Consider the following 60,948-nt stretch of genomic DNA (forward strand, 5'->3'; position numbering starts at 1 on the left):
TTCAATACCACTAATTGTACTTGATACACAGTTGGCTAATGCTCTGTTTTCAATAGTGGTACATATTATTTCTGAAGATTGCAACTATGTTTTTCAGCTGGGATTTTATGTCAGAAGCATTCATCTCAAATGGAAGCCTGACACACTTCCACAAAACTCACCTTCGGTTTCAAAAATTTTAATACCGTTCATTAGATAACTTTGGAAATCAAGAACCTTTGCAATTTTTTGGATTCTCTCTAAAATCAGTCCTTATTCACTTATAAATAAGAGTTAGACCCCTCAGCTTAACTGTGTGGGAAATCCATCTTTACCCAACTTGTATGTCAGAAACTTAGAGCTTGAGTTCTCTATTTCTTCACTTCAACCAACCAACATTTATGATCAGGGGATGACTTCACATAAGTGCTCATAGCACTCTGCCTTCCTCTTCTTAGATTGCTTATTTCTTGAGCATAAAACCTGAGCATATTTTCCCTTTGAATATACCATTTCTAGTACAGTAACTTGGTAAATCACAGAAATCCCATGTCCTTCTTGAGTGGATTGGAACCTAAGATTCAGAGAAAATCTCACTCCCCAGCAACAACCCGTTGCACCCCAAATCGCTTGCGCAGAGCAGTCTGGATCTGCCGGGACTTGAGGCTGTAGACCAGGGGGTTTAACAGTGGTGTCATGAGGAGGTATGCATTGCTCATGCTTGTATACAGAATTGGAGAAGTCTCCTGGGTGTAACGATGCAGCACAGCAAGACTGATGAGGGGCAGGTAAAACACGAGCACTGTGCACAGGTGACAGGCGCAGGTGTGCAGTGACTTCCAGTTTCCGTCTTGGATTCCTAGTTTCATAACAGTGCCCAAGATCTTCATGTAGGAAGCTAGAATGAAGAGAGCATCCAATGCAAATGTGCAAAGCACACAGATCAATCCATAGATGCTACTGAACGTGACGTCCCCACAGGCCAGGTTCAACATATCAGGGTAGTAGCAGTAAGAATGAGAGAGGACATTGGTCCCACAGAATGGAAATGTCCTGAGGAAAAACGGTAGAGGAGCCAGGAGAGTGGCACCTCGAAGGAGGGCGGCTCCACTCAGGCAGGCAACAGTGCAATGGGTTAGGATCCTGGTATAGCTGAGTGGAGCACAGATGGCTACTAAACGGTCAAAAGCCATGGCCACCAGGATACCTGATTCCACTGAGGACAGAGTGTGAATAAAGAACATTTGAGCCAGGCAGGCATTCAGGCCAACTTGGTGGACATCAAACCAGAATATAGCTAAGACACTAGGCATTGTAGACAAGGAGAGGCCTAGATCAGTAAGAGCTAAAATGGCCAGAAAATAAAACTGGGGCTCATGAAGATTCTGTTCTGTTCGAACTAGCATGAGGAGAAGAATATTACCAGCTAGAGCCACCAGGTACAGCAGACAGAAGGGGATGGAGATCCACATATGAGCAGCCTCCAAACCAGGAATACCGATGAAAGAAAACGTGGGCCAAGTCGAAGTGGTATTTAAGGCCAGCATGCTGAGATGTCAATAAGGTGCAGCTCAGGGTATCATCAAACCTATAAAAGATAAATTCTGTGTTAGGGAAACTCCAACCCAACTCAGAAATCACTACATACCAGGGAGCATCTCTAAGTCTAAATAAAAAGAAGGCTCCCACTTGGAAATTTGATACTAGATTTTCTACCTTTGTCTATACCTTATAATGCCATGATGCACTTAAATAGCAGCCTGTTAAATTTGTAACTGTTACTAATGGACTATACTACTATAATATATAAAGAAAGGAAAAGGGAAGCATCCCTGTATTCATAAAATTATTATGGAAAATAATTAAAACAATCTTTAAAATTACACATACAGGTAACTCTAATGTAATTATTAGGAAAACATGAATGAAAACTACAATAAAATTCCATTAGAATAGCAAGAAATTCAAAAATTGGAAATAGCATGTGCTGGTGACAATGTGAAAAAACTTCCATTCCTTGTTGATGAAGGAAAAAGCCATAACAGCATCTTTGGAAAATAATTTGATGGCTTTCTAAGGATTAAATTTGGATTTATCTCCCATCCAAGTACCCAGGCCCAACCCTGCTTTGCTTCTGAGATCAGATGATGGAATGCAGATGTCAAAGCTGAGCCTCTTCAGAGGCTCAGACAGAGCAGTGGACACCATATCCAGGTGCACATGGAGGATATGGCAGTCCATTGGAACTTGCAGAGGACACCTGGCACCACAACAGTACAGAGAAGAGAACAAAGTGGTATCTACCCCAGACATGTGTTGGCAGTGAAAATCTGGGCAAGCAGAGACTCTATAGTAGACTGTGTCAGCCAGTGGATTCTGGACTGATTTTATCGTGTTTGAAATGGCGAGATTAGCAGCAATTCAGAATTGTTGGACTATCAAAACCACTTGAGCAGTGCCCTCAGAGCATGCCCCACATCAGGGGCCTGGGATTGGTGGGAGACTGGGTGGGGCTTCTCCCTTTGTCTCTCCTCTTACCCCAGGTCTAGAAAAAAAAAATGATAGTAATAATGTGAAAACAATGGTCTTACCCACTTTCCTATAGCCCTTGATCATTTGTGCCTTAATCAACTACGTAAAGATTATCAAAATAATAAATAATTTAAAAATTTTGGATTTATCATGTTTAATGACATCCACCAATTATTTATAATATCATAGTGAAAAATGAAAATACATAGATTTACAGAAAATTTTCATGAAGATTTTACTCACAATAGCAAAAGAAATTATAATTTAAAATATATATTCATTATTGAGTGGGTTATTAAATATAATTTGAAGACGTGAGGCTTCAATGGATCGCTTATGGTATGTGAAAAAAAACAAACACAAAGTACCACAAGCTGATCTCATTTTTATTTAATTCTAGGAAAGACAATGTCATAGTTTCTCAGAGGTATGGAGAACTTAGTTACAAACAGACGTGTGAAAACATCCTAAATTCTCACTACTTCTAGAATGAGTCTCTTCTATTCTGAAACACAAAATTTCTTCCAGTCTAAGTTTACCCAAGCCTTCACTGCATTCCAAAACTTCCCCCAGAGGATACACAAATGACTGTAGAAATGGCTTTTTTGAATATACTTATTTCACTAAGTTATAGATGTCTCAACTCAAGTCTGCCACAGGAAGTTCAGACAATACGTTCTAAGCACCAGGGTTAATTAAACCCTTTCCCAAACTTACAACTCTTCCTTGTATTTTTTTTTCAGAAATAGTATTAATGAGTCACGTCATTCATTTAATGACTGTTACTTGCACTAAATGGAATAAAAAAAAATTTTTCTTCTGAATTTTCTCTACAACTTAAATTTAGATTAGCTTTCAGATTTCACCCCGTCTATTTTTCTGAGATATTGTTTCCCATCCTTGGCCTTCAAATTTTTTAGCACTAGGGAAAAAAAAAAAACTATTTTTTTTTAAACCTAATAAATGGGGCTGGTACCCATAGCAAAGTAAGCTAAGCCTCTGCTTGTGAGGATGGTATCCTTACGGGCACCGATCTTTGGCCCTGCTTCTCAGCTTCCATGCTTATGGCCGGGCAAAGCAACAGAGAACAACCTAAGGATCATTGTCCTAAGGCCCCTTATCCCACCCATGTGAAAAACCCCAAGAAACCTCCTGACTCCCAGCTTCAATTCACACACTAAATAAAATAATCTAGACATAAAGCACAAGTACATGATTTCATTCATATGTGTAACCCAAAAAAGTTATAGAAGTGGATCATAGAATGGTAGTTATCAAAAATAGGAAAAATAGTTGTGAAAGATTATAATAAAGAAAATTTAGTTAATGTTGAGTAAGCCGTAAGTAGAAGAAAGATATGTTGGTGTACACTGTTATACAGTAGTGTGGCTGTAGATTATGTACTGTATTTTTAACAAACTAGAAGAAATGACTTTAGAGAAGATAACTCAGCTGAATATCACAAATATACACATATATTTGTGTGTATACATATATAAACACGTTTGTATGTATACACACTTTTGTATAGGTGTCTGTGTATACATATGCACACGCACACACACACATATATATGTTTGATTTTCAGGTAGCATTTAATTTTTTTAAAGATCATTTGGTATCTTCCACATATTTGTACATCAGTGATGAAGTAAGTGCATATTTATTTGAATGTAAGATGGTAATATACAAATAAATTGTCTGTGAAATAATTTGTCTAAATAAATCCAAAAGCATATGAGCAATTGAACTATTTGGTGTACTTGTGCCTCCTCAAGTTCAGTCAGAATAAATTCACTTGCAAATTGTCACAGTGTATCACTCTGATTTACTGGAAATTCTTTATTATTGCTTTTTAAATTAGAATGCCCATAGGAGAGAGAAGTCAAAGCCGCACAGTAAGTCTTATTGTAACATATGATGAAAGGGACCAGCATTGCAGCAGAGTGGGTAAAGCTGCCTCCTGTGATGATAGCATCCCGCCCGGGTGCCAGTTCAAAATCTGGGTACCATAAAACATTGCAGCTCCTTGCTAATCGCCTGAAAATGCAGAGAAAGAAGGCCCAGTGACTGGCCTTTGCATCCATGCGGCAGCTCTGGCAGAAGCTTTGGGCTCCTAGGTTCAACCTGGCTCAGGCCCAGCCACTTGGCTAAGCTGAGATCTGCATCAGAGGCATATACCAAATGAATTTCTGTAGCTAACCTATTGCACATATTTGAACTTCAGAATATATGGACTACACTGAAAAGGGATATTTGAGAGCATTTTGAAAAGAAAAGTATCAGGAAAAGGCAAATACATTCTCTATATACAGAAATAATATCTGTACAAAACAATGACTTTGAAAAGAATTTGTAATCATAGTTACAACTGTCTAAAATCGATAACTCAGAGTCAAAGCCACACAACTCTGAAGCAGTAGTGGACTAGCTCTTCACCCAGTTCAATTCTGTGTGTTTTGGCTGAATTTAATTTGTGGATTGAATGCTAATGTTTCCAAAACAAAAATACCTATTTGAGTGTCTTAACAAATATCATATTTACATGAACTTAGCTTCTTCAAAAGTTCTTTCGATTAATGAGAGAGCCAAAACGATAAAAACAACAAAAAATGTCCTTCATACTGTTCTCCAGGGTTCAGCGTGAAAAACTGAAAACCCAGACATGCTGGTTTACTCAAATCTGGTGAGTGTTTTCATATTACACTCATGACATGCTTGTTTCAGACACAGGAAAAAGCAAAGTAAACAAACAAAATACCTGAAATTTGTCATTCTATAATTTAGTATATAAACACTTATACAAATACTGATTATGAATAAATTGTTGATGAATTCAATAACTGTTGATTAGATTTATTTAATAATTTAACTTTAAAATACTATCAATTAAACTGAGAATTCTCGAAACCATTTAAGATTCAATTCCTACATATCATAACTTCACAACAGTAGCCGTTGGTATCTAGGAAAACTGCTTTTTTATTGCATATGAACTCTAATTTTAATTTATTTTTAATGAAACTTGCTTGTAGTTATATCAGTTTACCTGAATGAGTTTTCCTGCAGTTCCAATTGCAGTTGAAGTTACTTAGCTCTGAAAGACTTCTCTCTGAGCAGGTCTTTTTCACACTCCAATGTAGCCGCTGTCTGGCTGGCCCTGCACTGTGACATTCTCAGTGTGAAGGAAAGCTGGCTTCAAGGTTTTGGTCTTGTAATGATGCTTTCACAGACCAGCAAGAGGGAATAGTCCAGATGCTCAGGCATCTCCCAGGAGATGTAGAAGAGCTTTGGGAGTTCCCAACTATTACAGCCAGGAAGCTGAAATCCACTCTCCCCTCAGGGGATAGGGACAGAGGGGAGAAGCATGCTTCAGAAAGTTTTAAGACAGAAAAACAACTTTAATGTTGTCAGATAGTAGGTCTGAACAATTTTTTCCTTTATTGCAATGAAAATCAACAAGTGCAAGCACACAATTAGCAGCTATGCTTAGACAAACACAACTGTCAAACTCATTAGCAAATAAAATCCTACTCTTTAAAATAGTTACTATAATAAATATATACATGTAGATGCATACATGCTGACAACATTTAAAATATACAAAATGTTCCCTGTAATTTTAGAATAAAGACACTTGCTCATTTCCCCAGAGATAATGGAATAAAATTATGTCTCAATGTTTTCCTAGATGGATAATATTAAGGTCATTTAGTACCTGGGTTTTCTTTCATGGATTTTCGCACAGCTATTGAGACATCAGATGGGGTGCCCAAAATACATAATAGAGTGCCTAGGATCCAGTCCCTGCTTTGCTTCTAATTCCAATTTCCTGCTGATGCATACCCTGGAAGGTGGCGGGTGATGGCTCAAATGGTTGTGTCCTTGCCATGATATGGGAGACCTGGGTAGAGCTTCCAGTGCTTGTCTTTGGGTTGTCCCAGACACAGCTATTGTGGGAGTTGGTGCAGTGAGCCAGCAAATAAAAGTCCTCTCTTTTTCCCATATGTGTGTGTATATACATAATATACACATACATAGATCCGCCTTTCAAATAAAAAAAAACAATAATTCTCTAGTTATTAAAGGAAAAATCAGACATGTTTCTGTGCAGTGTAAAAATATCTCTCTTAGCTTCCAAAAGTTCTTGTTTCAGTAGTGGGAGCATCGAGTGGCCCCGCAGAGAGCCCTGAGCAGCCACGCAGCCACCGCAGTCCTCCTTGCCTTCAGAGACTGCAAGAAGCCGCAGTTGAAACCAAGCCCCTGAACAACCAGCTGCTGCGCACGGAGTGACGGCCCTGGCAGCGTCCCCTGCAGGCGGGGATAAAAACGTCCTCTCAAGGAAAGTTTTGGGAAATGCAAAATAGTTCAACGTGAAAAATGGATATGATTTCATTGAGAGGAATGATATTAAGGAAGACATATTTGCACACCAGACTACCTAAACCCAAGTGACCCCAGAAAGTGCCTTCCCAGTGTAGGAGATAGGAGAGCCCGTGGAGTCTGATGATGTCAGAAGAGAACAGGGTGTGGAGGCTGCCTCTGTTGTAAGCCCTGATGGGGTTCCAGTGCAAGGCAGTGAATACACAGCTGACCTTAACCACTACAGAAGCTGTGCGAGTCACGGGGGCCCTCCATGTATTACCAGAACAGTGAGAAAGGGGAAAAGGACTCAGGGATCAGAGAGGCTCCTAAAGGCCCAACCTAGCAAAACAGGCCATTTGGCAGGCAAAGGCTCCCATCTCACCATTTGCAGAGACCCTATGGATGAGGACCATTCTATTGCAACCCTCCTGTGAAAGGAGCAGTGATGGGCGGTGCCAACCAGCAGGGTGCGGAGCAAGTTAGACCAGCGAGACAGAAATGTATCAGGGTTATAGACTATGATTCCGCAGAGGTCTGCCTGGCAAAGATAGCAATAAAGAGAATGGGGGAACATCAAGGAGATGAGACACAGGGTGAGCGGCCCACTCAGAATCAGTACTGATGAGCTTCAGTTCTCAGCGCGGACGCCCAGGTAACTCTAAGCTACCAGAGAGCAAGGAGAAAAAGCAGCCTAACCAGCAGCTAAGAAATTGGTGAAGAAAATGGCTGGGCAAACGCTGGGACAGGCGAGGGACCCTCCTTGCCATCATATCCTTTACTCATTCAACAAGAACAGAAGATGGGAGCTGAAGACCTTAAGGGCTTGCTTTTTGCCCGTTGACCAGATCGCTAGAATTGTCCTCATTATCCATGCAGTTTGAGGTTTTATTTTTTAAACTATTATTTTAATTTAAAGATGCCTCTTTCTGGTGATGACAAATGTGTTCATTTCTTAAAATAAAGCCTGCTTTTTTTGTGACACAACTTTAAAGGGTTTTAAGTTGAATCATATCTGGTCAAGTTGAGGTTTTCAAGACATTTCTTGTTCATTTGCAAGCAGTTTTTCATAAAGGTACTATGCCTTAAAGAATAATGATGTGCTACAATGTAACATAGCTAACCTCAACAATTACAAGCTTACATTCCACAGCCATAATGAGCCTATCTCACAATATGTCCTGTCTGCACTTGTGAGTGCATTTCTGTAGAAAAGAATGCCAGAATATACACATTTAATGCTTCCAACTGCTGCCAAAATTCCTTGCAAAAGGTTAAATCGATATATATCAACAAAAGTTGGAAGATGCTAAGTTGAAATTACTATTTCTATTGTTATAGCAAAAATTAGTGGGAAGCATTTTTACCTGTGTCCATTTGAATTGTTCATTTCTTTTGTAAATTGACTGGCATTTCAAAGTATCCAAACAGATATGTATATAGGTCAGATTAAGCTTACGTCAAACCTATATTTTAAAATAGAATATGGTTAGTTAATATTCAGAAACTATGAGTCTTTGCAGGCAAGTCATTAGGAAGCACTGCTGAGTCCAACCTTCTCAACAGGATACCATTCACCATGGCCCTGTAAACCAGTTCCCTTCACATGTTGCCCTGCTCCTCCCTCTACCGTGACAAAATGTTTCTTTTGCATCTCAAAATCCTCTTAACAATGTTAAATCATAAATTTCATAGTTATTGGGCCCAGCACAAGGTTCTAATTGGCTAATCTTCCCCCTTCAAGTGTCTGGATCGCAAATGGACACTGGGTGATGTCCTGGCTGCCTCACTTCTCATCAAGCTTCATGCTTGTGGCCTGGGAAAGCAGTCGAGGATGGCCGAAAGCCTGGGGAACCTGGGAGGTCCCGATAAAGCTTGTGGATCCTGGCTTCAGATTGGCACAGCTATGGCTGTTGTGGCCACTTGGGAAGTGAATCAGCAGATGGAAGATCTTCCTCTCTGTCTCTCCTCCTCTCTGTAAGTCGATAAATAAATCATTTAAAATTCATAGTTATTTATCTTTTATCAAGGACCAGTTTGGGGTATAATTTAAATAAGCAAAGTGCAATTATTTCTATGTGTACAGTTCTCTAGTTTTAGCAAGTGGATACACCTTTACAGAAACAACAGGAAAAATTAAGAAATAGATATTTTAATCACTGCAAAGGTGATTTATATGCTGATTTAAAGAATTCTTTCCTCACTAAATTCAAACTCTGGGAAGCTTTTCATATAGTATATTCCTAATAATGTCATAATCACAAAATCCATCTGCTATAGCTATTTTTTTTTGCTTTTACAAATTGTTTTATCTATAAAAGTGATAAAATGTCCTGCATTTCACATGTACAGATCTGAGACTGTACTGATACTTTCCAGTGTATGGTCCTGCCTCTTTCCAATATCCTCATCCTCTCTCCCCTGTCTTTTGTTAATTCTTCCTTAAATTTTATAATGTCATACTTTCAATTTATTCTATAATCACAAGCTTATTCTTTCACGGGGTGAATTATATTGTAAGTAGAAAAAATTCTTCTTTAAGAGAAGTAAGAAAAGCATGGCACATGGGTATTCCAGGCTGCATCTTAAATGATGTGTCAAATGTCAGATTCCATGATGATGCCCTGTCCTGTGGTTATTGTTGACTGCTGGGTCTCAAGTGCAGACACAGTCATTAATGCAAATACGAGCTATACATGAAGTAGTTTGGATTTGCCAACAATTATATAACATTTATTTGACGTTCTCTCTGTTAGGCCTTAGTGTGTTTCATGTATCAACATTTAAAAAATTGCATTTTTGCAGAGATGACTGATCATATTAAGTCTGAATACCTCATCTAAGATCTGTCTTTCTTTTAGGAATCATCTGTATAAGAATATTTTTCCTTGTTCCCTTGTCCCCCTTTCTTAATGTGCTATTCTCCCAAAATGAAATGGGATGTCATTTTTTTTGAGTAAAAAGGAAATTATCCATTTCATTGCTTTCATCTTGTAAACACAATTTAATGAGCTAACAAATTACAAATGCAATGAATATTTCCATGTCACATTCAATTGCATAAGTAAAAATCACTGTAAAAATACCTACAAAATGACAAAATACTCCTTGTCTTTGAACAGCACATCTTTGCCTGCAGTATTGCATTTTGCATACGTCAGTGGCTTCAGTTTCACAGTGTTATTACCTTGTGACTACACAGTTCCTCAGGCTTTAAATTAGCCATAGACAGAAATGTTTTACCAACCAGGAAGTAATTTCAGGTAAGTCATTTCTATCAATTGTTTTTCTATATAAGTGAGCTGATGCTAAGTCCAGATTCAAGTGTAAAAACCAAGGAGCCAGAAGTACCTGTATCAGAGGACATGAGAAGGTAAATGGGTCAGGCAAGATACAGAGAGAATATTCACCCTTCTTGCATGTCCTCACTGCATTCGTTTCCTCAACAGATGGGATGATGTCTGCCTGCAATGGAGAGAACCATCTTTTTTATGGGGTTAATCAACACACATGCTACTCTGTAAATTTCAGGTAGATATATCTGGAAATGTTTGCTAGCAATCTGGACATCATTTAACAGATGACAGTTGACAGAATATTATAACTATCACAACAGTTGACAGAATATTATAACTATCACAAAAGGAAAAAATGAACTAGTCCATGGTGACCTTTTGATCCTGATAATGGGATCAAAAACTTAATGGGGTCAAAAACTGAAAAAAAAAAATTAAGTCTCTTCAAGTATAATAATGGCTTACTGGGTTGAGTGAGGAGAAAACTGTTATTGTATAAGTGAAAAAGTAAATGATAATGTGCATTATATTTACCTTTAAATTTTAAAGCATAATTCTTCATAAAAATAATCTACTAGGACTGGCTAATCATCCTTGCGCAAGCACAGACATTCTATGTGGGTCCTGCTTATTGTCCTCATTGCTGCTTTTCTCACCCAGTTCTTTGTGGCTTGGGGAAGCAGCAGAAGATGTCCCAAAGCCTTGGGCCCCAGTACCCACATGGGAGACGTTGAAGGAGCTCCTGGCTCCTGGCTTCAGATAAGCTCACAACTCCAGAAGTTGTGACCATTTGGGGAGTTAGTCACTGGACGGAATATCTTAATCTGTCTCTCCTTCTCTCTGTAAATTGACCTTTCCAATAAAAATAATCATTTCTCAAGAAAAGAATCTACTGCTTTGTCACTCCTATAATTATCAATAAACTGTGGCTTTATATTGTAAATTGTGTCTCAAATATCATATCTTTATTTTTACTTGAAACTACATAACAGAAGTTCCCTTGACATATGGACACATGTATGTATTTGTTTGAAGTGTACTATAATGTGTGTGAATGAGTTGAGTGAGAAATAATAATAAAGCAGATATTATTTATAATACCAAATTTCTAAGATAGTATCTAATATATTTAGCAGTGTATTCTACAGTAGTAAAATTCAAAGAGCTATCTTTGGTACATGAGTTTTTAATAATTCTCAAAGTGTTTTAAATAATATATGAGTAATCCCAAAATGTAGTTAATGCATATTTTTCTTAGGATGAATTTTGGAAAGAGTCACATGCCACTCAATATAAAAAGCACATGACATATTTGTGGAACATTCATAGGCAACAGTACAAGGTGTATTTCAGATGAGGAAGAAAGGAAATCCCTGAAGACCACGATCCTCAAGAGAGAATTGAATGCATTATAGGGAAGCTCAAACTGTGCCATGGGTGTATTGGATGTGAGACTTGGAAGAAAAAGCCTTCTCTGTAGGACTTTAGCAAGCATTCCACCCTGTCATTACAGTTGAAATAAAAAAAGAGAAAATATTTTGCGTGCATTTGGGAAAGAAAAAAGAAATTAAGAGACTTTGAATAAGTAAGTAGACAAACTCTAGCTGTAAATCAAAGAATCACACTGATCCAGAGGTTGTGCCTATCTGCAAACTATTCTAAATTTGTTATTGAAGAACCAGAGGCATTCGAAACATTATTAGGCCAAATAAAAGGAAGTGAAGTGAAGATATTCTTTGATGAGATCAGGACAGGACTATCTGTGCTTGTGTCTTCAGTGGAGAGAGTATCAACTAACCAAAGAGTAATTTAAAGATGATCTAAATCCAAGGATAGGAGATAACATGGGGAAGGCATTTTTAGATCACACCCGTTACCTTGGATGGTAACAGATCACAGTGCAAAAGAATTATTAAAGAATTATTTTCTTAGTTCTGCCTTCCTCCTTCTTTATCTTTCAAAACAAAATTTGCAATTTGCAATTTAAAACTATCAATAAAGCATCTGAGGCCAAACCTATTTTCAAGAATAAAACATAGATTTTCAGTAACCCTTATCTATTTTTTTCTTTTCTAAAAGATTTACTTATTTTTATTGAAAAGTCAGATTTGCAGAGAGAAGGAGAGTCAGAGAGAAAGATTTTCCTCCCCTGGTTTGTCTCCCAAGTGCCCACAACAACTGGAGCTAAGCTGATCTGAAGCCAGCAGCCAGGAGTTTCCTCCAGGTCTTCCACGTGGGTGCAGGGTCCCAAGGTTTGGGGCAGTCCTGGACTGCTATCCCATGTCACAGGCAGGGTGCTGGAAGGGAAGTGGAATGGTCCGGATACAATGAGTGCTTATATGGGATTCTGCTGCATTCAAGGTGAGGACTTTAGCCACTAGGCAAAAAGTTTTTGATCTTAAAGTTATGTAAGTTATGTAAGTATGTAAGTTAATACAGACTGAGATCATAAAAAATTGAATGACATGATAAAATTAAAGCAGACAAAGAGATAAGATCCTTATCAGTCTTTCCCATACTCACACAGGGAGACAGCAAGACATTAAAGGAAAACCTTCCATTATTTCTGCTGTTATTATCACTTTTGGTTTTCTCTGATAATCTTCGTACCAAGTATATCATTTAAACAGGGATAATTGAAAAATACTCTGTGCATCAAAGGAACATTTAAGATAACTGTAGTTGCTTTTCATAAAGAATAACTTTTGGTAACCTAAGACATGAAAATGGTCTTACCGCTTTCATATTGTAATTTGTAGTTGAACATTTGTCAGTTTTCTTACTGTTAGAAGTATCTAAGAATTGTGGCTTACATCTTCGCTACATCACTAAATTCAATTTAAAGGCAAATGTAAAAATTAAATGTATTGAATAGCTCTAAAAATATTCATGCCAATGTTGACCTAAATCAATAACTATTTACAATGGCAGTAAGAAAAATCCCTCGCCATTATTCGTTAGTGTAGCTATATTAACAGCTATGAATTTGTATCAACATTCACTTGAACTCCGTAGTAGCTTATCTAAGAAGGATGCTTTCAGAACCCTTGGGAACGCCTGAAATCATGAATAGTACTTGATGCTGTTTAATACATGCTTTTTTCTTATACATACACACCAATGATAAATATAATAGCTTTTACATCTTAAATAACATCACTGTGGTTATAATTTCCTCAGCTCTAGGTGCAGTAGCAAAACTAGCATAGATCTATTTTTTCTTTCCTATTCATGATTAAGTTTGCCCTTCCCATCATCTTAACGACCTCAGCAATGCACCTCACTTTAACCAGTTGAGAAACTCCAGCTTTTTCACTTAAGAGAAGCATTATAAGGTTTCTCTTTGGCATATTCAAGTTGTTAATAGAGCTACTCCTGTATCTGGGACATTTTTATGTAATAATTAATCTGATAGGCAAGAAAACAGGTGACTGGGAAAAGGAAAGTTCATATCGAATGTCCCCAAATGACAGACCAGACCAATGTAACATTGCATCATACCACTCACAGTACTGCATGACGTAAAAGTCATGAATTGTTTTTAGAATTTTACACTCAACAGTATAGACAAAAAAAGGTTAACTGCATGTAATTGAAAGAACAGAGATCCAGATATTGATATAGTGGGAATAGTATATCTAAATTATTATATAATATATATTAGTATTTTAATTTAAAAAATCTCTAGAGCAATTAAACGACTCGGGCAAATTAAAATTAAGGGGTATAATGCTAAAATTTTCTCTTCTATAAAGCACACAATCAAGGGGATTTAACCAAGTAAATCTTGATAGCTATTGCACAGCTTCTTGTGCTATATGTTGGGAAACATTGTAACCTCATATTAACGTGATGATGTGCAGTCAGATAAAGGTCTAAGTCAAATAACAACATCTCTTTCAGGGACAACACATTTACTCCCAGGAAAGACATGCAGCCCTGGCATCATGACTCCTCTAACAGTACCAGCTTCCTCTTCTCCACCTTCCTGGTGACAGGTATTCCTGGGCTGGAGTCTGGGCACGTCTGGATTTCTATACCCTTCTGTATTATGTTCTTCATGACCTTGGTGGGCAATATGACCATCATGACAGTTATCTGGCAGGAGCCAACCCTCCATATGCCTATGTACCTCTTCTTGGCCATGCTAGCTGCTTCTGACCTGGGTCTGTCCCTTTCCACTTTCCCCACCATGTTGAGGATCTTCTGGCTGGATGCTCGAGAGCTGACATTTTTGGCTTGCTTCACCCAGATGTTCTTTATTCATACTTTCCAGGTTTTGGAGTCAGCAATCATCTTGGTAATGGCTTTTGACCGATATGTGGCCATTTCTCGTCCACTGCATTATTCTTCCATCCTCACCAGTCCCATAATTGCCAGAATAGGTTTGGTTATTGTTGTCCGAACACTGACTGTGCAGGTGCCCCTCCCTATCCTCTTGAAGAGGCTGCATTTCTGTCGCTCCAATGTTCTTTCTCATTCTTATTGTCTACATCCTGACATCATCAGGCTATCCTGCTCCAATACTAGGATCAATAGTGCCTTTGGACTCTTTGTGGTGCTGTCCACTATGGGACTCGATTTTATCCTCATTCTCCTTTCATATGTGTTGATCCTGAAAACTGTCCTGGGCATAGCATCTGGTGGTGGGCGTCTCAAGGCTCTCAACACCTGCATCTCCCACCTGTGTGCTGTGATCCTCTTCTTCACACCCATGATCTGTCTGTCCATGCTGCACCGCTTCGGGCCAAGACTTCCTTCACACATCTACGTGGCCATCGCCAACATGCATTTCCTCATTCCTCCTGTGATGAACCCTATCGTGTATGTGGTGAAAACCAAGCAGATTCGAGACAAAATCCTGAAGCTCTGTATCAAAAAAGGATCAGAAGAGGTCTAAGCCGCAGTGATGCCGTAAACTTTGGAAATGAATGCAAAACTAAATGGACACAAATCCAATTCTCGCTTCATATCTGTGTTAGGAGTCTTCAAATAGCTATAGAATATGGCTATTATGAAACATTTAAGCAACATTTTTAAAAGTTTATATTGTGATGATCTTCTAATTGCACATCCCATGACCTTTTTGAACCCCCTTATAATATAGATATAAACATAACCAAGGAGTGAAATTTCCTCGGAAATTGTAGTGTTACAAATTGCACAAAGTGTGGTTTATATAGTTTAAGTTTATAACTATTGCTTAAGTTTATCTTGTGAATCTCCTTTTACATTTGATTTTAATCTCACTTTTCTTCTATGTCTTATAAAACATAACTTTGATTTTCTCTTTTGCTTTCTGTAAAACAAAACCTCCTTCAAACTTTCTACCATGATTATTTATCAGTCCAGTTTTGTCCACACATTACAGTCTCCTTATTGCCTGTATCCAGTTCTCTGTGCCAAATAAATTATGACATCCTAATAATCAGTGTAGATTGGAACAGTCTGGTGTGTTGGCAGGAAGTTTTTTTCTAGTATAGTTGGATGAAGTAAAGCTGCTATTATCAATTCTAGCAGGATTGCTAATAAAAAGAGAATTTAAGAAAAAATAATGCAGGGATTGGTGTGACTGACACTAGGACCCAAGATAGGAATATTATTTCTAATATACCAATAAGAGGAAACGTTTTCCCGTTGTTGCTGCTCTTATACCCATGGATGTACACACGTGTCTGATTTGCTTTGGGCAGAGCCCTTACATCTGCAGCTGTAGAAATATGACCACTTAACCCTTACAAGTCACAAAATATTGCTAAATTGTTAATATTACAACATGTCTTTCTTATAAGGCACACATGAGCTTCGGTTTAATCCATGTCTTCTGTTAAATTGGATAATTCAGATGACACTGCAAATGAATGAGCTATATAGGTTCAAATCAGTACAATAGCATGCTACTGTGTTGAAACTATCTAGTCATCCCAATTTGTAAACACATTTCACCTTAGAACATGAGTCCAAATAAAAAGAAAATGTTTATACTTATACGTGTATCTGTGATTTAAAAATACATACGACCAGCACTTTGATGTTCTACTTTTCGGATATGCCACAGATACTCTAACGACCCTCATTACAATTATAGTTATATATATTAAAGTCATGTATTTGCCGCATGAAACAGAAACTTCAGTAGCCTACTTATGAATTTAGCTTGTATTTGAGTGTCTTTCAGAAAAACTCTATCATGCACTGGCACCATATGTAATTTATATACTCTGTATTTCAGAGTAAATACTCTGCTGTACATGTAACAGACAAAAGGAAATACCAGGTGAAACTTGGAATGGTTTCAATTTTCACCTTAGTATCGTTTTTATTAATGTTTTTTTTTTTTTTGATTGGAAAGGCGGATATACAGAGAGGAGAGACAGAGAGGATGATCTTACGTCCGATGATTCACTCCCCAAGTGACCGCAACGGTCGATGCTATGCCGATCCGAAGCCAGGAGCCTCTTCCAGGTCTCCCACGCGGGTGCAGGGTCCCAAAGCTTTGGGCCGTCCTCGACTGCTTTCCTGGGCCACAGGCAGGGAGCTGGAAAGGAAGCGGGGCTGCCGGGATTAGAACCGGCGCCCATATGGGATCCCGGGCGTGCTAGGCAAGGACCTTAACCACTTGCGCCACCGCGCCGGGCCCGATTTTATTAATGTTAACATTATGTGATTTCATTATCATTTTCACCACTTCTATCAACTGACTCTACTTAATCCTCATGAGCATCATGCCTATACAGACTATCTTCAAACACCACACAAACTTTACGAAGCAGTTGCCCAAGTCATAATGACAAGTATGCCACTCAAGCTCTTTCTTGTTTGAAATTGTAGGGCAAAAGCTGTAAGTTTCACTAAGCAAATATTTGAAGAGAAAGAGAAAGCTTGCTGCCATTACAAATATCCTAAAATCTTTGTTTCATCACTCACTCTTTTGAATTACATGGAATATTAAGGTGAATGTATTTTAAAACTTTATTCTCTCAATATATATTTTATAATGAACTAGTTTCATCACAAAATTTACATAATTTTCTCATTACAAAGTTCACATGATTTTCTCAGAGTTTTAGAATTTATCTTGTAAAGGATCAAAAAAGTCATTTTTACATCATTCACATATGTTTGGTAAGGTTATGACTACATAATCAGTATCTAGCTTACCCTTGACATACTTCCATCTTTCCTTAATTTTTTAAAAAATATTACAATGAAATGTTTTCAATTTTTTATGAACATAAGCTTGACCTACCCACACTAAAGAATTCAACAAGTTGTGCATTTATTTGTTTTATTTGAAAGAGAGAGACCTCCCATCTGCTTGTTTGTTCCCCAAATATCTGCAAGCCAATCCAAGTGAGTGACATGGAGCTATGCTCTTAAACCATTGCCTGCTGCCTCCCCGGGATTACATTAGCAGGAGGTTGGAGAAGGCAGTGGAGCTGTAACTCGAAGACACTTTGATATGATGAAAACTACCAAAGCAAAGGCTTAAATATTGTTCTCAACACCTCCTGATACTTGATTTGCATTTAATGTATATATGTGTTTATAGTAGGCATATTTTTACTCATGCAGGAAATACATTACTCTGTGGCTACATAGCAGCTACCACACATGTTGAATGATAACATTTCTAATGTAGGGTTAATGTGGACTTGAAAATTCCAGAATATAATATGAGAGACTTATAAGAAAAATTGCTTTACACTGTGACAGCTTGTCTTTAGCGTCATGTCTAAGGACTTCTATAAATCAGTCTGTGGTATTTTCCCAGGCAATACAAGAAAGTCTGGGGAACACTTCTATAACTTTGGTGCTTTTGAAAATCTGTTCATTCAAAAATCATATCCTGAATCACGGGTGGTATGGTAACATGCCATAGTAATACTAATAATTCTTATTTTAAAATAAAACCACATGGATCTAAATCCTTTTGTATTAATTTTTAAAGCATATAATTCATGTTGTGTGATTTTTCAAAACAGCAGATATTATTCTGTAAAGTGTCATCCACTCAGAGCTTCTACTGTTGGGAAGAACACTGGAAAGGGAGTATTATGCAGAAGTGTCACTGACCTGCCCTACAAATTTTGACCCATGTTTAAAGAGGTTTCCTGCCTTCCGTTTCTTGAGAATTCCTGCCGTTTTAGCAAATCTGCATTTTACATTGTGCTTGTCTTACTTCCGGCAAATTAGTGAGACAGGGCCAATGATGGTCCTTAGTCAGTAGTAAATAATTGAATATAAGATACACAATGTGTTCTTGGTGTTATAGAATATAGGATTGTAGGAAATATCCTGATGGCTCATTTGTCAGGTGAGAATGCATGCTGGGATGATTTAACATAACTAAAATGTTGACAGTTTTTAGCAAGGACTTCAAACACTGACTCAACTCACACAGACAATTTTACAGGAAGGACCTTAGGTGTCACAGACAAATAAGTTGCTTTCTGGGCTGACATAAAGTTTATTGTTTTAGGGATGCTATTTACAGTCAGTGCAGCAGGAGTTGAGCAAAAAACTTTGAAAAGAGCCATATGATCTTTAGGAGTCTTTTTCTAGCAAAGCTCAAATGAAGATGTGGTTTCACTGCTCACTCTATGACTGAAATGTCTTGCCAAGGTTCATGGTTGGAGAAATATCCCCTTCTCTGCTCACACTCAAAAATGGAGAGAACTGTGAGAAACAGCCAGGCACATCAGGCACACGTGCAGGATTCTAAGTTCTGCTTGGTTCTATCTGCTACATTCTTAAACAAAGCATTTCCACATTGAATAGAGTGACATTCCAATAATCTAACTACCATGTTCATGTTATAATTAGGCTAGAAAATAGCACAGATTTGAATTTCACTGAAGAAATTAGCTACCAACTGCATAGTAATACAGAGGCCGTTCATTTCTTGCCTTCCTGGCTCAGGTAATTCCGTGCATCTCAAACGCCCTCGCCTTTGCCATCCAGTCTCATATTTCTGGCATCCTTCCCCCATGGGCAGATGAAAGCTTCCATTTATGGTGCCACTGGGTACATCTCTATTGCTGGACAGGCTCATAAGAGAGAGCCTTAAGCCCCATGAGTCTCAGGTTCTGTTTTCTGACACCTTATAGAATGTGGAGTCAAAACAAATACTTCAAAATCGACCCCAGGCCTTTTTCATCACAATTTGTTCACCAGCTGTCTCACACCTCTTAGACTTTGTTTCCTAAGATAAAATTATTGGGTTTTTTAGTCTTGTCATTCTTCAGGAACTGACTTGCTTTAGGAATTAGGTCAAAATAGATGGTTAGAACCTCAACTAAATTGTCACATGCCAGTTAGTCTTATACCACCTGTCATGTATTTAATTTCCATTGGTAAATACAGACTAGTCTTTACTTCATTCCTCACATATGTATGTATGCAAGGTATTCCAACACTTTTAGGCTGTGCTTTGTGCAAAGAATAAGAGAGAATTTAAATCAAGTAAGCACACATATCAATTCCAAATCCTTCTTTAAGGTTTTTTTTTAAATAAAGACTTATTTATTATTCATTTTGAAAGTCAGAGGTACAGAGAAAGAACCACACACACACACACACACACACACACACACACACACACACACATCCCTATCCACTGGTTTACTCCTCAAGTGGCTGCAACAGCCAGAACTGGGGCCAGGTCAAAGCCAGAAGCCAGAAGCATCTTCTAAGTCTACCATGTGGGTGCAGAAGTCTCAAACACTAGGGACATCATCTGACACTTTGCCAAGGCCTTAACAGGGAGTTGGGTTTGAAGTGGAAGATCCAGGATATGAACCAGGCAACCTTATGGGTGTTGGCATTGTAAGCAGTGGCTTCACCTGATATACCACAACACACCTCTGATGTCTTTCAGTCGTGGTTTTTTTTTTTTTCTGTCATTCAGTTAGGAATCAGTTTTCTGTTTTCTGTACTTATGTTCTTCACTCTAACTCCTAAGAACACATTAAACACAATAAGTTTATTTTAGTTTCTTCAGAAATGCCTGTACCCTGGTATTAAAAATAATCTGAAGAGGTAAAACCAACAGAAAACAACAAAACCCATGTGATATAGTTTCCGCTGATCTTTGTTGAAGTGTGTCTCCTGCAGGTAATAAACATATGGGTTTTGTTTTTTTAATCCAGTCTACTAATCTATGATGTTTGAGCTTAAGCCATTTACATTCAGAAGTAAATATACATGGGTGGTACTTTGGTCCTGTCATTTTAGGAATGGGTTGTTCATTGATTTAGTCTTCTGTTGTCATTTTACTGGGATGTTCTTCCCGTTTGCCTTTGGTTTTGGTAGGTGCTATTCCTCTTCTCTGTCAAGAGAACAGCTTGAAGTAGGGCAGGTTTGGAAGAGGCAAATTCTTGTAGCTTTTCTTTACTCTGGAAGAATTTTATTTCATTTTCAAAGACGAAAGAAAGCTTACTGGTAGATCAGGCAGTGCCATCATTTTCTTCAAGAAGGTTCTTGATTTTCATTTCTTCAGCTACACGTTAGTCATTTAATAGCATGTTGTTTAACTTCTCGGTGTTGTTAATTTCTTTTTTTTCGCGGATGTTGATTTTGTTTTGTGGCTTTTCATTTAAAGGGATGTATAGTAGCTGTGTAATGGAGACTGTCATATCTAGTAACATGTCATTTAACTTCATGGCATTGTAAATTTCTATTTTTCTTTCTATTGTTGATTTTGTATTATGACTTCTCATTTAAGGGGATATACAGTAGCTGTGAAATGGAGACTAACATCCAGATGTGAGGATGCAGTGTGGTATGTATTTCTGCTTCCAGACAAAGATGGACTTACAATGAAACTGTTTACTATTTCTTGACAATAGGATTCTGGATTCTCTGCCACTGTCCATGCCCACAATAATGGACATATGACTAAGTATGAAGACTTATATGTTAGTAATGATATAGAGGACCTAGGTGGGGTGGGTAGGGAATTGGGGAGGGGATAAGGGAATATGGAACTGTATCATAAAATGATAGCAATAATAATAAAATGTAAAAAAAATAATCTGGCTCATGCATGGGATTCTTATATTAACATGGGGTTTTCCTTTGTAGTTATTTAAGAATTGAAATATTTTCAAAATAAGAAATCACTGTTCTTATTTAGATGGATTGTATTTAAAGGCAGAGTGATAAAAATGGGGAAAATGGTTGGTTCACTCCTCAAATAGTTGCAATGGCTGTAACTGCAAAGCCGAAGCCAGGAACTCAGAACTCCACCTTGGCCTCATAAGTGTGTGCAGTAGTCCAAGTATGTGCACAATCTCTACTTCTTTTTCATGTGCATTAGCTGGGAGCTAAATCAGAATTGGATCAAGCAGAGCTCAAGCCGGCATTTTAAAAAGGGAGGCCAACATTCGAAGCAGTAGCCTAACCCACGGTGGTCCAATACTAGCCCAAGTTTTCTTTATTTTGATGGCACAAATATAATCTTAAACATATGGCAAACCACTAAGAATAGAGTCAGGGTTTTTGGTTTTTGTTTGCTTGTTCCTCATCTTAGAAATCTTTGAAGAGTGGGATTCAGTAAAGTAAAAAGAAGAAGGACTATATGACCCTTTAGGCAAGAGGTATACCAATACGTTAGAGGTATAAAATATGTAAGATAAAATGTCAGGATTTTTTTAGAGAAAAAATAGCCTTTTGATTTCTTTACTTTTTTTTCCTAGACGAATCCCTTCCCAGAATTATGACAATCTCTAAAGATGGTAATGTCAGCAACTTCTTCTTCATACTGATGTATCTCCCAGGATTGGAGACTGCTCACTGATGGACAGCCATCCCTATCTGCTCCATCTATGTTCTTTCCGTACAGGGCAATATCACAGTAATGCACATAGTCAAGTCAGTGCCACTCCTCCACACACCCATGTACCTCTTTCTCTCCATGCAAATAAAAAGAAATATGTTACCCATGTTTGATTTTCCCCTGAGTATATGTTTGTTGAACAAGTGTATTTATTAACTACATTTAGTCACCTGCTATGCAAAGCACAAAAAATAAAATGCTTCACTGAGTTAGAAAGCTTTACTTGGAGACTAGAATAATATCCTAAAGCATGGGGAATAATACCCTCCTTGAATTGGCCTCATCTCTGAACAAAAGATCTTGTCTTAGTTTTGCACTCCAAAAATATAAAAATATAAGATGTGTTCCATGAATGCTTTACAATTTCTAACATCTGACTATTTCGTTCATCTTATAACTTCCCTACAGTGACTGCTCCTCTCTCTCCTCCCTCTCACACACACATGTACAGGGCTAGTGTTAGTACATCCAGGATAACATTTATTACTACCCTTGGACTCACAGAACCTTCCTTTATATTCTCAAAATATCTCATGTAAGTATATTTTCTTTTGACACATTTATTGAGATATGTTTCTTTGTTACAAACGTGTATAATTACACTGAATAATTTGATTAAGTCAACATTCTCCACTGGTGTTTACGAAGCTGACACTTGTACTCTCAATATGGCTGATTTTTTTTTTTTTTAATTAATGAGTAGAATTAGTAACTGGAAAACTCACAGAGGCAAAACATTTTCAATCATGAACCTACCTAACCTAAGGCAAAATGTGCTAATAACTACATTGTTAAATTCAGTTGTTGTCCCCAAGCTCCTGATGCATATTGGGTTCATTAGGGAATGATGTCTGGGCATTGGTTATTTATAAAATGAAAGTAGTCTTCATTGTATACTCCCTAACATTGTAATCTCAATAAGGGAGAGAAATATTCTCAGCTGTTATCTGCTTGTGGGTGAGTCAATGGCATGGGATTTGGTGGAGGAAAGGCTGATATGACCTGCCAAATTTCTTATCAGTGACCCTCTAAGAACAGCATTTTGAGAAAGAGGCTCTTTATCTTCAATCAGCATTTAGGAGCTCTTGGATGACCCCTCAAGCTTCTAAAACCTGTTGGCATAATAAATAAAGCCAGCTAATTGTGCAACAATTAAATTGTGCAACCAGTGCAATTCCCCCTCCTGCTTTAAATATGCCATGATTTGCACAGAGCTGGATCTTTAGGAAAGCTGATTTTATGCCACTTTGAGAAAGATAAAATAGAGGGAGGAAACATTTGAAGAATAGAATGTCACATGGCGTCACTGATTCATTAAGAATTTCAGTTTTTTTTCTTATCACACGATGGAAGGTAAAATGAAGATGATCTGAATTAACACAGTGTGATCCAGGTTAATGTGAGTTCTTCCTGAATCTTCAGAGAACCATCTTTGAAAAAGTTGTTCTCATTTTACACAGTAAGTATACCTAGGAAGAATTAAAGGACGTGTGCATTTTAAGACTTCTAGAAAAACATGCTTCCTCTATCTTACATCATTATGAAATAATCCAGTAATATTTGTATGTTCTGAGAATTACACTTCACCAGTTTTAGTTGGTGGGCAAATGGCTATAAGCATACAGATGTGAATGTGCATATACTGTAAGGAGAGAATCCATAGAGAACATGAAGCCCATATTCTACTATTGTTTTACTGTTGTTACTGTTGTGGCAGCATATTGGCTTCTACTGCTGTTATTTTGAATTCTATTGTAATTATAGAAGAGAGAGAAAGAGAGAGAAGGAGGAGAGAGTGTATATGTGTGTTTGTTTTGGAAATCCCAGCATGGCCTCCTGTTTTATCTGCTTCCTGATGCTAAAGGTCTACTGGTATTTCAAAATCAGCTAACTAGCCAAAAGCAATAGTGTTACAAAGCAAGAAAATAATGGCATATTATTCACATTTTTGGAGAAATAACTCCAGTTTAAGTCCAAGTTTATAGTGCATATAGCACCAAAACAGATGCTCTGCCTTTTAAACTACAGCATTATGCTTCTTGCCACTAAATCATTTCACTCAATAAGTAAAGAATCATATTTTGAAAATTAAGGAAACAGGTTCTTCTTTCTCTCCATCTCTTTCTCTCTCACACACACAAATACACACACACACAAATGCACATGCCAGCTATTATTTCTCTTTTAGACAAGCAACTAAATGCCAAACATTCAAAAACAATGTGTCCTTTCTTATGTCCTTTTAGAAGAAGCAGGTCAAGAATACCGACTCCGTGTGTCACTGTTCTATGAGTAAAGCAAGCAAACATTCAGTGTCAAAGAAATGTGCAAATGTGTGCTATTCTCTAATTTTAAAGAAATGGCACATGAACAATGAATGTAGGATGAAGAATTTATAGAGAGCATCCAAACACTTCATTCAAATGCACAATTCATAGAAGTCTATCTTCCTGAACTTCTTCATTTTATTTCACACTTGCATTATCACCAATTAGAAATTCAGAAATTTAGATGAATAAAGAGTAAATCTTCTTACCCTACTTCCTACATCAGCCAAGTTAATTGCCACATAAATTACCTTATTAACAAAATGTTACTTTTACCATAAGTTGTTAGGAAACAATTATCTTCTTTATTATAAAGATATAACTTTGGTATCAAATGAGTAGTGACAAAACTCTTTAGATGACTTCAATTAAACATCTATATTTGTGCCTGAGTATACTTGCTGGAAAACTCTCAAAGGTCAGAACTGAGGATTGAACTTTTGATCAAGGGATCTCATTTTTCTTTGAGTTCATAGCCTTTTCTTTCTCCCACAGCATTATTTTAGTGGTCTTCAGCTCACTGTCTTCACTTGTTAAGAAAGCAATGTTGCACAGTGGTGATTGTCACATCTCTCTGTGACCACAATCACCTCGAGAAATCCTAACCAGTAGGGTTTGTATTGGACCAAAATAATTCGAATTTCTTACTCCTTTATGTACTGCTCATGATATGAGTCCAAGTCTACACTCTAACAGCCACTGCACGGCTCATTTATATTCAGCTCTGAAAGGAGTTACCACTGTCTCTGACCCTTTCAAGTAGTGTACAATTGTCTTCAAGGATTCAGTTGTCTCTGGATCTGTCTTCTCTTACTTCTCATGTCTACCAATTTCCTTAGCCAATCATGCATTTGATTCCAAATTAATTGGTTCACTAAAAATTTGACTTTTTTTTCTGATTAGTCAGAATGTATCTCCTACCAAACACATTTTCATCCATGCACATTTCCCATTGGCTTGTTCCCCCTGACTGCACTTCCTGCATGTTGCCTTTTCAGAGAGCGGTTCCCTGACTTTTGGACACGTTCTAAACATGTGTTCTTCCACATCTATTTATTTTGTTCATGAATTTGTAAAAAAATTGATTCAGGTTCCTTTTATTATCAGGACTAATTTTCCTCATAGATATAATTTTTGCATCTAGAACAGTATCTAGGACATTTTGGTTATTGGATCAAAGTGAAGACATCTAATGTACAAGTAGTAAAGTAGAATACAGAGGATAATCAAAAGTGGTCACCACGCAGGCACTGAAATCTTAAAAACTCATCAGAGCTTTTAATTTACTCGAGGGTAAGGGCACATTTTGTAGCTTGAGCTCATTCATTAGCAGCTGGCGGTTGTCTTCAGCTACAGTCGAAAGACTTTGTGTCTTTCAAACAAGCACAAAGAGCTGTTTCCGGCCTTGAATTCTCCTTTACTGATCCAAGTGAATCTGACAAAATCTCATCCTTGAATTTTCAATGAATAAGTGTCTTAGTCTTTAAAAACTGATCTGAAAACTTGCAGCTGGTCATATGAACATGACCGATCAAGTCATTTAAGTGACAAACAATTAATTACTCTTGCAAATTTTTAGTTGCAGCAGAAAATGTGACAGATGCCATTGTATGAATTTACTTTTCAATGAGAGAGTAACTGTAGCTTGTTTGTCTCAAAATAAACGAAAGGGAAGGTGAGAAATTGAGAGAAACAATGTGATTGGAGAAAAAAATTTTGAAAATTACCCTTGATAAATGATTAAAAGAGCTGTCAAAATTAACTTTTCCTTGTTAGTTCCTGTTCTGTGACATTTTGCATTGCTGGGAAACTTCATTCTGAAGTGCGTGATTGGCAGGTAAGGAGCAGAGCATTCGAACTGTGTTCTCTGCCACTGTGTTCTAAAATAAAAACTCATGTTAGGTTAAGTAGAGAAGTGTAGCTGAAATGGAAGGAGATGAAACAGCGGTCAAAGCACAAAGGGAGGGGATGTAAGCAGGCAGTAGCTTTTTTCTCAGATTACTATCTAGTTCTGGAAATTACGTTATGACTAGATCTAAAATCTGATACCTTGACAAACCAATGTTGTTTTCTAATTTCTACACTTGATCTTAGCCAAAAGGCCAAGAAGTGATATGTTTTCTAATTTCTATATTCTTTCTAGTATAACCTTGAATGGCTACAACAACTTTAAAGGATCTGCTCAATTATGAATTAAGAATAATTTTCTTAAACAAGTAGCTCATATGCATATATCTACTTAATAAATGAGTCTTATTTGGACTGAAAGTCATAATTGCCAACTTGAATTGCATGCATAATTAGCTATTTCTGGGTCTTCACAAGGACAGGAGGCTAAGAACCATATTAAGAATTCTCTTGATTTGCATCACTTAATTATGAAAGAAGGCATATGTGCAAAATTCTCTTATTTACTTATTGCAAGGCAATGTAAAGAACTAGCTTGAAATAGAAGACACCTCAATTCTGATCTCAGACCAGACATGCTAACAATGCCAGGAACTACTTTATTTTCCACAAGAGTCATGAATATTGGGGTCCCACACTGCCCCAATGCCTATCTTGAGCCATGTTTTCTTTGTTGATTTGGGGGCTAATCTTGTGTGCTCTGATACAGGTTTACTTTGTACAGCCTCATACAACATAGCCTTACAAAAAGTGCTTTATTTATAAACTGAGAAAATGCCTGGAAAAGTGTGATTATGTTTTCAGATAAACCTTACAGGGAGTCTGTGAAGCATGTTTTGTAGATATTCTGATTCAGCTACTCATTTGATTTTAGGACCTGTGATTGCCTTTCTGTCTAGAATATTGCCCCTGCAGGTTCTCATGTCACACTCCAACAACTCCAGCACCTTCTTCTTTCTAACTGGCCTCCCAGGCCTTGAGGCTGTGCATGTCTGGCTCTTCATCCCATTGTGTGCCATGTATGTGGCCTCTCTGGCAGGGAACAGCCTGATCCTGTGGGTGGTAAAGGTAGAGCCTTCCTTGCACCAACCAATGTACTATTTTCTGTCCATGTTGGCCATGACTGACCTGGGCTTGTCAGCTTCCACATTACCTACTATGCTCACCATTTACCTGTTGGGCCTCCGGGAAGTGGAGGTGGATATGTGCCTGGCCCAGCTCTTCTTCATCCATACCTTTTCTATCATGGAGTCCTCTGTGCTGCTGACCATGGCCTTTGACCGTTTTGTAGCTATCAGCAACCCCCTACGCTATGGCACTATCCTCACAAGTCCCCGCATTGCAGCCCTGGGCCTGGCCATCCTGGTACGCAGCATCAGTCTCCACATTCCAGCCCCCATCATGTTGAAGAAGCTTCCCTACTGCCGGAACCGCCTGCTCTCCCACTCCTACTGCCTGCACCCAGACGTCATGAAGTTGGCCTGTGCTGACACTCACATCAACAGTGCTTATGGTCTCTTTGTGGTTCTCTCCACACTGGGTGTGGACTCTGTGCTCATTGTTCTCTCTTATGTTCTGATCCTCCAAACGGTGCTGACCATTGCCTCCAAGGCTGAGCGCCTCAAAGCTCTCAACACATGTGTCTCTCACATCTGTTCTGTGCTGCTCTTCTATACGCCTATGATTGGTCTGTCCATGATCCATCGATTTGGGAAACGGGCTTCTCCACACAGTCGTGTGTTGCTCTCGTATCTTCACTTTCTTACACCTCCAGTGCTCAATCCTGTTGTTTACACCATCAAGACCAAGCAGATGCGACTGAGGATGCTACGTCTATTCAGGTTAGGTAGAGCTGCCATCAGAGATGCACAGGGCCATTAAATCTTTGGTGGAGAAAATGAAAAAGAAGATAAAAAGATTTTAGTCACTGTGATTGTACGATTCGCACAATGGAAAGAACAACTCATAATCAGAAAAATGTAAGAATGAAAGGCCATCTGTCTGTGTTTTCCACAAGAAGTCTTATCCTACGAAGAAATACTGTTTCCTATTCCGCTGGAGCTTTCACCGAGTAATTTAATTAAACATCTGTCACATTCAATATACTATTATAGCATCTGCAAATAAAAGTGCAATCAAAGATACAGACTCTGCTTTGGAGAAGTACTTATTTAAAATTTGTGATGGAATTGTTATTACAAATTGAAAATGGATGAAAACAATTTAGACATTCACAATTGTTGAAACATACACACATTGCTCTATCTTCAAATATACAGATATGGTGCTAATCTTAGAGCTTTAGAGAGAGAACTTTTGGTTAATTGGGTTAATGTGCAAGCTTCAAATTCAGTAGTACTGGAAGAATTTTTTAAAATGTCTACTAAACTATAATACGCATCAAAACAAGCAATATCTCCATGATTGTAGTTGTATATGGAATTGTATCATAAAATAATAAAAAATGAAAAATAACATAGGAAAAGCTGAATAATAACCTGGGTATTCTGATGTAGGATGCAGGAATTCTTTTTTTTTTTTTAAAGATTTATTTTTATTATTTTTTTTATTGGAAAGGCAGATATACAGAGAGGAGAGACAGAGAGGAAGATCTTCCGTCCGATGATTCACTCCCTAAGTGAGCATAACGGCCGATGCTATGCCGATCCGAAGCCAGGAGCCTCTTCTGGGTCTCTCACGCGGGTGCAGTGTCCCAAAGCTTTGGGCCGTCCTGGACTGCTTTCCCAGGCCACAGGCAGGGAGCTGGAAGGGAAGCGGGATAGAACCGGCGCCCATATGGGATCCTGGGCGTGCAAGGCGAGGACCTTAACTACTGCGCCACCGCGCCGGGCCCAAGGATGCAGGAATTCTAAGGGATAGCTGTAGTCCTGTGCCTAAATGGCCAAAGACTATCTCTTTGGGACCATTAATTTTCCAGTTCATCCTGAACAACACAGCAACAATCTTGGGTTTGGGGCACCCTCTAGTGCTTAAAATGTAGAAAATCATGAGTCAAAGATCAACCAGTGATGTGTCTTAGAGCACCATTCACTACTGAAAGCGGCGAGATAGGACTATACGAATTAGAAAACCAAAAATTCAAAATGTTGGAGCAGAGGTTTATTGTCACAGTTTAGATATTGCCAGAAGCTCATAACCCCTGTTGGAGTGCCTAGGTTTGAGTCCCAGGTCTGCTTCTGATTTCTGCTAATGCACATCTGGGAACAGTTAGTGATAGCTGTTTTTTGACACCTACATGGGAAAATGGGTTAGATTTGCAGCTCCTGACTTCAGAATGCCCCGTCATTGTCCCTTGGAGTTGATAGGGCAATGAGCCAGGAGATGGAATACTTAATCTCTATCTTGCTCTCTCTCATTTCCCCCCGACCCCACCCCACCCAATAAATATATTTTTAAAAGGTAGCGGTTGGTGCTATTTTGCAAGCGATGAAGCCTCTATGACACTGGCATCCAAATCAGAGCATCAGCCGAAGCCCTAGCTTCTTTGTTTTCAATCCAGCTTCCCTAATGCACCTAACAAGGTAAGAGAAAATGGCCCAAGTACTTGGACCACCACCCCAACTTGTGAGACCAGGATGGAGTTGTTGGTTCTTGGATTCAGCTTGTCTCAGCCCCAGTTGTTGCAGACCATAGAGGAATAAACCAGTAATTGGAAGATCTCTCTCTCTTTAATTTCCCCTTTCAAATAAAATGATGTAAATATTAAAAAGGGAAAATAATATCTATTGGTGAGGATATGAAGATACTATGACTCTCATAAATTGCTGATGGGGTTGTAAAATTAAAGTGCCTATTCGCAAAATAGTTTGATATCTCGAATAGTTAAGCATAACATCACCATATGATTTACAAATTTTACTCCTAAGTGAATATCCAAAATGACTTAAAGCAAGAACTTAGCTGTGCAGTAACATTCACAATACTTGTGCTTACAGTAGTCAACAGGCACAAGTAACCCAAGCAAAAAAAAAAAAGCAATATACATATAAATGACAATGATTTCTCTATTATGAAAAGCATCAAAGGTCTGCTATATGCTGTGACATGATACACTCGAGTATCATGCTAAATGAAATAAGCCAGAGAAGATAAAATGTTACATAATTTCACTTACTTGAGTATTTGGAGGAAGCATTTCACAGACAAAGCAAGCAAATAAGAAGTACCCTGGCGTTGAAATCAAGGACATTAGACTCATTTATTCACTAGCTATCCACACCTAGCATAACTATTCCCTTATTGATATTCAGATTGTTGATCTTTAATAAATTAACAATTACAGAAGTGAAATATCATATTTTACTTACATTTATTTTTCCTCTGACAGTTTTCTCACAACTATTTGACCTTTTTTTTTTAAAAAAAAAATTTATTTCTTTTTACTGGAAAGTCAGATATACAGAGCTATACAGATATAGAGATATACATAAAGCTTATGGTCTCCTTCTTATACCGCTTCTTTTTATATCTGTCACTATGAACAGAAAGAGAGAAAGAGAATCCAACCTTGCATCTGGTGATTCACTTCCCAAACAGCAGCCAACAGCCAGGGCTAGGACACATCGATGTAAGGAGTTTAATCTAGAATACACACTTGGGTCAGCTGTCTTTTTCAGGCCATTAGCAGAGATGGCTAGGAAGTGGAGCAGCCAGGACACAAATCAGGGCCCATACTGGAAGATGATTTCACAGGTAGCAGCTTTCCTGCTAGGCTACAATACCGGCTCCCATAGAGAGAAATTGTTAAAGAATTATCAGGGATTATATTTTAAAATAATGATGCATTTCTGTATTAGGATGGTTTAACTCTACAACATTGTCAACCCTAAATACTAGCAAGGAATTTGAGAAACAGGAGCTCTCATATGCTCTATTACTGATAAGAAGTAAAGTGGAATAACTACCTTGGAAGACAGTTTGAAATCTTCTCTTTAAATTAAACCCACTCTTAATATGCAATCCAGAAATTACGCTCCGTTGTGATGTTCAAATAAATTGAAATTATTCTACCTAATTTCAAACCTGCAAATGAGCATTTGTTGAATTTTTTATTATTCTTGCCAATACTCAGATTTATAGGTACAACTGGATATCATTCAAAAATTAAAATGAATAAACTACTAACTCACAGAAAAGCATGGAAGAGAATTAAATGAATGCTGTTAAGAGGAAAATGACCATATGAAAGCACTGAGAATTTGGGAAAGTGCAGCAATGGAGACGGATGCGTAGACAGAATACTTGTGAGACAGTCACAATAGAGCAGAGGGAACAGTGGTGATTGTTCAAGGACCAACTGCAGCACTAGGGAATACTAGCACAGTGAAACTATTGTGTGTGAAATGGAGGATGCAGAACTCTCTAGATTTGTCAAAGCCTCAAAATGGGGAAGCTGGGATTATGATACCATATGTGAAACTGGCACCTGCATTGCTGGTATCTCATATGGACATCGGTTCATGTCCAAACTGCTTCACTTTTAATTCTGTTCCCTACAAATGGCCTGAGAAAACTAGCAGGAACTTGGCCCATGTACTTGAGCCCTTGCCACCTACATGTGAGACCTGGATGAAGCTACTGGTTCCTGGCTTCAGCTTGATCCAGCCCTGGCCTTTGTGGTCATTTGGGAAGTGAACCAGCTGATTGAAGATCCTTTTCAGTCTGCCTATCCCTCTGTGTAACTTTGGCTATCTTACTCAATCATAAAAAAGAATGAAATCTTGTTTTGCAACAGAATAGATGTAAATGGAGATGATTATACTTAATGAAATAAGCCAGTTCCAAAATGTTGAATACCATATACTTTCTTTGATAAGGGGTAGTTAATACAGAATGCAAAGAAGTGTGGGGTCCAGTGGGATGGCTTGGTGGCATGTTCTAGGATTCCATATGGGTGCTGGTTCATATCCTGGATGCTCCACTTCCCATCCAGCTCCCTGCTGTTGGCCTGGGAAAGCAGTAGAGAATGACCCAAGTCCTTGAGAACCTGCACCTGTGTGGAAGAACTAGAAGTTCTTAATTCCTGTTTCAGCTCTGATGGGCTCTGGCTGTTGCAGCTATTTGGAGAGTGAATCAGAAGGTGGAAGATCTTTCTCTCTGTCTCTCCTTTTCTCCGTAAATTTGTGTTTCCAATAACAGTAAATAAAACCTTTTTAAAAAATCTGACATCTTGCGATTTGATTGTTGATTCAGCCTTCGTCTAAACTCCTTGTTGAACTTTATGGTTACTGACATATTAAGTTTGTGATAATGCAAATTGGTACAGCCTTTATGGAAATCAGTCTGGAGAACACTCAAACAACTCAAAATCTGCATACCATATGACCCAGCAATTGCACTCCTAGGAATATATCCAAAACACCTGTTTTACGACAAACCAACATGCACCCCTATGTTCATTGCAGCACAATCAGTAATTGCAAAAACATGGAAGCAACCAAAATGCCCATCAGCAGAAGATTGGATAAGAAAGCTTTGGTTCATCTACTCCATGGAATACTACTCAGCTATTAAAAAAAACAAAATGCAGTTCTTTGTGGCTAAATGGGCACAACTGGAAACTATAATGCTAAGGGAAATGAGCGAATCCCAAAAGATTAGATACCACATGTTTGCCTTGATTTAACCTGTAATTTTTTGTTTGGTCGTTTGTTATTTTTTGAACCTGTCATTGATACTGTCTCAACCCAGATGTTTCGAAGAATGGAACTTGCATTATTTTTAACATATTGTTTACCCAATACTATGTCAATTAATTCCATAATGTTGTATAATGATACTGAGGCCTTGTTGGGCCTTTTAACTGACCGGATCTTTACTCTGTTAGACCTATCCTCAGACCATAGAAGGTCTCCCCAAGAGGCCACTGAACTTATCTGGACAATAAGACGCTGAACTTTATGCTAGGCATGTGTTTGCAAGCAATGAATCTCAACTGAACTTGAACTATGGTTATGCAACAAGGTGGAGGAATCCACCATGGGGGGAGGGGTATGGAGGGGTGGGGGGAATCCCCAGCGCCTATAAAACTGTACTACATAATACAATGTAAGCAACAATTAAAAAAAAAAAAAAGTGAATTGCTAAAAAAAAAAAAAAAGAAAAAAAAAAAAGAAAAACTATGAATCTAAAAGGTAAATTACAAGAGTGTTGTGGTTAAAACTGTGGATTTTGCAAGTCCATTCTTGGATTAGAAGACATGTTTCAATGCCACCCTGAAGGTCTTTCTTTCAGTGCCCAGTTTCTCGCTGCATAAATGATAATGACAGCAACTATTTCATATTGTACTCGTGCTTAAATTGGGTGTTACAGGTAAAGAGCTTAGAAGAGATTTGGGAAAAAACTATAGTATATTGTTAAGTACCAACAAATATTTCTAATCATTTACTATCACTGCTATGTTGTCAGTTTTTGTATTGATATGATTTCCATTTAAATATGTTAAAATTAAATACACAAATGTTTTCTATGTTAGGGTGATTCAGAAAAGACATGCCATACTGTGAGATAAGTAGAGGAATCAAACAGTTCCACTTTAAAGAGCCTAATAAAACTAGAGCTATAATCCATATTTTACACCAAATAATCACTTAAATATACCTCCCTTTTGGAACTGTAATTAAAACACTCTATCAATTATATGTAATCAGAAACTCTATATTTTGTCCTTAAATGGAAGGAAGAGGAGAGGAGAGGGGAATGAGAAAGGGCCAGAGGTAAAAGAAAATGGGATAAATATGTGCTCATTATGTGGTGATGTGTTCACTTTGCCTGTTAGAAGTCAGGATAATGTGAAAAGCAAGGTTGCAATGAATGTTAATTGATGTATTATAGCTATCTTGAAATACAGTAATTTTCTATTTTGTGGTGTAAAGTCTCACATGAAATTTGGAGCCTGTGCAAATTCCAGACTATGGAAGTACTTTTTAGAATGTATTAGGTTTATTATCCATAATTCTGAAACTTCCTAAGAGTTATAACTGCAAAGTATTCATTCATAAGTGCACACTATTTCTTTAGTGAAAGTATTATTTTTTTAAAGTTATAACTCCTAGTTACATATTTGTAGCTCTGAATAATAATCTGGTATTTGGGGCGTTTTTCAGAGAAGAACTTTTCTCTGCAGTGTCAGTTGATATACTAAAAGTTAGAACCCCCATTATGATTTAAAAAGCTGCTGTGAGTTGCTCTTGTTGGTTGATGTACAAACGATAGCGACTGTACTCTGTGGACAGCACTGTTAGATATTAAATAATTACTAAGACATTGCAATTGTCAGTAACTTTTTAAATTCTAAATGGATGCACACTGTACTCAATTGTCATTTGTCTCATCTGACCCCATGCCACAATCCTTGAGATTTAGTGCTTTCAGAGCATAAAAAATGTTATATTTTGGAGAGTACATTAAATTCCATAATTTAATCACCATCATCAAGAGTTTATAGAAGAACCAGATGAGCAGTTTTGATTTTTTTGTGGGAGATAATCTGACTAAGGGAACATATTTTATAACCTTTAGATAGCAAAAACATGATTGCCAAGTTCATGATATTTCTGATTATGTGTCAAAGTGACAGCCATCTCTCTCCCCTTGTATTGCACAAACAAGCAGAATACTTTCTCCAGTCTTTCATTCACTTTTATGGAAAAAAAATAAGAGATTTTTTATATTAACAGTTTATTACCAATTTATAAAGGAAAAATATTATATAGGTGAAGCGAAAGTACAAGATACAGACCTAAATTATATGATCAAAGCCCTTGTCATTATAGGGAAAAGAGATCCAATTTTAAGTCTTCTGAAGCACTTTCTTTTTTTCAAGGAAAACAAGCTGTCCATAAAAGAAAACGGGTATGTCTACAGCATTTTATTATTATGCATCTTATCTGAAACCACTTTTTCATGTTCTTATTCCTTCCTTTTCATTATGACAAAAGCAATGCTTAGGGCTTGACAAAGGAAAAAGAATACATAGTCATTTTTTCTGTTATTGTTGATTCAATGTATCTTTTTTATTTTTTTATGGAGTAGAATCTAGTGGTCTCTCTGTAGAGGAATCCAACAATACAGCTATGCGGTTCACTGCCTTTCTGCTGACTGGTGTCCCGGGTTTGGAAGACTTCCAGATTTGGATCTCCATCCCTTTCAGCTTCATGTACCTCTTGGCTGTGATAGGCAATGGCCTGGTCATGACAGTGGTGGCCTGGGACAGGAGCCTCCATGAACCCATGTACCTCTTCCTGGCCATGCTGGCACTCAATGATGTCCTGCTTTGTACCGTTACAGTGCCCCAAATGCTCCTCATCTTCTGGCAGGGCCCTTCCTTGGTAATGTTTCCTGCTTGCCTCGCCCAGATGTTTTTTGGCCATGCTTTGTTTCTCTCTGAATCTGCTGTTCTACTGGCCATGGCTTTTGATCACTATGTGGCTATCTGCATACCTCTTCATTATATTACCTTACTTACAGGCTCTCTCATAGGCAAGGTGGGCCTGGCTCTGGTGGCTCGGAGTGTGACTGTAGTCACCCCTGGTGTCTTCCTCATTCTGAGACTACACTTCTGCAGGAGCAACATCGTCCACCACACTTACTCTGAGCACATGGGCATCGCAAAGTTGGCCTGCAATAACATTGCCCTCAACAGCATTTACGGCCTCACTGCTGCTCTCCTCACCACAGGACTGGACTTTGTCTTCATCTCCCTGTCTTACTGGCTGATCCTGAGAACAGTCTTCCAACTGCCTTCCAGGCAAACACGGAAAAAGGCCTTCGGAACCTGTGGAGCTCACTTATGTGTCATCTTGATATTCTACACTCTGGCCTTCTTTTCCTTCTTTACCCATAGATTTGGGCATCATGTACCCCGGCACACACTTATCCTCTTGGCAAACCTCTACTTACTGATTCCACCTACCATGAACCCCATTGTCTATGGGATAAAGACCAAGGAGATAAGAATTCATGTGCTAGGGATCTGTAGCCAACTGAAATCATATACAAAGAAACAGAGATGTGTAGAATGCATGAAAAAAAAATTTAATATCAAGTCTAGGGTACATCTACACCCACAATACAAAAGCTTTGAAACAAACTTTAAAAATATTTGTTTCTAATGCTATCTTCCTAATGTGCAGCTTGCAGGAAACTGAATTGTATATTCAGTGGGATGACAGAATAACAGAGTTTAAAATTTAAATATACTTTTGATACTAGCTATCTCCTGCTCTATTCCAATTTTCAGTGGAGAAGAATGAGGTCAGGGATTAATTCTGTGCATCATCATTAAAACCCCAGGAACCAGAATACACAAGTAATCTGATAAACATTACCTGAATAGATAAGTTTTTAATCAAACAAATGCTAATTGTCAGTGATTTTATATAATAAATTTCATGATGTGTCCTCATACTCCTCATACATAAAACTGATAGATTATAGACTTGAATTTCTTTCTCCTTAAAGTACTAAGTAATTTTGAAAAAAAAAAAAACTCTAGTGTTCATTCTTTTTAGATTCCCATGACTGCATACTACAAATATTCAGATTGAATGAACAAGAAAGCAGGATATTTCAAGGAAACACTTTGTCATAATGTCTGAGAATGTAAGATGATTAATTGCCACTCAGGAGGGATACAAACTAGTTTGCTGTAGCACCTCAACAACCAGAATGCAAGCACTTCTCTGTTGGAGTCAGTGCCTTCAATTTGTCTCAGACACTGTTTCTGGTGCAGTGAATGTAATTGTCTCCAGTTGAGTCCGATTAGAAGACCCAAATAAGTTGATAGCTTCCTTCCTGCTCTGATTTAACAAAGACAGACTATTTCAAGGCAGTTCTCAAGAAGAAGAAATCATGGGCTATGGTCAGGATTATGTTTCCTGAATCCATTTGACTCAATATTTTATATAAAAAAAAAGGTTTATTTTATTTGCATTGTAAAGGCAGATTTACAGAGAGGAGAGACAGAAAGATCTTCTGTCCACTGGTTCACTCCCCAACGGGCCACAATGGCCAGAGCTGAGCTGATCTGTTGCCAGTAGTCAGGAGCTTCTTCCAGGTCTCCCAGAGGGGTGCAGGTCCCAAGACTTTGGGCTGTGTGCTATTGCTTTCCCAGGCAAAAAAGCAAGGAGATGGATGGAAAGCAGAGCAGCAGGGATATGAACTGGCACCCAGGGATCCCAGTACTTGCAAGGTGAGGATTTATACAATAGGCTATCTTGCCTGACTCCATTTTTATTTAGTTAGTTACTTGAGAGACCCAGAAACAGAGAGTAATATAGGTAAAAAGAGAAAAAGGCCTCCCGTCTGCTTCTTTTCTTCCCACATGATGCAATGGTCTGAACTAAACAGGACCCACGCCAGAAACTCATGGTCATCACCACTGCCTTACAGGATCTGCATTTGCAGGAAATAGGAGTCCAGAGGCAGAGCCAGGTGCCTTACACAGCTGCTAAGAGACAGAATCCACACATTTTAGCTGCTAGCAAAAATCCACCCCTTATTTAAATTTACTATATTAGCATGTGAAATGATCTAAGCTTAGCCCTTCCTACAACAATCTTGTAATGTGCATATTACATTCCTAGGTGGTATTTTATCATTTATGAACTCACCATAATTTCTACAACTATAATCCTTTTTATACACCAGACAATGTTCATCTCCTAGCTAATAAAATAATTAAAATATTTTCTTGTCATACAGACAACAAAGTCTGTCACAAGCATGATTCAAATATAATGCAGTGTGATAATTAAGTGGATAAGTAGATTGACCTACTTGAAAAAATATGTATTATCACTCTTTATAACTGCATGTAGCTGTTTACAGATTCTGTGTATAATAAAGCTCATATTCATAGTGTTCATTTTCCACAATTATTTGAAAGGCAGAGAGAGACAGAAAAAGAGAGATCTTGCATCTGCTGATTCACTCCCTAAATGCCCATGACAGTCAGGGTTATGCCATGCTGACAACAGGGGCCCAGAGTGTCATCTGGGTCTCTCAAATAGCTGGCCAGGACTATAGTGCTGGAGCCATGTGTGGCTGCCTCCACATAGACACAGTAATAGCAAAGTAGAATCAACAGCAAAGCTGGGAATTGAAGCTAAACACTCCAGTGTGGGCTGCTCCACCTCAAAGCAGTATCTTAACTGCTATAAAAATGCCCATCCTCATAGGAATTCCAAAAATAGCTCATGATTTAGGTATTAGATTGAAGAACCAAGTAGCTAAATGGGTTAATGAAGTGGCATTCTAATAATGCTTTGTATTAAAAAAAAGTTAGACACTTAAATGTGAAGACAATAGAAGTCTATATTAATTTTTTTCCTGACATTGTGTTTGACCACAAAAGCACTTTTGTAGCATAAAGTTGATCTGTACACAATCAATAACATCTGTCATTATGCAAATGATTATAATATGTTTGCCTCATGATGGGAGTTGAAACAGGACAGAGCATTTGTACAAATGTTGAAGGAATGATGCTGATGCAACACGCAAGCGAATTGCTTCTTTAAGCCATAACTCAAAAATGGTTGGATTTAATCATTTATAGGAAAGATAAATGAGTTGATTCACACATGCAATTCTAACATGAATGTAGCATTGATTCATTAAGAAATAGTATGGAATAAAAAGAAGCAAAGAAATAAGGGACTTGTATCTTCAACAAAACTACAAGAGTATGCAACTTCAATTAGAAATAGCTCTTACAGGAAGAGAGAGACAAATAAATGATTTCCAGCACACTCCTTTCCAACATGTTCACAGTTACAGAGGTTTATAAATGTCCCGTCCAGCAGGACAGTCAACGGGGGTTGCAGCCAACCTAGGAGAGAATGGGGAACAATAGACACAAAGAATGGACAGCAAGACAATATGTCTGATCAGGCTGACATATAATCACATGCTAAGTTAGGTCACACAGTCCTGCTGACGACATGACTCTCCTTCAAAGCTACATTGAAATGTCTGTTCCTTCTATTTTTGTTCTTTAAGAAATATTTTGTCGACAATCTAGTACAATACCTGGAGTATACAAATCAGCATGTATTTTTAAATTTTTAAATTTTTAAAATTATTTTTAAAATGTCTTGGAAAAGGAGAGAGAGAGGGGGAGAGAGGAAGAGAGATACCATCCATTCACTGATTCATTCTCCAAATGTCCACAACAGCCAGAGATGTACCAGGATGAAACCAGGCTCCAGGCATTTCATCTGGTCTCTCACTTGCAGCCATAGGACTCAATTACTTACAAGATCCTTCACAGCTTTCCCAGACACATCAGCATGGGGCTGGATTAAAGGTGAAGCAGTCAAGACATGAGCCAGCACTAAAATTGGTTGCTGGTATGGTAGGTGGTGATGCATTACACAATGCTTGCTCTAATTTTTAAATTTTTAAAAACTTTTAAAAATAAAAACAGACCAAATATTTTATATGCACAGTTCTAAGATAACCATACTATGCCTTCATTCCATCCTTCAATCTATCTTCCTTCCTTCCTTTTCTTTTCCTTAAATTTTTATAATAGTATAATTTCAATTCGCTTTGAATCACATACTTAATGCATCACTAGCCATTATGTTCAACAAGTCAATAGCAGATGGGTTACTGTTCCACAGTAATAGGGGCAAGGCCTGCAATCAATAATCATGCAAGTTTTGTTCCTACACTTTTTTTTGTATTCTACAATAATTATCAGACATCAAAGGAAATATGATATGTGTCTATTGGGAACTGGTTTATTTCACTGAGCATAATAATACTTCCATTATTAGTGCTGATGTCGTAATTGTTTTAAGGAAATGCCTACATCGTCGAAGAACTGATTTTGCGGGGAGAAAATAGGTGGCAGACTCCTTGGCGGATCTGCTTGGTCTTCACGCTGTAAATGATTGGATTGAGCACAGGAGGAATCAGCAAGTAGATATGAGCCATGAAGATATGGACAAAGGGGGAAGAATGTTTGGCAAAACGATGGACAATAGATACTCCTATCATAGGCACATATAAAATTAAAACAGCAGAGATGTGGGATGCACATGTGTTGAGGGCCTTGAGCCTTCCCTCGCGAGATGCAATTCTTAACACCGAGTGAAGGATAAAAACATAAGACACAAAAATACCCAGAGAGTCCAAACCCCACAGCATAGTGATCACAACCATCCCATATATAACATTAAACTTAATGTCAGCACAAGCAAGGTGGATAATATCCTGGTGTAGACAGTAGGAATGAGAAAGGACATGAGAGCGGCAAAAGGAAAAGAAGGTCAAGCGAACTAGAAGTGGAACTAGTGGAATAGCACTCCTGAGCAATGCTGCAATTCCGATCTTCATGATAAGTTTTGGAGTGAGAATGGTGGCATATCGCAGAGGATGGCAGATAGCCACATACCGGTCAAGGGCCATGGCCAAGAGCACAGATGATTCAGTGAAGGAGAAAGTGTGAATTAGAAACATTTGGAACACACAGGCACTGAACTGGATCTCTCTGGAAATGGACCACAACACTCGAAATAGTGTTATCATTGCAGGCAGGGACATGCCCATGTCAGTAAGGGAAAGCATTGCTAGGAAGTAGTACATAGGCTCATGGAGTTTGGTGTCTATCCTAACAATATGCAAGATGGTACAATTACCCATAATTCCAACCAGGTAGAGGAGGCAGAATGGGATGGAAATCCAGTGGTGAAATTCCTCATAGCCAGGGATACCTGTGAGATAGAATGTGGAGGACAGGGTGTTGCTAGAGTTTGGAGATGCCATAATGCTAACTGCTAAGTGACCATCAAATTCCATGATGATATCTCAATGAGGAAGTTATTAGGCCAGGAGCTGCATGAACCAAAGAAAAACAAAACATTATAAGTTCAGTGCTTCCTCCTTAACGGGTCAATCATCTAACCAATGACCTATCCCAGTCCATTACTAGTACTGTTAGTAACACAAAACATCCAATGAATTTATAACCACCAAGACCTTCCTTTCTGTTCCTCAAATAGAAAATTGTTCAGCATTGTTTTTATTTTTGTTTTGTAAAATTAGCTCCTTTTAAGCCCATATTTAAAGAGAAAGAGAGCGAGATCTTTCATCTGCTCTTTCACTCCCCAAATGGCTGTGATTGCCAGAACTGAGCTGATTGGAAGCCAGGCACCAGGATTTTTTTTCCAATTCTACCCCAGAGGTGCAGGGTTCCAGGGACATAGACCATCCTTTCTTGCTTTCCCAGGCTATAATCAGGGAGCTGGATGGGACTAGCCCACATACGGGATGCTGGTCAGTGATGTTAAAGGATTAGCCTGTTGAGCCACAGTGAAAACACCTCAAAATTGTTTTTAAATATGAGTGATCTTCTTCCAAAAACACTTCCCAGAGCAGGACACACAAATTTTATTCCACGTCTTAAATTGTAGAATTTTCTTTATCTTTCATTCATAGGATCTGGTCTTGTATTCATCTGCTGACCATATCTGATCTGATTGGTCTGAGGATTTATCCATCTCTACCCCATGCAGGTAGTCATGTTATATTTCTCTCTCTGTCCAAACATGGTAATTTTACACTACTAGAACACCGTGCATGACACTTTCATACAATTCAAGCAAGTATTAGCCAACTATATAAAAAAGTTACAGACAATAAGCTCAAATAGCAATTTGGCTTTTACCTGACGTCTCCAAGAGATAAATACAAATTATAATGGGTTTAACAAACCCATTATAATTTTTAAAAAGACTTTTAATGATAAAATGTATAATTCGAAGTAAAATTATCAGTGATTATTGGTTTTCAAAATGCAAAGTCTTGCTACCATTCTGTTTTGGAACTGATTTAGAGACTGGATCACGAAGCATCCAAAATGATTTATATATAAGGAAGTTTCGGCTGGAGAAAGAGGAAGTGGCCCCGCGTGATGTAAGACAAAAGCAAACGACCATAAAATCTCAACAAGAACAAAATGGTAAGGCCAGAATGAGTCTGTAGCCATTTGGTATTGGTACTACATAAAAAAGTATTTTTTCCTCCACTGCGTCTGCAATTAAAAAATAATCTATGAAGAAACATGAGATTCCTCTTATTGCAGCGAATCAATGTGGACCAAAATGCTGAGAGTTGCAGTTGCAATGTCTTGCAATAGCAGGGAAGTTGACACCGTCATGATACCTGCTCTGGCCCTCTGAGAGACTAAATTCTGTCAGTCTCCTTCAGCCATGTGTAAACAAACTCCAAGCCAAGCAGATATTTGTTAGCTGTATAAGAAAATAGTGTTTTTTTCCCTAAGAAATAAAAGCTCCATAAGTAAGAAACCAAAACTTACATTCAAGAATAAATTTGGCCTTTTTTGCTGTTAGTGTTCTAATGAAATTCTATTCACATAATGTATACCTGGGCACTTAAATCTCTGCCAATTCCTTCACGCTGTTTGCCGTACAAATACTCCAAATTGCAGTTCTTTGACATTGGGTCTGTCTAGCTCATCTTTCTTTCTTTTAAATACCCAGATTCCCAATTTTTATCCCTTGGTTGTCCTTATACCTGCCACTTTTTCAGTCATAATGAAAACTTGGAAAAGTACTTTCTGCTTCATCTCACGGCTTAGACATTTCACACTTTTTCTTTGATTGTATAATCTCTTGATCCCTTTTCCAAGAAGTTATAATGAACTCTGGAAGACACGTCTTCTGGAATTCAATCAGAAGTAGTTATTATCACTTTTTTTCAACTGAAGCTTAAAACAACTGCACACCACAGCCCTCATTTACACTCCACATCCCTACTTCTATATTCACATGAATCTGGATTATATTCTATTCCTCACATATTTTTTTTTCATTGTGAGCAAATTATGTTTTCTATATGCACCTAATGTGCTTCCTCTGTAAAGCAAACCTCTGTAGTAGTTTGGGCATTGCTAAGTATTAAAAGAGATGTTTTAAGTTAACTACTTAAAATAGACCCTTATACAAAGTGATCAGGAAATAAAAGGGATGGCAAAATTGAAGACAGGAAAAAGAATAGCAAAATAAAGAATACTGATCATACTCACTTGACTCACAGTGGGAGCTTAGAAGAAATGAGGAGACTCTGCAGTATCCTCTCATAGTGAACATCATGTCTGGGTGTGTTATGAAAATAATCCAGGTGCCCAGTGCAGTGGGAACTGACTTATGTCAATTTCATATCTATTTTACCTAGTGAAGACCCAGAATAGTCAGTAATAGAAATTACTTCTTTACCATTGTATCTACCTGAATACATACTCATCTGATAATTATCATGATCCTGCCTGGGTACTTTTCAGTTTCATCTAATTTAATTTTGAAAAAAAAGAAAAGAGGTGTCTATGAATTGGCACTCTCGCTATTAAACTCTATTTTATAGGTTACTAAACTATAAAACGAGCTAGGAATCTGGAAAGTCATACTAGTATTCCAAGCTATAGAAATAAATATATTTATTACCTGGAAAAGTTTCAAGCAAATACTATGCCTGAATTTCAAGATATTTGTACCAAAATAAAATTATCTTTTAATTCTATTTTTCCCCAATCTTTATATGCCATTGTATTTTCTGTATTCCATATGTAGGGTGCATTTGGTCATTTCATTATTCTGTATTATTTTGCAACCACATAAGCTCTAGCACTGATTCACTTTGACAGCCTGACTCCTGCTGCTCCTGACACTACCATTTCCCACAGGAGAATGAGAGAGACAGAGTTCACGTTTGAACTTGAAAATCTAAAGGCTTTTAGGATTGAGGCCTCCATTGTGGAGGAAAATCATGTTAAAATCAGATATTTGAGCTTAGAAGGGACTTTGAAGCTTGCCCAGATTTTCAATCTTATTCTGAAATTTCTACTCCATCGTGCTGAAAATATCTTCACCCCGGGTTAAAAGCACACTCGTGAACAGACGTTATGTCCATGCATGTCTATGGTGTGCTAAATCAGCCCCAGAAAATGAAAAAACCAAATCTAAAGCTGATATGAGTGATATGAGCATGAGTCACGACAATAATTTTGTTTTCATGAAAATCACGAGCTGAAAGGAGTTGACCACCCACCCCTTTCCTAAACCAATCTGTGGCTCTGCTTTCTCATACTCAGTGCCACCCTTCCCCACTCTGCTCATCAAATTCCTCCTCCGTGTATCTTTTTGTTACCTTCCTGCTTTATTTTTGTCCACATCTCACATAGGTAGTAGAGTAGTTCGTTTTGCCATGTGTGATGGTTTTGATTCTGAGTAAGGAGGATACATTTATAAGCCTTTCTCCAGTCCTTAGGGATTGGAGGTCCCAGAGCAAAGGCAAGGCAATGGCTGTAACCCTGTAGGTTCCAGCACGTCAGTTTTTATTTTATCTTGCAAATATGTTTCACCTCTTCCAAATTGTATTGGGATTTTGTAGATCTAAAATAAAGCATGTTGTGGTTGGCGCCATGGTGCAATACTTTACATTTCACCTCGCAACCCTGGCACCCCATATGGACTACAGTTCAAGTCCTGGCTGTTCCAATTTGATCCAGTTCTCTGCTTATGGCCTGGGAAAGTATCAGAGAACAGCTCAAGTCATTGGGCATCTACACCCATCTGGAACACATGAAGGAACTGACAGTGTGGCCATTAAGAGAACAAATCAGCAGACAGATTAACTCTCTCTTTCTCTTTCATTTATAATTGTTCTTTTCAATTAAAAATCAAGTAAACATATTTTTAAAAGTATGTAGTGTTATAGAGGTTCTTAAATATTACTTCAGTCCAGACCAAATAATCTCAAACATTTATTACCGTAATCTGTATCAAATGATGCAAGGTAACATGAGCTAAGAAACTAAAAATATAGGACAATAAAGAATAGAGCCAGTGTAGTGAAGCCAATGAAAGAGGCATATTAAGGACTTAAATCACAGGCTAAAATGGAATTGTTAACCCACAATTTGTAGGTGATTCAAGTTCCAGTCTCAGTAATGATAATTTTTGATGAAATGAGACTTAGTTACTTGGGTTGCATTATTCAAACTCACAAAGCAGGCAATAAATCCGTGTTAAAATCTCATGATTCTCTCGTTGGTACTTTTAACCATGACAGTTATTTCCATTGGAATAGTTTAAGTAAATGAGATATAAAGAAATACAGAGTGCCTGGTATTGTAACCTAGTGGCTAAATACCCACCTTGCATGTGTCAGGATGCCATATTGGTGCCAGTTCACATCTGGGCTGCTCCACATCCCTTCCAGCTCCCTGCTTGTAGCCGAGAAAAGCAGTCAAGAGCAGCTCAAAAATTGAAACATTGCACCTGCATGGGAGGTGCTCCTAGCTTCAGATCAGCTCAGCTCTGGCCATTGCAGCCACTTAGGGTGTGAACCAGCAAACGGAAGATCTTTCTTTCTGTATCTTCTTATCTCCGTAAATTCCTTAACAACAAATATAAATAAATCTTTAAAAATATATCATTTTTGGTCAATGAGTAAAATCTCTTAAGCATTTTTAAATAGTATTAGCTTCTGAGTACATGTTGGTCAACAGAGTCACGAAATAAAGTTGCTGTGTAAAGCACAAAATGATATAAATTCCCTAATTTATACAATGTCATCATTTATTGATGGAATTAGCTTCTTTTTTTTTAAAGTGAAGTGTAAATGATTATTTCTCTTTAAGAACCATTTAGTCCATTTATTTACTTTAAATCTCACTTTGTTAGAATAGTGTTTTGTTCATTTCTTTTTTTAAGTTTTCAGATTAACAGGGTACAATTGTGACTCTTACAGGGTATAGTTCAGGGTTTTAACAGATACACACATTATGAACAAGTCACACAAGGTATTAATCCTTTTTTATTTTTTAATAATCTTACTTAGTTACTTAGGGTGCAAAGGTTCAAGGGCTACAGGAACGTGGATAATGCCATTGTTTTCACAGTAATATCATCATTTTTCCCCCTGTATCTGGGGTTAGGAGAAAAACAAAGGGAAAAGCCCCACCCAGCCTCCTGCTGCTCCCTGGTCCCCGATGTGGGCATGCTCTGAGGGTCCTGCTCAAGCAGTTTTGATAGTTCACAGTTCTGAATTGCTGTCAATCTCGCCATTCCAATTGCAGTGAAACCTATTCAGAATCCCTGGCTGACAGTCTCTTCATGATTGGGGTTCTGAGATCAGCAGTGGACTATATTTATTCCAGGAATCATCAGAATGGATGATCTCAACCAACTATACGTTATAGCCTTTCTCAAATCTCACTGTTCCCCAGCCCTTTCACTCTCTAACAATCACTATATTACTTTCATTTTGAAAACACACACATTTATATATTCATACACACACAGAACATACATATCAAACCTGAGTATAAGAAAATACATGTCATATTTGTTTTTAACATGACAATCTCTGATTATATAAATTTTGTTGTGTATGTCACTATTTCGTTTTTATGACCAAAAAATGTTCTATTATTTATTTACACTAATTTGTCTTTCACTATGCATCTATTGATGAACATCTAGATTGATTCCATAGTGTTCTGTTGTGCATAGTGTTGCAATAAATATGGGACTGTAAGTGTGTGTTTCACATGTGGATTTCATTTCATTCAGACATATTTCCCTGAGTACAATAGCTGAGTCTTAAGGTATACACATTTTCAACTTTGTGGGTAACATTTACACTGATCTCCATGATTTTTTAGTGATTTGTATTTCTACCAAATGTATTAGGATTATCTTTTTCTATAGTCTCACAAGCTTTTAAAAATATTTTTGATAATTGCCATCTATTTGATAAGCTGGTATATATATACACATATTCTGTATCTAGATATAAAGATATTTATACATATATCTATGTATGTATACAAACACACACTTTGCCACGTGCTCATCAAAAAGTTTCAACATTCTTTAGCTAACACACAGCTTCCGTTTTGATTCATGAATCTACCATTTCTATTCTTTTTTGATTGTTTGGGTACATATTTCATACATTACATAATTTGATACACAAATGTTTCAGTACATGAAAACCTAATATTTAATCATATTTTCCCCCTCAGAAATCCTTATACAAAGTATAAAAGGTTTTATTTTATAGATGGCTTTGAGAGTCTAATATCCGAACTTCTTTTATATTCTCTCAGTTGAACTGAAAATCATTCTTAAATTTACATCATATTTGTTTTCTGTGATGATTTCACTCAAAGATGATCTAATGAAAATATACATATAAATGTTCCATTTCCTCAACTCTGCTTTTCATATACAGAAGTCCATAGCTCAAACTACAAATCTTTAAATGTCTTCTATATGAATTATTATCATCCTAATCGCTTTATTTTAATTTTTAAAGGTTTATGTGAAAGACCTATTGAAAGGCAAAAATATTTTCCAGCCTCTGGTCCACATCCTAAATAAGTAAGACACCTAGATTTGAGCTAAGTTGCAACCAAGACTTACTAACTCCATCTAGGATTCCCACACGGGTGGCAGGGGCCATCCCTTGCAGCCTTACTAGATGAACTTGCAGGGAGCTAGTTCCGAAGTGGAGCAAGTAGGAGCCACATCGGATGCTGACATTGCAGGAGGCAACCTAAACTTCTAAGGCACAATGTTGGCCAATGCTTTCATTGGTTCTCATTTCTATCCTACTTTTTTGTATGAGCCTCAGACATTGTTTTCCCTGAAATAGTGATTATGCCTTGTCAATTACTTAAATGTATCCATTTATTTATTTATTTATTTTGGTATCCTCTATTGTTCACTTCATTTTTTTTTTTAATTTTAAAATCTGCCTCATTGTTTCCTTTCATCTTGTAAGTATTTTCACAGAATTTTTTCTCATCTATTTATTTACCTATTTCAAAGATTTACTAATTTTTATTGGAAAGCCAGAATAACAGAGAGAAAGAGCTACAAAGTCTGTTGGCTCACTCTCCAAGTGGCCACATCCATCATAGCAGAGCTGATATGAAGACAGGGACCAGGAGCTTCTTCCAGATCTCTTATGTGAGTGCAGGATCCCAGGGTTTTGGGCCATGCTGTACTGCTTCCCCAGGCCACAAGCACGGAGCTGGAGGAGAAGTGGAACTTATAGGACATGAACCGGATCCTGGCCCATGCAAGGCGAGGCTATCATGCTGGGCATCCATTTGAAACCAACTTAGAACATGGCAATTTTTCTTTTTATTGTTCTGTGTCCCGAGAAAAGAGCACCTTCTGATATTTTCACTCATGATCATATATATATATGATCATACATATATTTAAATTTTTCAATATTTTCTCATTACCTAGGCTATATGCTTATATAAAATCTATTTTTGTCTTTTATCTTTCGATAATTTAACATATAAGTGTTGCATGGGTCATTTCAACTGCAATTGTATGAAAAGTAACTTGCTTCAGTTTTTCTACACGCTCAATCTAATTATCAATTTTTTTAAAAAGAAAAGAGATTTATTGTATTTTTATTGGAAAGTCAGATATAGAGAGGAGAGACAGAGAGGAAGATCTTCTGATCGATGATTCACTCCCAAAGCAGCCACAACAGTCGGAGCTGAGTCAGTCTGAAGTCAGAACCTGGAGCCTCTTCTGGGTCTCCCACATGAGTACAGGGTCCCAAGGCTTTGGGCTGTCCTCAACTACTTTCCCAGTCTACAGGCAGGGTGCTGGATGGGAAGCATGGCTACTGGGATTAGAACCCGCACCCATATGGGATTCCAGTGCATGCAAGCTGAGGTATTTTCCCACTAGTTTACCATGCCAGGATCCATTTTTTTTTTTAATCTCCCACTAGAATATGCAATAAATGTGCACTGTTTGAGTTAATCAGATTCTTAGAGGACTCAACAGATATTAGTGATGATGACTTTGAGACATTTCCTAGCTGTTTGGATGTGCTAATCAAGGCTTCTTAAACATTGTGTCACACCACTTCACGATGTGTATATAGTCACTTTATTGTGAAGTTTTGATTAGTCTCAGAGGACATTATGACATTTTTTATGACAAAAGGAAAGGAAATGAAGAAATGCTAATTTTTCGTTTATTTTTTACTTAGGCTGTAATAGCCATTTAATTATGATTTGGCTCGAAGTTTGGAGACTGAAGTTCACTTTCCTAAAATGAAAATGCCCTTGGGCCCGGCGCGGTGGCGCAGTGGTTAAGGTCCTCACCTTGCACATCCGGGATCCCATATGGGCGCCGGTTCTAATCCCAGCAGCCCCGCTTCCCTTCCAGCTCCCTGCCTGTGGCCCAGGAAAGCAGTCGAGGACGGCCCAAAGCTTTGGGACCCTGCACCCGCGTGGGAGACCTGGAAGAGGCTCCTGGCTTCGGATCGGCATAGTATCGGCCCATAGCATCGGCCCGTTGCGCTCACTGGGGAGTGAATCAATGGACGGAAGATCTTCCTCTCTGTCTCTCCTCTCTGTATATCCGCCTTTCCAATAAAAAAATAATAAAAATAAATCTTTAAAAAAAAATGAAAATGCCCTTGATTATCAATGACGATGCTACTACACTTTATTACCTTTGAATTGTTAAACTTCCTTATGTATTGGTGTGAACATTGATTGTTTTGAAAAATATGAAATATTCAACTGTTCTTCAAATCTGAATAGATGATTAGCTACATAAATTAGCTACATAAATTATTTGAGTGAAATGAATCTCCTCCTACTAAATTTTCTTATAACAAAAGTCTTTAATCTCTTAATCCTAGAGGTACTTCTAGACAAAATTATAATTTTTTCCTTAAAGGAAATGTAGAGTTGACAGAATGCCATTGAATGATTATTCACTAAATGTAATCAAGAAATTCTCTGCCAGAAGCAGAGTGGCATTGTGGCAATAGAGAGTGAAGCTAATGTCTATGAAGGCAGCATCTCATGGGGAGGCCAGTTCATGACCTGGTTGCTTCTACTTCTGATACAATGCCTTTCTAATGAGTGGGGAAAGCAATGGAAGATTACCCAAGTGTCTTTGACTCCTACCACCACTTGAGAGACCTGGAAGAAGCTACTGGCTCCTGGATATGGCCTGGCCTTGCTGTGGCCATCGTGTCCCCTGGAGTGTGAGCATGAAGATGCAAGCTCTTTCCGTCCGTCACTCCCTTTTTCTCTCTGACTCTGAATTTTAAAATAAAAATTAAAAATATTTTATGAAAAGGAAATAAATTCTAAACCAACTATCTTCAGGAAATTAATGCAAAAGTCAAAACCACAGGAATTCTTATGATTTTTAAGTATGAGCAAATTCAATTTTTTTAGGTATTAGTATTCTTAGGAAACCTTGGCGAATTTGCTTTGTCTTGATGCTGTAAATAATTGGGTTGAGTACTGGTGGGACCAACAGGTAAACATTGGCCATGGTTATGTGGATAATTGGGGAGGAATGTTTTGCAAAGCGATGCACTAAAGATAGCCCTATCATTGGCACGTACAGAATGAGCACAGCACATATGTGGCAGGCACATGTGTTTAGGGCTTTGAGCTTTCCTTCCTTGGATGCAATGCCTAGCACTGAGTGAAGAATAAAAGCATACGATAAAAAGATTCCCAGAGAATCTACACCCCAGTAAAAGGCTACAACAAATAAGCCATACAAGATGTTGAAAGAGATGTCAGCACAGGCCAAGCGAATGACATCTTGGTGCAAACAGAAAGAATGAGAGAGAACATGGGACCGACAGAAAGAAAATGTGGGAATGCGAACAAGAACAACAGGGAGAACAATAGAACATCTGATTACAATGAGGATCCCTATGAAGATAATGCGTTGTGGAGTCAGTTTGTTGGAGTATCTCAAGGGATCACATATGGCAACATACCTGTCAAAGGCCATGGCTAGGAGCACAGCTGACTCCATCAGAGAAAACGTATGAATGAAATACATCTGGACTACACACGCATTTAGCCCAATCTCTCTATCATCAAACCAGAAGACCTTCAGTACAGTGGGAAGAGTGGAGATGGACATGCCCATGTCTGTGAGGGACAGCATGGCCAGGAAGTAGTACATGGGTTCATGGAGACTCGTGTTAGTGTAGATGACCTGAAGGATGGTGCAGTTGCCCACTACTCCAACCAGGTAGAGCATAGAAAATGGAATGGAGATGAAACGATGAAAATTCTCATAGCCAGGAATCCCAGTGAGGTAAAATGACGCGAATTGTCCAGTACTGGAATTGGAGTCTGTTGTGAAGCTTTCCCAAGTAACCATCATCAAAATATGAATTCCTATAGAAAGAAAGAAAAACCTAAACCAGAGTAGATAGCAATCCATTTTCACTAGTGTAGTTTCCTTAATTATTTTTGCTTTATCAGGATGCTAATTAGTTTGGAGGATAATAACATCAGGTATACAACAAAAACAACCAAACTCACCTTTTAATCCCCAAAAAACATGTAGATGCATTATGTAGTCAAATTTCTACCCTAAATTCTAACGCGCAGTGAGTAGTAAGATATTTTTCCTTCTTCTAAGTTTATAATATGTATCTTTGTATCTTTTCTACTAATAGCCCGTAAGAGCATTTGCTTTCAGCTATTTTTATGCTCTCAATTAATTATTCATCTAGTTTCTGATGCATCATAAGGAAATCATCTATATTAAGTGTGCATATTTTGAAATGCTTATTTTATGGAATCATTTAACAGTTACATCAGAGGATAATATTTGAAAATATTATATATGAACTAATCTTGGTTACAAATTTAAGCAAGGTTATGTCATCCCTAAAATGTATTCAAATCCAAATAAAAACTTCTCAAATGCCCAAGAATAGGTAGAACCCATGACATTATATATTCAGATGTTTGGAATTTTGTTCTTTTTCATAGTGTCCATCATGGTTTATTTATCTGTACCCACTGTGGACCATCTCTGAAGATTTTCTTAGTGGACTATTAACATTTGTTTCACAAACATAATTGTTTTGTGAGTCATATTACTCTTGATAATCCTGCATCTTTTCTTTTGTTCCCACTGTAATTTACAATTGAATTTCTAAAGACCCCATCAGTGCTTTAAACTCCATTTCATATGACTGTTGAGATAATTCAACTAAAAATGTGCTGAAAAGCATACCCATATCCACTCTCAGATTACATTGTTTATATTTTAGGTATTATATGTCCACCTCCCAATAGATATATTATGCATTTATACACTGAGGGTTAGCAACTCAAATGAATTTGCCCAAGCCTGGTAACTACAGTGACAGCTTCAACAAATTTCAGTCCCTGAGCTCTGCTCATGCAATCATCTCCGAGATGCCACCATTTCAGCAATTATGTGACTACCGTGGATAGTTCCTGATACAGCAGCAAGATGTAACTATTCCAGTTTCTAATATCTAATAGTTTCTAAAACTATTCCAGTTTCTAATATTCCAGTAAAGCAAACAATCAGTGCCTTCTGTCATTCACAACACCATTGCTTTTTCCCAGCTAATGTTCTGCTGCTACACTTCCCAGCTGTCACACAGCTACAGGACTATTTCGTTCAGCAATTAAGTCCCCTAAAATTGAAAAATTGAATGACACTGTCATGATTTAATAATGCTTTCTTTAGAACAATGTAACTTTTTTTTAAGATTTATTTTATTTTTATTGGAAAGGCAGATATACAGAGAGGAGAGACAGAGAGGAAGATCTTCCCTCTGATGAATCACTCCCCAGGCGGCCGCAACGGCTGGAGCTGAGCCAATCTGAAGCCAGGAGCCTCTTTTGGGTCTCCCACACTGGTGCAGGGTCCCAAAGCTTTGGGCCATCCCTGGCATGCAAGGCGAGGACCTTAACCACTGTGCCATCGCGCTGGGCCCGAACAATGTAACTTTTAAAGTATGTCTATACAGATACTAATACCCAATTTTAAACTCCCATTTATGAATCACAAGCATGCTTTAGCATCTAAGAATGCTTTTTGATTTTAGAAAATTATTAATATATAATCATATAATACCTCAACAGAGGGAAAATTACAAATGGGTGCTACGAGGTTCACAAATTTCACTTGCAAAACATAAAGGAAAGATATGCATTGCTAAGATGCTACTACAAAACCTTGAATATTTCAGTGAAACATTGCATCTGTATGACCAGAAGCCAGTCTCTCACATGTTCTGCAATGACTCTTGCCCACACACCAGACCATAGAGTGGTAAACATGATTCCTGAGGTCTCCTCTTTGCAGATAACAGAACATTTTAACTGATTTCCCGGAGCAATACCTTTAACTTCTCCTGCCAGTTCCTCCAAGCTTTAAATGAACACTGTCTTCTCACTTTCATACTGTGTTTCAACAACAACAACACAAAGCCTAGAAGAAAGCCAAGAGCAGAAGAATGGAATTCAAAAAGGAAAGATTGAAAAAGAAGAGTTAAAAGAATCTCTGTCGTCAGAATACTACCTTAGGCAGTTGTTAGATATCAAAAGAGACGGAATACAGCTAGTTGCATTTCTGTTTTTTCTTTAAATCACTGGATGGCGGCTACTCCATTATACTGACAGATTCAAATATCCCTGCAAGAAGAATCTGAGCACCACATGAGGACCGGTTAACAGCAGAAAGTTTCTTAGTTACACACTTAGTCTGCTGCCTGAAACATAATGAAATACAAGTGCCAAATCCTATAATGATCAACTTGAAACTAGAAATCTTGACATATTTTTGCTAAAATAGTTGAAGAACAACTTAAATATACAGCCATATCTCCATGAATGTACTATCCTCCTCTGTGCTCAGAATCCTGTTAGTACTTAGCTTGAATATTATGTCATCCCTCTATAATTATGGGTTGATTGGGACTATCTAACATGGGAAAGGGACTCTGTAATTATAGGAAGATTATATATATATTATATATATATATATATATATATATAATCTGCCTTTTTCTCATTTAACCTCATCTCTCTTCATTTTAGAATCCTACATAAAACCCTGATGAACTTGAAATAGTTCTAATCAAGAAAATCAATCATCTCTGGCCACCACATGCTTGATAACTCATCATATTCTATTTATTATTATACCACATTTCCCAAATCATTTTTCATATAACAGATACTGAATACTTAGAAACAGATGAGTCAAGCTATTCCTGCAACTGTTCTTAAGACATATGAAGTTTCCCCTGGTTGGTCTTGGATAGAAAGAAAACCTTTGTGATTACCTATGAGATCTTGCTCTCATGGAGGGACACAGGAGATAATACACGCATCTATCCTCCCTACTCCCTCTGTTCCTCACGTTCATGTTCCCAGGCTCGAAACTTCCGATTAGAATCCTGGAAGTGTTGCTATTTCTTACCCTAACATAGATGATGGCCAACACAGCCCACCAAACCACAATCAATCTTCCTCTTTGTATAACAGCCCAGTGTCTTTCTCAGTATTCTGTTGAATCCATCTTTCCACTTACCTAAAACAACCAATCTTATTTTTTTACTGACCACATCACCTCTTTGCATTTCATCCAAATCCTCTAACCGCTTAAGACCAGTTTCTGTGGATGTCCTTTTTAGTCTATTCCTTTGCGAATGACTGCCATGCCAGCTTCTAGCCTTGCCCTTGGCCTCTGTATCAGATTCGCTCAGGAGTTCAGGGTACTTCCCATTACTCATCCATCACTTCATGAGCTTTCTCTGCTTCCCTTTCTTACTCCTGATAAAAATGTTCAAGAACAGTTTCTTAAGGGATCTGCAAAATTATGTGTATATATCTGAGCTAAAAGAAACTTCTTGTTTTCTCCAGATGATATAAAGCCCTGGAAACCCTAAGGGATCAGAGCCATAATTTCAAACTGTAAAGTAGAATATGAGGGCCAATGGGACACAAGCTGCTCAGGTCAAGGCTGACTGAATGTCAACAGGGGAAACAATAGGCAGGGACTTTAGCCTCTAGGCTACCGCACCAAGACCCCTTATTCTCCTTATTATCAGAAGGGATCTCAACTGCCTGAGCCCACGCGTCTCCCTTTCTGTCACTCATATGGAGATCATGAGTGGTTTTCAGGTACATCTTCTACTTCAACCAATTATAGACATCTATGAGCAAGCAGATGGGCACTCTGCCAGTTTGCCTGTTTTTTAAAACTAAAAGTTACAGAGTTTTGTTGCAGTCTTCTAAATATTTATTCATGCATGGGCCATGTGAAGGCTCAGTGGCTAATTACTCATCTTGCATGCACTGGGATCCTATATGGGCATCGGTTCATGTCCCAGATGCTCCACTTCCCGTTTGGTTCCCTGCCGGTGGCCTGGGAAAGCAATGAAGGGTGGCCCAAATTCTTGGGACCCTGCACCTGTGTGATAAACCCAGAAGAAGCTCCCTGGCTCCTGACTTTGAACCAGATAAGCACCTGCCGTTGCAGCCACTGGGAGACCGAAACAGTGATTCATTCTTAACACCTTTATCAGAGCCATTGTCATTGACTGAGCTTCTCCAACTTTCACTAACATGTCATAATTTTGATCATTCTACAAGATTGTGTCTATCTCCTACATTAAAAAAATAGCTGCAAGATTTTAAAACTGTAACTGAGAAATTTTAGAATTACTGGAAACATAAATGTTGGGCAACCAGATGAACAAGCTGTCTGGATGTACTTTCTAGAAGTCTTCCTGAGGATTTTGCACCATAGTTTTATTTTGAACTGCCTACCTAAGTTATTTTAGTCTATCTATAGCATAAAGCATCATATAAACATCTTAAACAACAAAGTAATAATCAAAATTGTCCTCCATTTTTCATGTTTTGGTGTCTCCATGTGTTTGAAGCTAATTATTGAAAATATTTATAGCATGATTTCTCTATTCTTTTATCATCTTTAATAATGTAATCTTGTTCATTATTAACACACATTATTATATAGAAAAATAGTATGTTTACAGTTTTCCCTATAACTCAATATTGTAATTGACCTTCATTATAAAATTGTCGCTTCTGCTTCTCCTTTTTAGGTTCAATAACTCATGCATCATTATCATTACACCATAATAACAATTCTACCTTCTCTAACACAAATTACTCTTGATGATAATCACAATAGGTTTGTTAGTAAGGCATAGTGGTAAGTTTTCCAAACTTCTATAAACTAGAATAATTCTCTCAATGTGTAGTCAGTTGTAAATTGTCATGTCACTCCTACCCTATCTTTCCTAAAACTGAATGAAACAATATAATCACAGGATTACTCAAAAACAGACAGAAACCAATTGTTGAAATTAAAACACCCATAGAAGAAACAGAAAAAAAAAATGCTCTCTGATTCTCCTGTCTTCTGAAGTCCACAGCGTGGCATCTCTGCTCACTGCTGTGAGAACACTCTGCCTGTGCTGATCCACAGCGGTGTCTCTCCACTCTGTAGAATGCCCATTGTGAACCTCCTCTACTTTTCATATGTCAGCGTCCCCTGGCCAAAATCAGCACATCTTATCCCTAGTTAGCTATCTGGGTAACTTCACCCTTATTGTTTTTAATACATGTAAAGGCTTTCCTGGGCACCTGTATTATGACACCACCTGCAATGCTAGTGGTACTAGATTTCAGTACTAGATTTCGTTACCAGTTCACCTGTCTTCCGTTGTGTAACAGATCCAGCTCCCTCAAATGGTCACTCTGATTTAGGATAAAGGTATCAAGTGTTATTTTTAGTGCTATACCAAACACCTTCCCTTAGAGGTCTTATTTTAAGAATGATTGTAGTTATTCACACGATGTAGATTTGATGATATTTGCATAAAATGTGCTCATCCACATTGTTTTATTTGTACGTAAGAAAAATTCTATGATAACATTTTTCTTTTAAATTTTTTAATTTTTAAATACAGTTTATTTGACACGAGGGTTTCCCTTCCCTCTCCCCCAAGTTCCTTCCCTTCCCCTCTTTTTCTCCTTCCAGTCTTACTATTGGTGTCTTTTGTGAATTTTCACGAGTCCATCATGTTACCACTGGTGGGTCTCCCAACAATGTAGGAGATTGTCAGTCATTTCGTTGTGAGTCCTTTCTTGCATTGAATGCATGGGGACTTATTTCTGTTTCCACCCTTGAACATATCAATTTCTCTTACATTTCCATAATGTATAGCCTTGAGTATATTCTACCACGGGGAGAAGAAGAAGAAAAGAAGAAGAAAAAAGGAAAAGAAAGAAAAAGCAGCTTCATCCACACGAGGTTAACGAACATGTAACAGAGGTATCAATGTGGCACTAACATACTGGAAAAGAGTGTCCAGCATCTTCACATACGAATAAATGTCAGTGTGTCCCAAGGCACTAATGAAGGTCCAATAGAGACTAGATCCTCTTTATTCATGGGCAGTAGCAATAACAGTGATAAAAAGAACATTAACAATCTCAGATGATTGTTTATAATATTTGGTTTTTTACAAAAGATTTGTACCTTTTTATTGGAAAGGCAGATTTACAGAGAGAAGAAGACACAGAAAAAGTAGAAACATACTGCTTACTGTTAAGACTTACACATGCATCAGTAGATTTAAAAACTTCTTTATCTTCTTAATGTATCTTTTTCTTTGAATAAGCATAGAAGTGGCAAATGCAATTAGATTAAAATTACAAGAATTATGCAATTCTGTGTACATTCATGTGCCAGATACACTTAAATGCATAAAAATTTTGTATACTGAGAGAAGTTTAAGATAAAACTCAAAGTTGTATTATCTGTTTCCAGCTACCACAAATATCTCTATTTAGTCATGTAAATGAATACTATAGTCTACATTTTTAGACCTATTTAAGCCAATGGAATAAGATCACTAAGTCATATGATAATAGTTGAATTTTTTTAAATGACCAAGTCAAAACTTTATGTGAGACAAAATTATTTGCAAAAATAATAAAAAATTTAAAAAATAAAAAAAATTATTGTGGTAATGTCCATTTGTTAGGCCTAAGGAAATTAAACAATCTCAATTTGGGAAATCAGTTTGTAAATGCTTTAAAAATGACATTGATACACTAGGAATATTAAATCCTGCTTTCAGCTGTAATAAGCTTTTGCAGCAAGAAAAATTTTACAGGTTTCAGGAAAAAAGGAGCTAATTTACAAATGCAAAAATAATGTAACAGAAAATGTAGTGTACAATTTCATGTCAAACATGAATTTCAACAAAGTATGTTCTTCAACAATTTCATTGATTTAAAGTGAACAAATTTCATGTACTTCACTGACAATATTCTGAATTCAGACTTGGTAACACTATTCCAGTCACCTTCAAACCTATGGAACCACACCCACTGCACAGTAAATCTGTTAGTGGTCAAAGGAGAGAGATTCCATGAGAAATATTATAGAATGTCAAAAAGGAAAAATTGAGTTTGCTGTTTTTAAGTACCTCTTCACACACAATAATGACCTTCTTGTACAATAATGCAATCACAATTTGGAGGAAATAGAAATTATTTCCAGTGCACTCCTTTCTAACATAGCCACAGTTACATGGGTTCCATGAAACAGGTTAAATCAGGCTGTACAACATCTTGAACACAAAATCTCTCCTCACCCTCACATTCTGATGGCTCTTTTGAGCTTTTCAAGAAGACCTTTGTTGACAATTCTGATTCACTGTACCTGGAGCTAACATATCAGCTAACACTATTGAGACACATGTCATTATTGTCTTAACATTTCTGTCTCACAGCTGAAGTGATTTTGGAAGAGAGTAGCAGGTGGAGGACTCCTTGGCGGATCTGCTTGGTCTTCACGCTGTAAATGATTGGATTGAGCACAGGAGGAATCAGCAAGTAGATATGAGCCATGAAAATGTGTATGAGAGGTGAAGAATGTTTGGCAAAACGATGGACAAGAGATAACCCTATCATAGGCACATATAAAATTAAAACAGCAGAGATGTGGGATGCACATGTGTTGAGGGCCTTGAGCCTTCCCTCGCGAGATGCAATTCTTAACACCGAGTGAAGGATAAAAACGTAAGACACAAAAATACCCAGAGAGTCCAAACCCCACAGCATAGTGATCACAACCATCCCATATATAACATTAAACTTAATGTCAGCACAAGCAAGGTGGATAATATCCTGGTGTAGACAGTAGGAATGAGAAAGGACATGAGAGCGGCAAAATGGAAAAAAAGCCAAGCGGGCTAGAAGTGGAATTATTGGAATAGCACTCCTGAGCAATGCTGCAATTCCGATCTTCATGATAAGTTTTGGAGTGAGAATGGTGGCATATCGCAGAGGATGGCAGATAGCCACATACCGGTCAAGGGCCATGGCCAAGAGCACAGATGATTCAGTGAAGGAGAAAGTGTGAATTAGAAACATTTGGAACACACAGGCACTGAACTGGATCTCTCTGGAAATGGACCACAGCACCCGGAAGAGTGATACCATTGTGGGCAGGGACATGCCCATGTCAGTAAGGGAAAGCATTGCTAGGAAGTAATACATAGGCTCATGGAGCCTTGAGTCTGTTCGGATAATGTGCAGAATAGTGCAATTGCCAGTAATTCCAACCAGGTAGAGGAGGCAGAATGGGATGGAAATCCAGTGGTGAAATTCCTCATAGCCAGGGATACCTGTGAGATAGAATGTGGAGGACAAGGTGTTGCTAGAATTTGGAGATGCCATATTGCTGACTGTTACAAGGCAATCCAATTCCACAATCACATTCCAGTGAGGATGTTACAAGACAGGTTCTGTATCAGATAAAGAAAAAGGCGATAAAACATTAGTGTTTAACTTCAATGGCTCCTCAACCCATTCCCATAATCTGCTTTTTCCACTCAATTTCACAGCAGGGTTTAATAAATAAAGTAAAATAATTAGTTCATAACCACCAGCACATGCCCTTCTAACTCACAAATATAAATGCATTTCACATTCTCTCTAAATATGGGATCTTGTTGCCAAGATGCTACTCAGATAGCACACACAGATACCATCCTTTGGCCTTGGGCTTGCCCATCTCATCCCACTTTCCATGCTGCGACATGGTCACTTTTAATGCCCAGATCTTTTACTTTAATCCCTCCTTCTACTACACTCCTCTTTTTTAAGGCATAGGAAAACTTGCCATGCTGCCTGGCACTTACTCTAACCTCTTAGTCAAAAATGGCCATTTGTTTAATACTGTGGCTCCTGGCTCCTACTGCCAGTATAGATAAAGATAAAATTTAATTAAAAGGTGGAATTAATCTAATTTTAAGACCAATATGTAGCATTTCTCAAAATGTTTTTTGAAGGCTTATGGAGAAGCATTTCCCCACTTCTCTAGGTGATATTCCGTTTATCTGATTCTGTAATCTAGGAAATATTCTTGTTCCAACATTGGCTTAATTTTCAGCTGTGAAATACAATGCTTGTTTTTCTACTTTGAAAAAAAGGGGGGGGGGTCATGTTCCCTGTTAACAAAGAAAATAATAACTTGATGTAATTTCACTGAAAATTAAAAGAAAAGCTATTTTAAGTAGAATCCCTACAACAGATTCTAGACATGGTGAGTACAGAATGACAATTGCAATGAGAAACAAGACTATAGCAACAATGGCAATATTTCTCTTATGTACACTGGCTGAGCAGAGGAAATACAAAGACTCCATAGAATCCTCTTTTTAAAGAAACCTGCCAGGAATGAATGGTCATTTAAAAGACAGGTGCAGGAAGGGTCCATGGTGGAAATTACGTAAGTCTGTTTCA

General features: G+C 37.8%; 7 protein-coding genes across 7 annotated transcripts in view; 3 read left to right on the forward strand and 4 right to left on the reverse strand.

Moving 5' to 3' along the window:
• LOC121145389 (olfactory receptor 51G2-like) overlaps window positions 1-5,875 on the reverse strand; it is a 5,987-nt gene extending 112 nt beyond the window's left edge. Inside the window, exons 1-2 of the mRNA XM_040964189.1 lie at window positions 5,561-5,875; window positions 1-1,567 (exon numbers count right to left, since the gene is read on the reverse strand). The exon at window positions 1-1,567 is cut by the window's left edge and continues 112 nt beyond it. Coding sequence (XP_040820123.1) covers window positions 573-1,526 — 954 coding nt within the window. The 5' untranslated portion in view covers window positions 1,527-1,567; window positions 5,561-5,875 and the 3' untranslated portion in view covers window positions 1-572. The remainder of the gene's footprint in view (window positions 1,568-5,560) is intronic.
• Window positions 5,876-14,100: 8,225 nt separating this feature from the next.
• Window positions 14,101-15,069, forward strand: LOC121145283 (olfactory receptor 51G2-like). Its single transcript, XM_040964012.1, has one exon. It carries the CDS (start codon window positions 14,101-14,103, stop codon window positions 15,067-15,069), a length of 969 nt encoding a protein of 322 aa, XP_040819946.1.
• A 12,095-nt stretch (window positions 15,070-27,164) lies between these two features.
• Window positions 27,165-28,124, forward strand: LOC121145477 (olfactory receptor 51G2-like). Its single transcript, XM_040964350.1, has one exon. The coding sequence runs from the start codon at window positions 27,165-27,167 to the stop codon at window positions 28,122-28,124; it is 960 nt and encodes a 319-aa protein (XP_040820284.1).
• A 7,214-nt stretch (window positions 28,125-35,338) lies between these two features.
• Window positions 35,339-36,811, forward strand: LOC121145284 (olfactory receptor 52Z1-like). Its single transcript, XM_040964014.1, has 2 exons — window positions 35,339-36,277; window positions 36,776-36,811. The coding sequence occupies exons 1-2, from the start codon at window positions 35,339-35,341 to the stop codon at window positions 36,809-36,811; spliced, it is 975 nt and encodes a 324-aa protein (XP_040819948.1).
• A 3,268-nt stretch (window positions 36,812-40,079) lies between these two features.
• On the reverse strand, window positions 40,080-41,039 carry LOC121145481 (olfactory receptor 51L1-like). The gene has a single exon (XM_040964355.1). It carries the CDS (start codon window positions 41,037-41,039, stop codon window positions 40,080-40,082), a length of 960 nt encoding a protein of 319 aa, XP_040820289.1.
• A 9,464-nt stretch (window positions 41,040-50,503) lies between these two features.
• Window positions 50,504-54,890, reverse strand: LOC121145285 (olfactory receptor 51G1-like). The gene is made up of 2 exons (XM_040964015.1): window positions 54,689-54,890; window positions 50,504-51,501 (listed from the first exon to the last, which is right to left on the reverse strand). Exons 1-2 carry the CDS (start codon window positions 54,888-54,890, stop codon window positions 50,504-50,506), a joined length of 1,200 nt encoding a protein of 399 aa, XP_040819949.1.
• A 4,021-nt stretch (window positions 54,891-58,911) lies between these two features.
• On the reverse strand, window positions 58,912-59,889 carry LOC121145286 (olfactory receptor 51G2-like). Its single transcript, XM_040964016.1, has one exon. It carries the CDS (start codon window positions 59,878-59,880, stop codon window positions 58,912-58,914), a length of 969 nt encoding a protein of 322 aa, XP_040819950.1. The 5' UTR covers window positions 59,881-59,889.
• Window positions 59,890-60,948: the final 1,059 nt, after the last annotated feature.

The sequence above is a fragment of the Ochotona curzoniae genome, unplaced genomic scaffold (assembly GCF_017591425.1).
Source record: "Ochotona curzoniae isolate NIBS_2020 unplaced genomic scaffold, NIBS_Ocur_1.0 scaffold_3223, whole genome shotgun sequence".
NCBI lineage: Eukaryota > Metazoa > Chordata > Mammalia > Lagomorpha > Ochotonidae > Ochotona > Ochotona curzoniae.

Bases quoted from the DNA above. Each gene is read 5' to 3' on its own strand.
- LOC121145477 (XM_040964350.1), top strand. From the start codon at position 27,165: ATGTCACACTCCAACAACTCCAGCACCTTCTTCTTTCTAACTGGCCTC.
- LOC121145286 (XM_040964016.1), bottom strand. From the start codon at position 59,880: ATGGCATCTCCAAATTCTAGCAACACCTTGTCCTCCACATTCTATCTC.
- LOC121145284 (XM_040964014.1), top strand. From the start codon at position 35,339: ATGCGGTTCACTGCCTTTCTGCTGACTGGTGTCCCGGGTTTGGAAGAC. The intron at 36,278-36,775 runs GTAGAATGCATG...CATTCTTTTTAG, and splicing joins ATACAAAGAAACAGAGATGT to ATTCCCATGACTGCATACTA.
- LOC121145481 (XM_040964355.1), bottom strand. From the start codon at position 41,039: ATGGCATCTCCAAACTCTAGCAACACCCTGTCCTCCACATTCTATCTC.
- LOC121145285 (XM_040964015.1), bottom strand. From the start codon at position 54,890: ATGAGTAATGGGAAGTACCCTGAACTCCTGAGCGAATCTGATACAGAG. The intron at 51,502-54,688 runs GTAAGTGGAAAG...TTCTTTCTATAG, and splicing joins AATAAGATTGGTTGTTTTAG to GAATTCATATTTTGATGATG.
- LOC121145283 (XM_040964012.1), top strand. From the start codon at position 14,101: ATGCAGCCCTGGCATCATGACTCCTCTAACAGTACCAGCTTCCTCTTC.